We start from the raw sequence: 57,485 nt of genomic DNA, 5'->3' as shown, positions 1-57,485 counted from the left end.
GCGGAACAGCCGGGGCCGTGCCCGCCCCCCCCCGGGCCCCGCGGGGCCGCGCCCCCGCCGCGCGCCGCAGCCCCCCCGCAGCACCACGAGCGGCCGCGGGGGCGCGCCCGGCCCGGGGGGGGGCGCCGGGGACGAGCGCGGGGAAACGAAACAGAGGCGGAGGCAGAACGAGAGCGAGGGGGGGGCGCGGGAGAGGGAGAGCTGGGGGGGGCAATGGGGTTAATGGGGGGTAATGGGGGTAATGGGGGCAATGGGGGCAATGGGGGGCAATGGGGGAATGGGGGCAATGGGGAGTAATGGGGGCAATGGGGGCAATGGGGGGCAATGGGGGAATGGGGGAATGGGGGCAATGGGGGGAATGGGGGCAATGGGGGGTAATGGGGGTAATGGGGGCAATGGGGGGTAATGGGGGCAATGGGGGCAATGGGGGGTAATGGGGGTAATGGGGGCAATGGGGGGTAATGGGGGCAATGGGGGCAATGGGGGAATGGGGGCAATGGGGGGCAATGGGGGTAATGGGGGCAATGGGGGGTAATGGGGGCAATGGGGGCAATGGGGGGAATGGGGGCAATGGGGGGCAATGGGGGAATGGGGGAATGGGGGCAATGGGGGGCAATGGGGAATGGGGGCAATGGGGGGCAATGGGGGCAATGGGGTAATGGGGGAATGGGGGCAATGGGGGGCAATGGGGGGCAATGGGGGCAATGGGGGCAATGGGGGTAATGGGGGGGGCAATGGAGCGGGGTCCTTGGGGGGGTCATTGGGGGCTGATGGGCACCGGGCTGCTGGGGGTGGGGGTCTCAGTCACACGGGGGGGGGGGTTGGGGGGGTGTCACGTGGGTGCCCGGGCCCCGCCCACCTGCACGTACACGCGCCCCCCCGCGGGCACCGCGCGCGGCCCCGGCGCCGGCGGGAACCGGGGCGAGGAGGCGAGGTCCAAACGGAGGCGGGGGGCGGGGGGGGGGCAGCGGCGCTGCGGGAACAGCCGCGACCGCCGTGACCCCGCTGTGACCCCGGGGTGACCCCGCCGTGACCCCGCAGTGACCCCAGTGTGACCCCACAGTGACCCCACAATGACCGTGGTGACCCCAGTGTGACCCCAGTGTGACCCCAGTGTGACCCCGCAGTGACCCCACAATGACCGTGGTGACCCCAGTGTGACCCCAAGTGACCCCGGTGACCCACAGTGACCCCAGTGACCCTGCTGTGACCCCCAGTGTGACCCCTCAGTGACCCCACTGTGACCCCGTTGAGCCCAAGTGACCCCAGTGTGACCCCAAGTGACCCCGGTGACCCTACAGTGACCCCGCTGTGACCTCACATTGACCCCACAATGACCCCGGTGACCCCGTGGTGACCCAGTACGACCCCAAGTGACCCCAGTGTGACCCCACAGTGACCCCGCATTGACCCCACAGTGACCCCAGCATGACCCCACAGTGACCCCAGCATGACCCCTCTGTGACCCCAACGTGACCCCACAGTGACCGCGCCATGACCCCAATGGGACCTTCATGACCCCCCAGTGACCCAGGAGTGACCCCAGTAACCCTGTGACCCCCACGTGACCCCACACTGACCCCCACGTGACCTCACAGTGACCCCCACGTGACCCCACACTGACCCCACGTGACCCCCCCCCACTCACCCCGGGCCGGTTCCCGCTGCAGCTCCCATTGGAGGCCGGGCTCGGGCCTGGCTCAGCCCAAGGCCAAGCGGGGGGGGGGCCTGGGAGGGGAGGGTGAGACCCCCATAGGGACGCCAGTGCCCCCCCCATTGCCCCCATTGCCCCCCATTGCCCCCATTACCCCCATTACCCCCATTGCCCCCGATTACCCCCATTACCCCATTGCCCCCATTCCCCCCACTACCCCCATTGCCCCCATTCCTCCATTGCCCCCATTGCCCCCATTCCTCCATTGCCCCCATTGCCCCCATTGCCCCCATTACCCCCATTGCCCCCATTGCCCCCATTGACCCCATTCCTCCATTGCCCCCATTACCCCCATTGCCCCCATTGCCCCCATTCCTCCATTACCCCCATTACCCCCATTACCCCCATTCCCCCCATTCCTCCATTGCCCCCATTCCCCCCATTGCCCCCATTACCCCCATTGCCCCCATTGCCCCCATTGACCCCATTCCTCCATTGCCCCCATTACCCCCATTGCCCCCATTGCCCCCATTCCTCCATTACCCCCATTACCCCCATTGCCTCCATTGACCCCATTACCCCCATTACCCCATTGCCCCCATTACCCCCATTGCCCCCATTGCCCCCATTACCCCCATTGCCCCCATTGACCCCATTACCCCCATTCCTCCATTGCCCCCATTACCCCCATTCCTCCATTGCCCCCATTACCCCCATTCCTCCATTGCCCCCATTACCCCCATTACCCCCATTGCCCCCATTGCCCCCATTACCCCCATTGCCCCCATTGCCCCCATTGCCCCCATTCCTCCATTGCCCCCATTACCCCCATTACCCCCATTGCCTCCACTGACCCCATTACCCCCATTACCCCATTGCCCTTATTACCCCCATTACCCCCATTGCCCCCATTGCCCCCATTGACCCCATTACCCCCATTCCTCCATTGCCCCCATTACCCCCATTGCCCCCATTCCTCCATTGCCCCCATTACCCCCATTCCTCCATTGCCCCCATTACCCCCATTCCTCCATTGCCCCCATTACCCCCATTACCCCCATTACCCCCATTACCCCCATTCCTCCATTGACCCCATTACCCCCATTGCCCCCATTGCCCCCATTCCCCCCATTACCCCCATTACCTCCATTACCCCCATTCCTCCATTGCCCCCATTACCCCCATTGCCCCCATTACCCCCATTACTCCATTACCCCCATTACCCCCATTGCCCCCCTTACCCCCATTACCCCCATTACCCCCATTGCCCCCATTACCCCCATTGCCCCCATTGCCCCCCTTACCCCCATTACCCCCCATTACCCCCATTCCCCCCATTACCCCCATTACCCCCATTGCCCCCCTTACCCCCATTACCCCCATTACCCCCATTGCCCCCCCAGCCTCACCTATGGGTCCCCCCTCGGGCACCAGCAGCAGCAGCACCAGAACGAGGCTGGGGATGGGGGGGGGCCCGGTCGGTTCCATTGCGGGGTGGGGGGGGAGCTCCGGGGTCCTCCCGCAGCCGCTCCCGTGTCCCGGTGCCGCCGGTCACGTGATCCCCCCCCGCCCCCACGTGTCCCGTCCCCCCCCGCACGGCCTCGGTCTCCCCGGTGACACCGGCTCGACCTTGTGACGTCATCGGGGGGGAGCCCCCCCCCCCCCGCCTGGCCCAAATGGTCTCCATGTCAACAGAGCCTCCCCCCCCCCCCATGGCTGCAGTGGTTCCTTCCATGGGCCCAGTGAGCCCCTATGGACCCAGTCTTCCCTATGGGCCCAGCGCCCCACTATGGCTGCAGTGAGCCCCTATGGACCCAATGCCCCCAACAGACATTATAGACCATTATATACACGTATAGACCTGCACTATAGACATTATAGACCCTCATATACATGTATAGACCTGCACTATGGACATTATAGACCATTATATACACGTATAGACCTGCACTATGGACATTATAGACCATTATATACATGTATAGACCTGCACTATGGACATTATAGACCATTATATACATGTATAGACCTGCACTATGGACATTATAGACCATTATATACATGTATAGACCTGCACTATGGACATTATAGACCATTATATACATGTATAGACCTGCATTATGGACATTATAGACCATTATATACATGTATAGACCTGCACTATGGACATTATAGACCATTATATACATGTATAGACCTGCACTATGGACATTATAGACCATTATATACATGTATAGACCTGCATTATGGACATTATAGACCATTATATACATGTATAGACCTGCACTATGGACATTATAGACCATTATATACATGTATAGACCTGCATTATGGACATTATAGACCATTATATACATTATAGACCTGCACTATGGACATTATAGACCATTATATACACGTATAGGCCTGCACTATAGACATTATAGACCCTCATATACACGTATAGACCTGCACTATGGACATTATAGACCATTATATACATGTATAGACCTGCACTATGGACATTATAGACCATTATATACACGTATAGACGTGCACTATGGACATTATAGACCATTATATACATGTATAGACCTGCACTATGGACATTATAGACCATTATATACACGTATAGACGTGCACTATGGACATTATAGACCATTATATACATTATAGACCTGCACTATGGACATTATAGACCATTATATACATGTATAGACCTGCACTATGGACATTATAGACCATTATATACACGTATAGACGTGCACTATGGACATTATAGACCATTATATACATGTATAGACCTGCACTATGGACATTATAGACCCTCATATACATGTATAGACCTGCACTATGGACATTATAGACCATTATATACACGTATAGACGTGCACTATGGACATTATAGACCATTATATACATGTATAGACCTGCACTATGGACATTATAGACCATTATATACACGTATAGACCTGCACTATGGACATTATAGACCATTATATACATGTATAGACCTGCACTATGGACATTATAGACCATTATATACACGTATAGACGTGCACTATGGACATTATAGACCATTATATACATTATAGACCTGCACTATGGACATTATAGACCATTATATACACGTATAGACGTGCACTATGGACATTATAGACCATTATATACATTATAGACCTGCACTATGGACATTATAGACCATTATATACATGTATAGACCTGCACTATGGACATTATAGACCATTATATACACGTATAGACGTGCACTATGGACATTATAGACCATTATATACATGTATAGACCTGCACTATGGACATTATAGACCATTATATACATGTATAGACCTGCACTATGGACATTATAGACCATTATATACACGTATAGACGTGCACTATGGACATTATAGACCATTATATACATGTATAGACCTGCACTATGGACATTATAGACCATTATATACATGTATAGACCTGCACTATGGACATTATAGACCATTATATACACGTATAGACGTGCACTATGGACATTATAGACCATTATATACATCATAGCCCTTCATTCTATATAGACCTTCATTCAATGCCCCCCCCCCATGGCTCCCAGCAACAGCAGAAAGGGGCCAAACGCCCCCAAAATGAACACGAAACGTCCCTTACAGGACCCCCCCCCGGCCCCTATAGACCCCAAGCATCCCCTATAGACCCCCATAGAGCCCCTTAAAGCCCCCTCCACAGCCACGTGTGCTGCAGGCGCCACTAGCCAAGATGGCGACCACCACCCCCCCCCGTGACTGCCGCCTGGGCGCCGCCATCTTGGTCGTGGCGACGCCGTCCCCGTGATCCGCATGGGCGCCGCCATCTTGGTTGCGGCGACACCGTCCCCGTGACTGCCGCCTGGGCGCCGCCATCTTGGTTGCGGCGACGCCGTCCCCGTGACCCGCATGGGCGCCGCCATCTTGGTCGTGGCGACGCCGTACGCCTGACCCTCATGGGCGCCGCCATCTTGGCTACGGCGAAGCAGCCAATGAACACCCGAGCATCCGGTTGCCATAGCGACGAGGAGGAAGTCGGGGGGGCATTGATAGACTGGAGCCTAACGGGTGCGTGTGAGGCTGAAGGGGTATTTGGGGTCCCAGGGGGGTATTTGGGGGTCCCAATGGGGTATTTGGGGTCCCAATGGGGTATTTGGGGTCCCAGGGGGGTATTTGGGGGTCCCAAGGGGGTATTTGGGGTCCCAAGGGGGTATTTGGGGTCCCGGGGGGGGTATTTGGGGGTCCCAAGGGGGTACTTGGGGTCCCAAGGGGGTATTTGGGGTCCCAGGGGGGGTATTTGGGGGTCGCAAGGGGGTACTTGGGGTCCCAAGGGGGTATTTGGGGTCCCAAGGGGGTATTTGGGGGTTCCAGGGGGGTATTTGGGGGTCCCAATGGGGTATTGGGGTCCCAGGGGGGGTATTTGGGGTCCCAAGGGGGTATTTGGGGGTCCCAATGGGGTATTTGGGGTCCCAGGGGGGTATTTGGGGTCCCAATGGGGTATTTGGGGTCCCCGACCCCCCCATTTCCCCCTCCCGGGAAGGGCTCCCCCATGGCCGCCCCTCGCTGCCCCCTCCCGCCACTGCCCAGGGGGCGGAGCCAAGACCCAGGTAAGGGGGGGGGGATGGGGGGGGGGGGGGGCCGTTATTGGGGGTCATTGACCCCATGTGTGTGTGTCCCCCCCTCCCCATAACCCCCCCCATAGCCCCCCCCCCATGCAGAGCCACGCTGACACCTCCGGCCCAGCAGGCGGCGCTGCGGGGCGGGCTGGGCCGGCTGCAGCTGCGGGCGCAGGAGGCGGCGCGGGTCTCGGCGCTCTACCGCCGCCTGGCGGCGCACCTGCAGGTACCGCGCTATAGCGCCGCCTAGCGGCGAGGAGGAGCCCTGGCGGAGCTCGGGGTCCCCTGCGGGTCCCTTTGGGGGGGTCCCATTGGGGTCCCATTGAGGTCCCCATTGAGGGTCCCATTGGGGTCCCATTGGGGTCCCATTGAGGTCCCATTGAGGTCCCATTGGGGTCCCATTGGGGTCCCATTGAGGTCCCATTGAGGTCCCATTGGGGTCCCCATTGGGGTCCCATTGGGGTCCCACTGAGGTCCCCATTGGGGTCCCATTGAGGTCCCATTGAGGTCCCATTGAGGTCCCCATTGGGGTCCCATTGAGGTCCCATTGAGGTCCCATTGAGGTCCCATTGGGGTCCCATTGAGGTCCCATTGGGGTCCCATTGAGGTCCCCATTGGGGTCCCATTGGGGTCCCATTGAGGTCCCATTGGGGTCCCATTGGGGTCCCATTGAGGTCCCCATTGGGGTCCCATTGAGATCCCATTGAGGTCCCCAGTGGGGTCCCATTGAGGTCCCATTGGGGTCCCATTGAGGTCCCATTGGAGTCCCATTGAGGTCCCATTGGGGTCCTATTGGGGTCCCATTGAGGTCCCATCGATGTCCCATTGAGGTCCCATTGAGGTCCCATTGGGGTCCCATTGAGGTCCCATTGAGGTCCCCATGGAGGTCCCATTGGGGTCCCATTAATGTCCCATTGGGGTCCTATTGAGGTCCCATTGAGGTCCCATTGAGGTCCCATTGGGGTCCCATTAATGTCCCATTGGGGTCCTATTGAGGTCCCATTGAGGTCCCATTGGGGTTCCATTGAGGCCCCATTGAGGTCCCACTGAGGTCCCATTGGGGTCCCATTAATGTCCCATTGGGGTCCCATTGAGGTCCCATTGGGGTCCCATTGGGGTCCCATTGAGGTCCCCATTGGGGTCCCATTGAGATCCCATTGAGGTCCCCAGTGGGGTCCCATTGAGGTCCCATTGGGGTCCCATTGGGGTCCCATTGAGGTCCCCATTGGGGTCCCATTGAGGTCCCATTGGGGTCCCATTGGGGTCCCATTGAGGTCCCCATTGGGGTCCCATTGAGATCCCATTGAGGTCCCCAGTGGGGTCCCATTGAGGTCCCATTGGGGTCCCATTGAGGTCCCATTGGAGTCCCATTGAGGTCCCCATTGGGGTCCTATTGGGGTCCCATTGAGGTCCCCATGGAGGTCCCATTGGGGTCCCATTAATGTCCCATTGGGGTCCCATTGAGGTCCCATTGAGGTCCCCATGGAGGTCCCATTGGGGTCCCATTAATGTCCCATTGGGGTCCTATTGAGGTCCCATTGAGGTCCCATTGAGGTCCCATTGGGGTTCCATTGAGGCCCCATTGAGGTCCCACTGAGGTCCCATTGGGGTCCCATTAATGTCCCATTGGGGTCCCATTGGGGTCCCATTGAGGTCCCATTGAGGTCCCATTGGGGTCCCATTGAGGTCCCATCGATGTCCCATTGAGGTCCCCATTGAGGTCCCATTGAGGTCCCATTGGGGTCCTATTGAGGTCCCATTAATGTCCCATTGAGGTCCCCATTGAGGTCCCATTGAGGTCCCATTAATGTCCCATTGAGGTCCCCATTGGGGTCCCATTGAGGTCCCATTGAGGTCCCATTGGGGTCCCATTAATGTCCCATTGAGGTCCCCATTGAGGTCCCACTGAGGTCCCATTGGGGTCCCATCGATGTCCCATTGAGGTCCCATTGAGGTCCCATTGAGGTCCCATTGAGGTCCCATTGAGGTCCCCATTGAGGTCTCATTGGGGTCCCATTGAGGTCCCATTGAGGTCCCATTGAGGTCCCCACTGAGGTCTCATTGGGGTCCCATTGGGGTCCCATTGAGGTCCCATTGAGGCCCCATTGAGGTCCCATTGAGGTCTCATTGGGGTCCCATTGAGGTCCCATTGAGGTCCCATTGAGGTCCCATTGAGGTCCCCATTGAGGTCTCATTGGGGTCCCATTGAGGTCCCATTGAGGTCCCATTGAGGCCCCATTGAGGTCCCATTGAGGTCCCATTGGGGTCCCATTGAGGTCCCATTGGGGGGGTCCCATTGGGGTCCCATTGAGGTCCCATTGGGGGGGTCCCATTGGGGGGGTCCCACCCCTGTATCCGGTTGCCCCCCCCCAGGCCGAGGCTCGGGCTCAGCGGGGGCGGCTCCAGGAGCTGGAGGCGGAGCTGAGGGAGCGGCGGCGGCGGCTGCGGGCCCTGCGGGGGGGGCAGGTGGGGGCTATGGGGCACAATGGGGCTATGGGTCACAATGGGGCTATGGGTCACAATGGGGCTATGGGGCACAATGGGGGCTATGGGGCACAATGGGGCTATGGGGCACAATGGAGGCTATGGGGCACAATGGGGGCTATGGGGCTCAATGGGGTCTATGGGGCACAATGGGGCTATGGGGCTCAATGGGGGCTATGGGGCTCAATGGGGTCTATGGGTCACAATGGGGTCTATGGGGCACAATGGGGGCTATGGGTCACAATGGGGTCTATGGGTCACAATGGGGGCTATGGGGCTCAATGGGGGCTATGGGGCTCAATGGGGGCTATGGGGCTCAATGGGGCTATGGGTCACAATGGGGTCTATGGGGCTCAATGGGGGCTATGGGGCTCAATGGGGGCTATGGGGCTCAATGGGGCTATGGGTCACAATGGGGTCTATGGGGCTCAATGGGGGCTATGGGGCTCAATGGGGCTATGGGGCACAATGGGGGCTATGGGTCACAATGGGGTCTATGGGTCACAATGGGGGCTATGGGGCTCAATGGGGGCTATGGGGCTCAATGGGGTCTATGGGGCTCAATGGGGTCTATGGGGCTCAATGGGGGCTATGGGGCTCAATGGGGTCTATGGGGCTCAATGGGGGCTATGGGGCTCAATGGGGGCTATGGGTCACGGAGGGTTCTTGTCTCAGCGCCGGGACCCACAGGTGGGGGGGCTCCGGCTCCAGGACCTGGAGGAGGACCCAGAGCAGGACCCACAACTGCCGGTACCGGGGTGGGGGGGGGCGTCTGGGGGGGGGTCACGTGGCTCCGGGTGTCACGTGGCTCTGGGTGTCACGTGGCTCGGGGGTCACGTGGCTCTGGGGGTCACGTGCTCCTCTCCCCCCCCCCCCCCAGCTCCCCCTCCCCTGCGAGTCTCCGGAGCCGGACCCGGAGCCAGGAGGGGGGCCCCCCGAGGCCCCGCCCCCGGCGCAGGCCCCGCCCCCGTCCCCGCCCAGGCCCCAGCCCCCCGGCAGCGGCAGGACCCAGGTGAGAGCCACGTGACCCCGAGGGACGTCACCTGACCCCCGGGTCCATGACCCAAATCAATGCCTGCCTCTATGGTCCCCATCCCTGTCTCTATGGTCTCTATGGTCTCTATGGTCTCTATGGTCTCTATGGTCTCTATGGGTCTCTATGGTCTCTATGGTCTCTATGGGTCTCTATGGTCTCTATGGGTCTCTATGGTCTCTATGGTCTCTATGGGTCTCTATGGTCTCTATGGTCTCTATGGTCTCTATGGGTCTCTATGGGGTCTCTATGGTCTCTATGGGTCTCTATGGGTCTCTATGGTCTCTATGGTCTCTATGGTCTCTATAGGTCTCTATGGTCTCTATGGGTCTCTATGGTCTCTATGGGTCTCTATGGGTCTCTATGGTCTCTATGGGTCTCTATGGGTCTCTATGGTCTCTATGGGTCTCTATGGTCCCTATGGGTCTCTATGGTCTCTATGGTCTCTATGGGTCTCTATGGGTCTCTATGGTCTCTATGGTCTCTATGGGTCTCTATGGTCTCTATGGGTCTCTATGCTCTCTATGGTCTCTGGTCTCTATGGTCTCTATGGTCTCTATGGTCTCTATGGTCTCTATGGTCCCTATGGGTCCCTGTGGGTCCCTATGGGTCCCTATGGGACCCTATGGGTCTCTATGGGTCTCTCTGGTCTCTCTCTCGCCCCCCAGCGCTGTCTCCGCCCATCCCCGCTCCGGCCGCTGGGGGCGCTCTCGGCCGCGCAGGATCGGGCCCTGCGGGAGCTGCGCTCGGAGGTGGCGGCGCTGGAGCAGCGCCTGCAGGAGCTGAGGCACCGCGGGTCAGGGGGGGCTGGGGGGGGTCCCTATGGGGGGGGTCCCTATAAGGGGTCTCTATGGGGTCCCTATGGGGGGGTCCCTATAAGGGGTCTCTATGGGGTCCCTATGGAGGGGTCCCTATAAGGGGTCTCTATGGGGTCCCTATGGAGGGGTCCCTATAAGGGGTCTCTATGGGGTCCCTATGGAGGGGTCCCTATAAGGGGTCTCTATGGGGTCCCTATGGAGGGGTCCCTATAAAGGGGTCTCTATGGGGTCCCTATGGGGGGGGTCCCTATAAGGGGTCTCTATGGGGTCCCTATGGGGGGGGTCCCTATAAGGGGTCTCTATGGGGTCCCTATGGGGGGGTCCCTATAAGGGGTCTCTATGGGGTCCCTATGGAGGGGTCCCTATAAGGGGTCTCTATGGGGGTCCCTATGGGGGGGTCCCTATAAGGGGTCTCTATGGGGTCCCTATGGAGGGGTCCCTATAAGGGGTCTCTATGGGGTCCCTATAGAGGGGTCCCTATAAAGGGGTCTCTATGGGGTCCCTATGGGGGGGGTCCCTATAAGGGGTCTCTATGGGGTCCCTATGGGGGGGTCCCTATAAGGGGTCTCTATGGGGTCCCTATGGAGGGGTCCCTATAAGGGGTCTCTATGTGGTCCCTATGGAGGGGTCCCTATAAGGGGTCTCTATGGGGTCCCTATGGGGGGGTCCCTATAAAGGGTCTCTATGGGGTCCCTATGGAGGGGTCCCTATAAGGGGTCTCTATGGGGTCCCTATGGGGGGGTCCCTATAAGGGGTCTCTATGGGGTCGCTATGGAGGGGTCCCTATAGGGGGTCTCTATGGGGTCCCTATGGGGGGGTCCCTATAAGGGGTCTCTATGGGGTCCCTATGGGGGGGTCCCTATGGGGGGGTCCCACTTGTGGGTCCCTTGGCTCAGGTCCCGCCGTGGGGCGGAGCCGCTGCAGCGGCGCCCGCGGGAGGGGGAGCGGGGCCGGGACCCGGAGGAGCCGAGCGGGGACCTGGAGAGCGGCGCCGCGGGGCTGCGGCTGCTGCTGGAGCGAATGGGGCTGGTGAGGGCGGGGCTATGGGGCAGGGGCTATGGGGCAGGGGCTGTGGGGCTATGGGGCAGGGGCTATGGTGCTATGGGGCAGGGGCTATGGGGCAGGGGCTGTGGGGCTATGGGGCAGGGGCTATGGTGCTATGGGGCAGGGGCTATGGGGCAGGGGCTGTGGGGCTATGGGGCAGAGGCTATGGGGCTATGGGGCAGGGGCTATGGGGCAGAGGCTATGGGGCTATGGGGCAGGGGCTATGGTGCTATGGGGCAGGGGCTATGGGGCAGGGGTTGTGGGGCTATGGGGCAGGGGCTATGGTGCTATGGGGCAGGGGCTCTGGGGCTATGGGGCAGGGGCTATGGGGCAGGGGCTGTGGGGCTATGGGGCAGAGGCTATGGGGCTATGGGGCAGGGGCTATGGGGCAGGGGCTATGGGGCTATGGGGCAGGGGCTATGGGGCAGGGGCTATGGGGCTATGGGGCAGGGGCTATGGGGCAGGGGCTATGGGGCTATGGGGCAGGGGCTATGGGGCAGGGGCTATGGGGCTATGGGGCAGGGGCTATGGGGCTGTGGGGCAGGGGCTGTGGGGCAGGGGCTATGGGGCAGGGCTGTGGGGCTGTGGGGCAGGGGCTATGGGGCAGGGGCTATGGGGCTATGGGGCAGGGCTGTGGGGCAGGGGCTGTGGGGCAGGGCTGTGGGGCAGGGGCTGTGGGGCAGGTTTCCCGCCACGGCCGCCGTGGGTCCCAGCAGGATGCAGGGCGCCCCCTGGCGGTGCCGCAGCTCCTGGCGCTGGCGCGGGCCGGGATCGAGGCTCTGCGCGAGGGGGGGCAGGGCCAGGGCGGAGCCCCGCCCCCTGCGCCCCCCAGCGGCCCCCCCCAGGTGAGAGCCGGGCCCCGGCTGTAATGGGGGGCAATGGGGGTCAATGGGGATCAATGGGGGGCAATGGGGGGCAATGGGGATCAATGGGGGGCAATGGGGATCAATAGGGGGCAATGGGGATCAATGGGGGGCAATGGGGATCAATGGGGAGCAATGGGGGGCAATGGGGGATCAATGGGGAGCAATGGGGATCAATGGGGGGCAATGGGGATCAATGGGGATCAATGGGGGGCAATGGGGATCAATGGGGATCAATGGGGGGCAATGGGGGATCAATGGGGAGCAATGGGGATCAATGGGGATCAATGGGGGGCAATGGGGATCAATGGGGAGCAATGGGGGTCAATGGGGGTCAATGGGGGTCAATGGGGATCAATGGGGAGCAATAGGGGTCAATGGGGGTCAATGGGGGGCAATGGGGGGCAATGGGGAGCAATGGGGATCAATGGGGATCAATGGGGACTCAATGGGGATCAATGGGGACTCAACGGGGATCAATGGGGATCAATGGGGACCCAATGGGGGTCAATGGGGATCAATGGGGATCAAAGGGAACAATGGGGATCAATGGGGGGCAATGGGGATCAATGGGGGGCAATGGGGATCAATAGGGGGCAATGGGGATCAATGGGGGGCAATGGGGATCAATGGGGAGCAATGGGGGTCAATGGGGGTCAATGGGGACTCAATGGGGGTCAATGGGGATCAATGGGGGGCAATGGGGGCTCAATGGGGGTCAATGGGGACTCAATGGGGGGCAATGGGGGCTCAATGGGGCTCAATGGGGTCAATGGGGCTCAATGGGGGGCAATGGGGACTCAATGGGGGGCAATGGGGGCTCAATGGGGGGCAATGGGGCTCAATGGGGGTCAATGGGGCTCAATGGGGACTCAATGGGGCTCAATGGGGGCTCAATGGGGGGCAATGGGGACTCAATGGGGGGCAATGGGGCTCAATGGGGACTCAATGGGGCTCAATGGGGGCTCAATGGGGCTCAATAGGGGCTCAATGGGGATCAATGGGGGTCAATGGGGACTCAATGGGGCTCAATGGGGGCTCAATGGGGACTCAATGGGGGCTCAATGGGGGGCAATGGGGATCAATGGGGGTCAATGGGGCTCAATGGGGGGCAATGGGGGGCAATGGGGATCAATGGGGGTCAATGGGGCTCAATGGGGCTCAATGGGGGCTCAATGGGGGGCAATGGGGGCTCAATGGGGGTCAATGGAGCTCAATGGGGGGCAATGCTGATCAATGGGGCTCAATAGGGCTCAATGGGGGCTCAATGGGGACTCAATGGGGCTCAATGGGGGCTCAATGGGGGTCAATGGGGACTCAATGGGGATCAATGCGGGCTCAATGGGGACTCAATGGGGGCTCAATGGGGGTCAATGGTGCTCAATGGGGACTCAATGGGGGGCAATGGGGACTCAATGGGGCTCAATGGGGGGCAATGGGGACTCAATGGGGCTCAATGGGGGTCAATGGGGACTCAATGGGGATCAATTGGGGTCAATGGGGACTCAATGGGGCTCAATGGGGGGCAATGGGGACTCAATGGGGCTCAATGGGGACTCAATGGGGACTCAATGGGGGTCAATGGGGACTCAATGGGGCTCAATGGGGACTCAATGGGGGTCAATGGGGACTCAATGGGGCTCAATGGGGACTCAATGGGGACTCAATGGGGGTCAATGGGGATCAATGGGTGCTCAATGGGGCTCAATGGGGACTCAATGGGGACTCAATGGGGCTCAATGGGGACTCAATGGGGACTCAATGGGGGTCAATGGGGACTCAATGGGGACTCAATGGGGACTCAACGGGGATCAATGGGGGTCAATGGGGGTCAATGGGTGCTCAATGGGGCTCAATGGGGACTCAATGGGGACTCAATGGGGACTCAATGGGGGTCAATGGGGACTCAATGGGGACTCAATGGGGACTCAATGGGGGTCAATGGGGGTCAATGGGTGCTCAATGGGGCTCAATGGGGACTCAATGGGGACTCAATGGGACTCAATGGGGACTCAATGGGGATCAATGGGGGTCAATGGGGACTCAATGGGGCTCAATGGGGCTCAATGGGGACTCAATGGGGACTCAATGGGGACTCAATGGGACTCAATGGGGACTCAATGGGGATCAATGGGGGTCAATGGGGACTCAATGGGGCTCAATGGGGACTCAATGGGGACTCAATGGGGACTCAATGGGGGTCAATGGGGTCAATGGGTGCTCAATGGGGCTCAATGGGGACTCAATGGGGACTCAATGGGGACTCAATGGGGATCAATGGGGGTCAATGGGGACTCAATGGGGCTCAATGGGGCTCAATGGGGACTCAATGGGGACTCAATGGGGACTCAATGGGACTCAATGGGGACTCAATGGGACTCAATGGGGGTCAATGGGGACTCAATGGGGCTCAATGGGGACTCAATGGGGACTCAATGGGGACTCAATGGGGGTCAATGGGGTCAATGGGTGCTCAATGGGGCTCAATGGGGACTCAATGGGGACTCAATGGGGCTCAATGGGGACTCAATGGGGACTCAATGGGGACTCAATGGGGGTCAATGGGGGTCAATGGGTGCTCAATGGGGCTCAATGGGGACTCAATGGGGACTCAATGGGACTCAATGGGGACTCAATGGGGACTCAATGGGACTCAATGGGGGTCAATGGGGACTCAATGGGGCTCAATGGGGACTCAATGGGGACTCAATGGGGGTCAATGGGGACTCAATGGGGACTCAATAGGGGTTCAATGGGGACTCAATGGGGACTCAATGGGACTCAATGGGGACTCAATGGGATCTCAATGGGGACTCAATGGGGCTCAATGGGGACTCAATGGGGACTCAATGGGGGTCAATGGGGACTCAATGGGGCTCAATGGGGACTCAATGGGGACTCAATGGGGCTCAATGGGGCTCAATGGGGACTCAATGGGGACTCAATGGGGGTCAATGGGGCTCAATGGGGACTCAATGGGGACTCAATGGGGGTCAATGGGGACTCAATGGGGCTCAATGGGGACTCAATGGGGACTCAATGGGGCTCAATGGGGACTCAATGGGGACTCAATGGGGCTCAATGGGGACTCAATGGGGACTCAATGGGGACTCAATGGGGCTCAATGGGGACTCAATGGGGACTCAATGGGGCTCAATGGGGACTCAATGGGGACTCAATGGGGCTCAATGGGGCCCTTGAGGGTCCCTGACCCCCTTTGGGGTCCCCCCCCAGCTGCAGCATGAAGACCCCGACACTGAGGACCCCACGGAGCTGCCCCAGAGCTCGGATGGTGAGGGGGGGATGGGGGCTATTGAGGGTTATAGAGGTGCTGTGGGGCAGCCATGGAGCTCTATGGAGCTCTATGTGGTGCTTTGGGGCTCTATGGGGCGCTATGGGGCACTATGGGGCTCTATAGGGTCTCTATGGGGTCTCTATGGGGCTCTATGGGTCTCTATGGGCTCTATGGGTCTCTATGGGTCTCTATGGGGTCTCTATGGGGTCTCTATGGGGCTCTATGGGTCTCTATGGGTCTCGGGTCTCTATGGGTCTCTATGGGGTCTCTATGGGGTCTCTATGGGGCTCTATGGGGTCTCTATGGGGTCTCTATGGGGCTCTATGGGGTCTCTATGGGGTCTCTATAGGTCTCTATGGGTCTCTATGGGGTCTCTATGGGGCTCTATGGGGTCTCTATGGGTCTCTATGGGGCTCTATGGGGCTCTGGGGTCTCTATGGGGTCTCTATGGGGTCTCTATGGCCTCTATGGGGTCTCTATGGGGTCTCTATGGGGCTCTATGGGGTCTCTATGGGGTCTCTATGGGTCTCTATGGGGCTCTATGGGGTCTCTATGGGGCTCTATGGGTCTCTATGGGGTCTCTATGGGGTCTCTATGGGTCTCTATGGGTCTCTATGGGGTCTCTATGGGGCTCTATGGGGCTCTATGGGGTCTCTATGGGGCTCTATGGGGCTCTATGGGGTCTCTATGGGGTCTCTATGGGGCTCTGGGGTCTCTATGGGGTCTCTATGGGGTCTCTATGGGTCTCTATGGGGTCTCTATGGGGTCTCTATGGGGCTCTATGGGGTTCTATGGGTCTCTATGGGTCTCTATGGGGTCTCTATGGGGTCTCTATGGGTCTCTATGGGTCTCTATGGGGCTCTATGGGGTCTCTATGGGGTCTCTATGGGTCTCTATGGGTCTCTATGGGTCTCTATGGGGTCTCTATGGGGCTCTATGGGGCTCTATGGGGTCTCTATGGGGCTCTATGGGGCTCTATGGGGTCTCTATGGGGTCTCTATGGGGCTCTGGGGTCTCTATGGGGTCTCTATGGGTCTCTATGGGTCTCTATGGGGTCTCTATGGGGCTCTATGGGGCTCTATGGGGCTCTATGGGGTCTCTATGGGGTCTCTATGGGGCTCTGGGGTCTCTATGGGGTCTCTATGGGTCTCTATGGGGTCTCTATGGGGTCTCTATGGGTCTCTATGGGTCTCTATGGGGTCTCTATGGGGTCTCTATGGGTCTCTATGGGGTCTCTATGGGGTCTCTATGGGTCTCTATGGGGCTCTATGGGGCTGACCCTCCCCCCCCCAGAGGATGGCGCCGCCCCCCCCGCGGCCCCCCCCTCCCGCGCCGCCATCAAGGCCCAATCCCGGCTCCTGGTGCAAGGGCGCAGGGGGGGCCCCGCTGAGGGCAGAGCCCCCCCGTGACCCCGAGTGACCTCCCTGTGACCCCTGAGTGACCCCAGTGACCCCCCCGTGACCCCGAGTGACCTCCCTGTGACCCCTGAGTGACCCCAGTGACCCCCCCGTGACCCCGAGTGACCCCGAGTGACCTCCCTGTGACCCCTGAGTGACCCCAGTGACCCCCCCGTGACCCCGAGTGACCTCCCTGTGACCCCCGAGTGACCCCATTGCCCCCATTGCCCCCCATTGCCCCCATTGCCCCCATTACCCCCATTGCCCCCCATTGCCCCCATTGCCCCCATTCCCCTCATTGCCCCCCATTACCCCCATTGCCCCCCATTGCCCCCCATTGCCCCCATTGCCCCCCATTGCCCCCATTGCCCCCATTGCCCCCATTACCCCCCATTGCCCCATTGCCCCCATTACCCCCATTGCCCCCATTACCCCCCATTGCCCCATTGCCCCCATTACCCCCCATTGCCCCATTGCCCCCATTACCCCCCATTGCCCCATTGCCCCCATTACCCCCATTGCCCCCATTGCCCCCCATTGCCCCCATTGCCCCCATTACCCCCATTGCCCCCCATTGCCCCCATTGCCCCCCATTACCCCCATTGCCCCCCATTGCCCCCATTGCCCCCATTACCCCCCATTGCCCCATTGCCCCCATTACCCCCATTGCCCCCCATTACCCCCATTGCCCCCATTACCCCCATTGCCCCCCATTGCCCCCATTGCCCCCATTGCCCCCATTACCCCCATTGCCCCCATTGCCCCCATTACCCCCATTGCCCCCATTGCCCCCCATTGCCCCCATTGCCCCCATTGCCCCCATTGCCCCCCATTGCCCCCATTGCCCCCATTGCCCCCATTACCCCCATTGCCCCCATTACCCCCATTGCCCCCATTGCCCCCATTACCCCCATTACCCCCATTGCCCCCATTACCCCCATTACCCCCATTGCCCCCATTCCCCCCATTGCCCCCATTCCCCCCATTCCCCCCATTACTCCCATTGCCCCCATTACCCCCATTACCCCCATTGCCCCCCATTACCCCATTGCCCCCATTGCCCCCATTGCCCCCATTGCCCCCATCACCCTCTCCCGCCCCCTGCGCACGCCAACACCCGCGACGTCCCCCGTGACGTCAGCCGTGACGTCAGGCGCCTTTACTCAACGCCCGCGGCGGGGGGGCCCGAGGCGCACGCGCGCGGGGAAGAAGCGGCGCAGGGCGGGCAGGAGGCGGGGCCCGGCCGGGGGCAGCCGCAGCGCCGCCAGGAGCCGCGCGGGGGCGCGCCCGGCGCCGCGGGACGCCTCCAGCAGCAGCGCGGCCACGCGCGCCGCGGCCCGCGCCGAGCCCCCCGCCCCCGCCACGAAGCGCTCGAGGCCGTCCACGAGCAGCAGCGGCGGCGGCGGCGGCAGCAGCGCCCGGCAGAGGGCGCGCAGCGAGCGCGGGTACCGGAGCTCCAGGCGCTGCCAATGGGGACGGGAGGGGAGGGAAACCGCTGCCTTAGAGGGCAGTGGACACGCCCCCCGCTTTGCATACCCGCTGCCTTAGATGGGATTGGACACGCCCCCCGTTTTGCATAACAACTGCCTTATATGGGAGTGGCCACGCCCCCCGCTTTGCATAACCGCTGCCTTATATGGGAGTGGCCACGCCCCCTGCTTTGCATAACCGCTGCCTTAGAGGGCAGTGGACACGCCCCCCGCTTTGCATAACAACTGCCTTATATGGCAGTGGCCACGCCCCCCGCTTTGCACAACCGCTGCCTTATATGGGAGTGGCCACGCCCCCCGCTTTGCATAACCGCTGCCTTATATGGGAGTGGCCTCGCCCCCCGCTTTGCATAACTGCTGCCTTATATGGCAGTGGCCACGCCCCCGCTTTGCATAACTGCTGCCTTATATGGGAGTGGCCACGCCCCCCGCTTTGCATAACCGCTGCCTTAGAGGGCAGTGGCCACGCCCCCCGCTTTGCATAACCAACCGCTGCCTTAGATGGGAGTGGACATGCCCCCTACTTTGCATAACCTCTGCCTTATATGGCAATGGCCACACCCCCTCCCTGGTAAACCACTTCCTTATATGGGAATGGCCGCGCCCCCTTCCATGCGTAACCGCTGCCTTATATGGGAATGGCCACGCCTCCCGCCAGCAAACCACTTCCTTATATGGGAAAGGCCACGCCCCTCCCGTTAAACCCCGCCCCTTCCACTCCCGCCGACCCCCGGACCCCCCCACGCCCCCTTCCTCTTCAAGCCCCGCCCCCCGCCCCTCCCCCAATAGCGAGCAAGAGCCACGCCCCCTCCGCCCCCCACCCAATCAGAGCCCCGCCTCCTCCCTCAGGCCACGCCCCCCCCCATTCACCTGCAGGGCTCGGGGGTCGCCGCCTCCCGGCAGCCGGGGGGGGGCGCTCGGGGCCAGGAAGAGCGCGCGGGGCCCGTCCGCCCCCCCCGCCATGGCTGCGCGCAGCAGCAGCTCCGTGCGGCCCGAGCCCGCCGGGCCCAGCACCAGCACCGGGCCCGGGCCCGCGCTCAGCGCCCGCTCCAGCGCCGCCGCCATCGCCAATCAGGGGAGGCCTCGGACCCGCCTCGGCCAATCAGAGCGCGCGTCCCCTCAGCGCCGCTCCCGCCCGCCGCGCGGCTCAGCCAATCAGAGCGCGCGTCCCCTCAGCGCCGCTCCCGCCCGCCGGGAGGCGCAGCCAATCAGAGCGCGCCACCTCAGCGTCGCTCCCGCCCACCGAGAGGCGCAGCCAATCGGAGCGCGCGTCCCCTCAGCGCCGCTCCCGCCCGCCGCGCGGATCAGCCAATCAGAGCGCGCCACCTCAGCGTCGCTCCCGCCCGCCGTGTGGCTCAGCCAATCAGAGCGCGCGTCCCCTCAGCGCCGCTCACCGTGCGACTCAGCCAATGAGACCGCGCGTCCGCTCAGCGGAGATCCCGCCCACCGTGTGAATCAGCCAATCAGCGCGCGCGTCCGCTCACCGCCGCTCCCGCCCACCGCGCGGCTCAGCCAATCAGGGACTTGGCGCGAAACCCAGCCCCGCCCTCCTCTTGGCTCCGCCCCCCGCCGCTCCCTATTGGTCAATCCCGGCCCCATCGCCCCCTACGGGCACTCGAGGCCTCCACACTGAACCCCTTTTATTCCCCCCCTCCTTGCACACGTGCGTGCACCCCCCCCACGTGACCCTCGTGCAAAGGGGGGAGAGGGGGGGGTCCCGGCCCCCCCTCGGACCTCCCTTCCGGTAGGGGGCGCTCAGGTGACAGCAGGGAAGTCCGGACGGTGCCCCTGGGGGGGGGGGGGGGGTCAACCCATAGCCCCCATAGGGGTCAGCACCCCCCATAGCCCCCCATATATTGGGGTCCCCCATAGCCCCCATAGGGGTCAGCACCCCCCATAGCCCCCCATATATTGGGGTCCCCCCATAGCCCCCATAGGGGTCAGCACCCCCCATAGCCCCCCATATATTGGGGTCCCCCCATAGCCCCCATAGGGGTCAGCACCCCCCATAGCCCCCCATATATTGGGGTCCCCCCATAGCCCCCATAGGGGTCAGCACCCCCCATAGCCCCCCATATATTGGGGTCCCCCCATAGCCCCCATAGGGGTCAGCACCCCCCATAGCCCCCCATATATTGGGGTCCCCCCATAGCCCCCATAGGGGTCAGCACCCCCCATAGCCCCCCATATATTGGGGTCCCCCCATAGCCCCCATAGGGGTCAGCACCCCCCATAGCCCCCCATATATTGGGGTCCCCCATAGCCCCCATAGGGGTCAGCACCCCCCATAGCCCCCCATATATTGGGGTCCCCCCATAGCCCCCATAGGGGTCAGCACCCCCCATAGCCCCCCATATATTGGGGTCCCCCCATAGCCCCCATAGGGGTCAGCACCCCCCATAGCCCCCCATATATTGGGGTCCCCCATAGCCCCCATAGGGGTCAGCACCCCCCATAGCCCCCCATATATTGGGGTCCCCCCATAGCCCCCATAGGGGTCAGCACCCCCCATAGCCCCCCATATATTGGGGTCCCCCCATAGCCCCCATAGGGGTCAGCACCCCCCATAGCCCCCCATATATTGGGGTCCCCCATAGCCCCCATAGGGGTCAGCACCCCCCATAGCCCCCCATATATTGGGGTCCCCCCATAGCCCCCATAGGGGTCAGCACCCCCCATAGCCCCCCATATATTGGGGTCCCCCCATAGCCCCCATAGGGGTCAGCACCCCCCATAGCCCCCCATATATTGGGGTCCCCCCATAGCCCCCATAGGGGTCAGCACCCCCCATAGCCCCCCATATATTGGGGTCCCCCCATAGCCCCCATAGGGGTCAGCACCCCCCATAGCCCCCATAGGGGTCAGGGCCCCCCTCACCTGGGTGAGGCCGAGCTCCTCCAGGGGGCGCTGCTGCGGGGGGGGCAGCTCCGGGGGGGCTCTGGGGGCGCCCCCCCCCTCCGCGGGGCTCTGGAAGCTCCCGACCACGCAAAGCACCTGGGGGGAGGGGGGGGCAAGGGGGGGTTGGGTGCTATGGGGTCTATAGGGGTCTATAGGGGTCTATAGGGGTCTATAGGGGTGCTATGGGGTCTATAGGGGTCTATAGGGGTCTATAGGGGTGCTATGGGGTCTATAGGGGTCTATAGGGGTCTATAGGGGTGCTATGGGGTCTATAGGGGTCTATAGGGGTCTATAGGGGTGCTATGGGGTCTATAGGGGTCTATAGGGGTCTATAGGGGTGCTATGGGGTCTATAGGGGTCTATAGGGGTCTATAGGGGTGCTATGGGGTCTATAGGGGTCTATAGGGGTCTATAGGGGTGCTATGGGGTCTATAGGGGTCTATAGGGGTCTATAGGGGTGCTATGGGGTCTATAGGGGTCTATAGGGGTCTATAGGGGTGCTATGGGGTCTATAGGGGTCTATAGGGGTGCTATGGGGTCTATAGGGGTCTATAGGGGGTGCTATGGGGTCTATAGGGGTCTATAGGGGTCTATAGGGGGTGCTATGGGGTCTATAGGGGTCTATAGGGGTCTATAGGGGGTGCTATGGGGTCTATAGGGGTCTATAGGGGTCTATAGGGGTGCTATGGGGTCTATAGGGGTCTATAGGGGTCTATAGGGGTGCTATGGGGTCTATAGGGGTCTATAGGGGGTGCTATGGGGTCTATAGGGGTCTATAGGGGTCTATAGGGGGTGCTATGGGGTCTATAGGGGTCTATAGGGGTCTATAGGGGTGCTATGGGGTCTATAGGGGTCTATAGGGGTCTATAGGTGTGCTATGGGGTCTATAGGGGTCTATAGGGGTCTATAGGGGTGCTATGGGGTCTATAGGGGTCTATAGGGGTCTATAGGGGTGCTATGGGGTCTATAGGGGTCTATAGGGGTCTATAGGGGTGCTATGGGGTCTATAGGGGTCTATAGGGGTCTATAGGGGTGCTATGGGGTCTATAGGGGTCTATAGGGGTCTATAGGGGTGCTATGGGGTCTATAGGGGTCTATAGGGGTCTATAGGGGGTGCTATGGGGTCTATAGGGGTCTATAGGAGTCTATAGGGGTGCTATGGGGTCTATAGGGGTCTATAGGGGTCTATAGGGGTGCTATGGGGTCTATAGGGGTCTATAGGGGTCTATAGGGGGTGCTATGGGGTCTATAGGGGTCTATAGGGGTCTATAGGGGTGCTATGGGGTCTATAGGGGTCTATAGGGGTCTATAGGGGTGCTATGGGGTCTATAGGGGTCTATAGGGGTCTATAGGGGTGCTATGGGGTCTATAGGGGTCTATAGGGGTCTATAGGGGGTGCTATGGGGTCTATAGGGGTCTATAGGGGTCTATAGGGGTCTATAGGGGTGCTATGGGGTCTATAGGGGTCTATAGGGGTCTATAGGGGTGCTATGGGGTCTATAGGGGTCTATAGGGGTCTATAGGGGTGCTATGGGGTCTATAGGGGTCTATAGGGGTCTATAGGGGTGCTATGGGGTCTATAGGGGTCTATAGGGGTCTATAGGGGTGCTATGGGGTCTATAGGGGTCTATAGGGGTCTATAGGGGTGCTATGGGGTCTATAGGGGTCTATAGGGGTCTATAGGGGGTGCTATGGGGTCTATAGGGGTCTATAGGGGTCTATAGGGGTCTATAGGGGTGCTATGGGGTCTATAGGGGTCTATAGGGGTCTATAGGGGTGCTATGGGGTCTATAGGGGTCTATAGGGGTCTATAGGGGGTGCTATGGGGTCTATAGGGGTCTATAGGGGTCTATAGGGGTGCTATGGGGTCTATAGGGGTCTATAGGGGTCTATAGGGGTGCTATGGGGTCTATAGGGGTCTATAGGGGTCTATAGGGGTGCTATGGGGTCTATAGGGGTCTATAGGGGTCTATAGGGGTGCTATGGGGTCTATAGGGGTCTATAGGGGTTTATAGGGGTGCTATGGGGTCTATAGGGGTGCTATGGGGTCTATAGGGGTCTATAGGGGTCTATAGGGGTGCTATGGGGTCTATAGGGGTCTATAGGGGGTGCTATGGGGTCTATAGGGGTCTATAGGGGTCTATAGGGGGTGCTATGGGGGTCTATAGGGGTCTATAGGGGGTGCTATGGGGTCTATAGGGGTCTATAGGGGGTGCTATGGGGTCTATAGGGGTCTATAAGGGTCTATAGGGGGTGCTATGGGGTCTATAGGGGTCTATAGGGGGTGCTATGGGGGTCTATAGGGGTCTATAGGGGGTGCTATGGGGTCCATAGTGTTCTATAGGGGGTGCTATGGGGTCTATAGGGGTCTATAGGGGTGCTATGGGGGTCTATAGGGGTGCTATGGGGTCTATAGGGGTCTATAGGGGTGCTATGGGGTCTATAGGGGTCTATAGGGGTCTATAGGGGTGCTATGGGGTCTATAGGGGTCTATAGGGGTGCTATGGGGTCTATAGGGGTCTATAGGGGTCTATAGGGGTGCTATGAGGTCTATAGGGGTCTATAGGGGTGCTATGGGGTCTATAGGGGTGCTATGGGGTCTATAGGGGTCTATAGGGGGTGCTATGGGGTCTATAGGGGTGCTATGGGGTCTATAGGGGTCTATAGGGGGTGCTATGGGGTCTATAGGGGTCTATAGGGGGTGCTATGGGGTCTATAGGGGTCTATAGGGGTCTATAGGGGGTGCTATGGAGTCTATAGGGGTCTATAGGGGGTGCTATGGGGTCTATAGGGGTCTATAGGGGGTGCTATGGGGTCTATAGGGGTCTATAGGGGTGCTATGGGGTCTATAGGGGTCTATAGGGGGTGCTATGGGGGTCTATAGGGGTCTATAGGGGTCTATAGGGGTGCTATGGGGTCTATAGGGGTCTATAGGGGTCTATGGGGTGCTATGGGGTCTATAGGGGTCTATAGGGGTCTATAGGGGTGCTATGGGGTCTATAGGGGTCTATAGGGGTCTATGGGGTGCTATGGGGTCTATAGGGGTCTATAGGGGGTGCTATGGGGTCTATAGGGGTCTATAGGGGTCTATAGGGGGTGCTATGGGGTCTATAGGGGTCTATAGGGGTGCTATGGGGTCTATAGGGGTCTATAAGGGTCTATAGGGGTCTATAGGGGTGCTATGAGGTCTATAGGGGTCTATAGGGGTCTATACGGGTCTATAGGGGTGCTATGGGGTCTATAGGGGTCTATAGGGGTCTATAGGGGTGCTATGAGGTCTATAGGGGTCTATAGGGGTCTATAGGGGTGCTATGGGGTCTATAGGGGTCTATAGGGGGTGCTATGGGGTCTATAGGGGTCTATAGGGGGTGCTATGGGGTTTATAGTGGTCTATAGGGGGTGCTATGGGGTCTATAGGGGGAGCTATGGGGTCTATAGGGGTGTATGGGGGTGTATGGGGTCTATAGGTGGTGCTATGGGGTCTATAGGGGGACCTATAGGGGTCTATAAGGGTCTATAGGGGGTGCTATGGGGTCTATAGGGGTCTATAGGGGGTGCTATGGAGTCTATAGGGGGTGCTATGGGGTCTATAGAGGTCTATAGGGGTGCTATGGGGTCTATAGGGGGTGCTATAGGGGTCTATAGGGGTCTATAGGGGGTGCTATGGGGTCTATAGGGGTCTATAGGGGGTGCTATGGGGGTCTATAGGGGGTGCTATGGGGTCTATAGGGGTCTATAGGGGGTGCTATGGGGGTCTATAGGGGGTGCTATGGGGTCTATAGGGGTCTATAGGGGGTGCTATAGGGGTCTATAGGGGGTGCTATGGGGTCTATAGGGGTCTATAGGGGGTGCTATGGGGGTCTATAGGGTGTGCTATGGGGTCTATAGGGGTCTATAGGGGGTGCTATAGGGGTCTATAGGGGGTGCTATGGGGTCTATAGGAGGTGCTATGGGGTCTATAGGGGTGCTATAGGGGTCTATAGGGGGTGTATGGGGTCTATAGGGGTCTATAGGGGTGCTATGGGGTCTATAGGGGTGTATGGGGGTGCTATAGGAGTCTATAGGGGGTGCTATGGGGTCTATAGGGGGTGCTATGGGGTTTATAGGGGTCTATAGGGGGTGCTATGGGGTCTATAGGGGGAGCTATAGGGGTCTATAAGGGTCTATAGGGGGTGCTATGGGGTCTATAGGGGTCTATAGGGGGAGGTATGGGGGTCTATAGGGGTCTATAGGGGGTGCTATGGGGTCTATAGGGGGTGCTATGGGGTCTATAGGGGTCTATAGGGGGTGCTATGGGGGTCTATAGGGGTGTACAGGGGGTGCTATAGGGTCTATAGGAGTTGCTATAGGGGTCTATAGGCAATGCTATAAGGGTGTATAGGGGTGCATAGAGGTTGCTATAGGGGTCTATAGGGGTCTATAAAGGTTGCTATAGGGGCCTACAGCCGTTGGCATAGGGGCCTATAGGGGGCTATAAGAAGCGTTGTAGGGGCGTATAGCGGTTGCTATAGGGATCTATAGGGGTATACAAGGAGTGCTATAGGGGTGTATGGGGGTGCCATAGCAGTCTATAGGGGACGCTCTAAGTGTGTGTAGGGCTCTATAGGGATGTATAGGGGGTGCTATATGGAGTGTATGGGGCTTGCTCATGAGGAAGCCGGTGATGATGTGTGTATTGGGCTGTATCTATAGGGGTGTATCGGGGGATGCTAGGGGGTGCTATAGGGGGTGCATCAAGGGGTGCTATGGGGTGCTATAGGGGGTGCTATAGGGGATGCTCAATTGGAAGCGGGTGATGGTGCCTGTATCGAGGTGTGTCTCTAGGGGATGCTATAGGGGTCACTATATGGGGTGCTATAAGTGACGCTATAGGGGGGTCTATAGGGGATGCTTTAGGGAATGCTATAGGGGTCTATAAGGGATGCTATAGAGAGAGCTATAGGAGCCTGTAGGGGTGTAGCTATAGGGGTGCTATAGGAGTGTATCTATAGGGGTACCATAGGAGTCTATAGGGGTGTATATATAGGGGTCTACAGGGTGTATCTATGGGGTGTATCTATAGGGGTGTACCTACAGATTGTACCTATAGAGCGTGTCTATAGGGGTCAGTATAGGGGTGCTATAGGGGTGTATCTATAGGGTGTGTCTATAGGGTGTGTCCATAGGGGTCAGTATAGGGGCGGTACAAGGTTGTATCTATAGGGTGTATCTATAGGGTGTATCTATAGGGTGTGTCTATAGGGTGCGTCTATAGGGTGTGTCCATAGGGTGTGTCTATAGGGTGCGTCTATAGGGTGTATCTATAGGGTGCATCTATAGGGTGTATCTATAGGGTGCGTCTATAGGGTGCGTCTAAAGGGTGTGTCTATAGGAGTGTGTCTAGGGTGTGTCTATAGGGTGTATCTATAGGGTGCGTCAATACGGTGCGTCTATAGGGTGTATCTATAGGGGTGTGTCTATGGGGTGTGTCTATAGGGTGTATCTATAGGGGTGTGTCTATGGGGTGTGTCTATAGGGGTGTGTCTATAGGGGTGTATCTATGGGGTGTGTCTATAGGGATGTGTCTATAGGGGTGTGTCTATGGGGTGTGTCTATAGGGGTGTGTCTATAGGGGTGTATCTATAGGGGTGTGTCTATAGGGGTGTATCTATAGGGGTGTGTCTATAGGGGTGTGTCTATAGGGGTGTATCTATAGGGGTGTGTCTATAGGGATGTGTCTATAGGGGTGTATCTATAGGGGTGTGTCTATAGGGGTGTGTCTATAGGGGTGTATCTATAGGGGTGTGTCTATAGGGGTGTGTCTATAGGGGTGTATCTATAGGGGTGTGTCTATAGGGGTGTATCTATAGGGGTGTGTCTATAGGGATGTGTCTATAGGGGTGTGTCTATAGGGGTGTGTCTATAGGGGTGTGTCTATAGGGGTGTATCTATAGGGGTGTATCTATAGGGATGTGTCTATAGGGGTGTATCTATAGGGGTGTGTCTATAGGGGTGTGTCTATAGGGGTGTGTCTATAGGGGTGTATCTATAGGGGTGTATCTATAGGGGTGTGTCTATAGGGGTGTATCTATAGGGGTGTGTCTATAGGGGTGTGTCTATAGGGGTGTGTCTATAGGGGTGTATCTATAGGGGTGTGTCTATAGGGGTGTGTCTATAGGGGTGTATCTATAGGGGTGTGTCTATAGGGGTGTGTCTATAGGGGTGTATCTATAGGGGTGTGTCTATAGGGGTGTATCTATAGGGGTGTGTCTATAGGGTGTATCTATAGGGGTGAATCTATAGGGGTGTATCTATAGGGGTGTGTCTATAGGGGTGTGTCTATAGGGGTGTATCTATAGGGGTGTGTCTATAGGGGTGTATCTATAGGGGTGTGTCTATAGGGTGTATCTATAGGGCTGTATCTATAGGGGTGTATCTATAGGGGTGTATCTATAGGGGTGTGTCTATAGGGGTGTATCTATAGGGGTGTGTCTATAGGGGTGTGTCTATAGGGGTGTATCTATAGGGGTGTGTCTATAGGGGTGTGTCTATAGGGGTGTGTCTATAGGGGTGTATCTATAGGGTGTATCTATAGGGATGTGTCTATAGGGGTGTGTCTATAGGGGTGTGTCTATAGGGGTGTATCTATAGGGGTGTGTCTATAGGGGTGTGTCTATAGGGGTGTATCTATAGGGGTGTGTCTATAGGGGTGTGTCTATAGGGGTGTGTCTATAGGGGTGTATCTATAGGGGTGTATCTATAGGGGTGTGTCTATAGGGTGTGTCTATAGGGGTGTGTCTATAGGGGTGTATCTATAGCGGTGTGTCTATAGGGGTGTGTCTATAGGGGTGTATCTATAGGGGTGTGTCTATAGGGGTGTGTCTATAGGGGTGTATCTATAGGGGTGTGTCTATAGGGGTGTGTCTATAGGGGTGTGTCTATAGGGGTGTATCTATAGGGGTGTGTCTATAGGGGTGTGTCTATAGGGGTGTGTCTATAGGGGTGTATCTATAGGGGTGTGTCTATAGGGATGTGTCTATAGGGGTGTGTCTATAGGGGTGTATCTATAGGGGTGTGTCTATAGGGATGTGTCTATAGGGGTGTGTCTATAGGGGTGTGTCTATAGGGGTGTGTCTATAGGGGTGTATCTATAGGGGTGTATCTATAGGGATGTGTCTATAGGGGTGTATCTATAGGGGTGTGTCTATAGGGGTGTGTCTATAGGGGTGTGTCTATAGGGGTGTATCTATAGGGGTGTATCTATAGGGGTGTGTCTATAGGGGTGTATCTATAGGGGTGTGTCTATAGGGGTGTGTCTATAGGGGTGTATCTATAGGGGTGTGTCTATAGGGGTGTGTCTATAGGGGTGTATCTATAGGGGTGTGTCTATAGGGGTGTATCTATAGGGGTGTGTCTATAGGGTGTATCTATAGGGGTGTATCTATAGGGGTGTATCTATAGGGGTGTGTCTATAGGGGTGTGTCTATAGGGGTGTATCTATAGGGGTATGTCTATAGGGGTGTATCTATAGGGGTGTGTCTATAGGGTGTATCTATAGGGGTGTATCTATAGGGGTGTATCTATAGGGGTGTATCTATAGGGGTGTGTCTATAGGGGTGTATCTATAGGGGTGTGTCTATAGGGGTGTGTCTATAGGGGTGTATCTATAGGGGTGTGTCTATAGGGGTGTGTCTATAGGGGTGTGTCTATAGGGGTGTATCTATAGGGGTGTGTCTATAGGGTGTATCTATAGGGATGTGTCTATAGGGGTGTGTCTATAGGGGTGTGTCTATAGGGGTGTATCTATAGGGGTGTGTCTATAGGGGTGTGTCTATAGGGGTGTATCTATAGGGGTGTGTCTATAGGGGTGTATCTATAGGGGTGTATCTATAGGGGTGTATCTATAGGGGTGTATCTATAGGGGTGTATCTATAGGGGTGTATCTATAGGGGTGTGTCTATAGGGGTGTATCTATAGGGGTGTGTCTATAGGGGTGTGTCTATAGGGGTGTATCTATAGGGGTGTGTCTATAGGGGTGTGTCTATAGGGGTGTGTCTATAGGGGTGTATCTATAGGGGTGTGTCTATAGGGTGTATCTATAGGGATGTGTCTATAGGGGTGTGTCTATAGGGATGTGTCTATAGGGGTGTGTCTATAGGGGTGTATCTATAGGGGTGTGTCTATAGGGTGTATCTATAGGGATGTGTCTATAGGGGTGTGTCTATAGGGGTGTGTCTATAGGGGTGTATCTATAGGGGTGTGTCTATAGGGGTGTGTCTATAGGGGTGTATCTATAGGGGTGTGTCTATAGGGGTGTGTCTATAGGGGTGTGTCTATAGGGGTGTATCTATAGGGGTGTATCTATAGGGGTGTGTCTATAGGGTGTGTCTATAGGGGTGTGTCTATAGGGGTGTATCTATAGCGGTGTGTCTATAGGGGTGTGTCTATAGGGGTGTATCTATAGGGGTGTGTCTATAGGGGTGTGTCTATAGGGGTGTATCTATAGGGGTGTGTCTATAGGGGTGTGTCTATAGGGGTGTGTCTATAGGGGTGTATCTATAGGGGTGTGTCTATAGGGGTGTGTCTATAGGGGTGTATCTATAGGGGTGTGTCTATAGGGGTGTGTCTATAGGGGTGTATCTATAGGGGTGTGTCTATAGGGGTGTGTCTATAGGGGTGTATCTATAGGGGTGTATCTATAGGGGTGTGTCTATAGGGGTGTATCTATAGGGGTGTGTCTATAGGGGTGTATCTATAGGGGTGTATCTATAGGGGTGTGTCTATAGGGGTGTATCTATAGGGGTGTGTCTATAGGGGTGTGTCTATAGGGGTGTGTCTATAGGGGTGTATCTATAGGGGTGTGTCTATAGGGTGTGTCTATAGGGGTGTGTCTATAGGGGTGTATCTATAGGGGTGTGTCTATAGGGATGTGTCTATAGGGGTGTGCCTATGGGGTGTGTCTATAGGGATGTGTCTATAGGGGTGTGTCTATAGGGGTGTATCTATAGGGGTGTATCTATAGGGTGTATCTATAGGGGTGTGTCTATAGGGGTGTGTCTATAGGGGTGTGTCTATAGGGGTGTGTCTATAGGGGTGTATCTATAGGGGTGTGTCTATAGGGGTGTGTCTATAGGGGTGTATCTATAGGGGTGTGTCTATAGGGGTGTGTCTATAGGGGTGTATCTATAGGGGTGTGTCTATAGGGGTGTGTCTATAGGGGTGTATCTATAGGGGTGTATCTATAGGGGTGTATCTATAGGGGTGTGTCTATAGGGGTGTGTCTATAGGGGTGTATCTATAGGGGTGTATCTATAGGGGTGTGTCTATAGGGGTGTGTCTATAGGGGTGTATTTATAGGGTGTGTCTATAGGGGTGTATCTATAGGGGTGTGTCTATAGGGGTGTGTCTATAGGGGTGTGTCTATAGGGGTGTATCTATAGGGGTGTGTCTATAGGGGTGTGTCTATAGGGGTGTATCTATAGGGGTGTGTCTATAGGGGTGTGTCTATAGGGGTGTATCTATAGGGGTGTGTCTATAGGGTGTATCTATAGGGGTGTATCTATAGGGGTGTATCTATAGGGGTGTGTCTATAGGGGTGTGTCTATAGGGGTGTATCTATAGGGGTGTGTCTATAGGGGTGTATCTATAGGGGTGTGTCTATAGGGTGTATCTATAGGGGTGTATCTATAGGGGTGTATCTATAGGGGTGTATCTATAGGGGTGTGTCTATAGGGGTGTATCTATAGGGGTGTGTCTATAGGGGTGTGTCTATAGGGGTGTATCTATAGGGGTGTGTCTATAGGGGTGTGTCTATAGGGGTGTGTCTATAGGGGTGTATCTATAGGGTGTATCTATAGGGATGTGTCTATAGGGGTGTGTCTATAGGGGTGTGTCTATAGGGGTGTATCTATAGGGGTGTGTCTATAGGGGTGTGTCTATAGGGGTGTGTCTATAGGGGTGTATCTATAGGGGTGTATCTATAGGGGTGTGTCTATAGGGTGTGTCTATAGGGGTGTGTCTATAGGGGTGTATCTATAGCGGTGTGTCTATAGGGGTGTGTCTATAGGGGTGTGTCTATAGGGGTGTGTCTATAGGGGTGTGTCTATAGGGGTGTATCTATAGGGGTGTGTCTATAGGGGTGTATCTATAGGGGTGTATCTATAGGGGTGTGTCTATAGGGGTGTATCTATAGGGGTGTGTCTATAGGGGTGTGTCTATAGGGGTGTATCTATAGGGGTGTGTCTATAGGGGTGTGTCTATAGGGGTGTGTCTATAGGGGTGTATCTATAGGGTGTATCTATAGGGATGTGTCTATAGGGGTGTGTCTATAGGGGTGTGTCTATAGGGGTGTATCTATAGGGGTGTGTCTATAGGGGTGTGTCTATAGGGGTGTGTCTATAGGGGTGTATCTATAGGGGTGTATCTATAGGGGTGTGTCTATAGGGTGTGTCTATAGGGGTGTGTCTATAGGGGTGTATCTATAGCGGTGTGTCTATAGGGGTGTGTCTATAGGGGTGTATCTATAGGGGTGTGTCTATAGGGGTGTGTCTATAGGGGTGTGTCTATAGGGGTGTATCTATAAGGGTGTGTCTATAGGGGTGTATCTATAGGGGTGTGTCTATAGGGTGTATCTATAGGGGTGTATCTATAGGGGTGTATCTATAGGGGTGTATCTATAGGGGTGTGTCTATAGGGGTGTATCTATAGGGGTGTGTCTATAGGGGTGTGTCTATAGGGGTGTATCTATAGGGGTGTGTCTATAGGGGTGTGTCTATAGGGGTGTGTCTATAGGGGTGTATCTATAGGGTGTATCTATAGGGATGTGTCTATAGGGGTGTGTCTATAGGGGTGTGTCTATAGGGGTGTATCTATAGGGGTGTGTCTATAGGTGTGTGTCTATAGGGGTGTATCTATAGGGGTGTGTCTATAGGGGTGTGTCTATAGGGGTGTGTCTATAGGGGTGTATCTATAGGGGTGTATCTATAGGGGTGTGTCTATAGGGTGTGTCTATAGGGGTGTGTCTATAGGGGTGTATCTATAGCGGTGTGTCTATAGGGGTGTGTCTATAGGGGTGTATCTATAGGGGTGTGTCTATAGGGGTGTGTCTATAGGGGTGTATCTATAGGGGTGTGTCTATAGGGGTGTGTCTATAGGGGTGTGTCTATAGGGGTGTATCTATAGGGGTGTGTCTATAGGGGTGTGTCTATAGGGGTGTATCTATAGGGGTGTGTCTATAGGGGTGTGTCTATAGGGGTGTATCTATAGGGGTGTGTCTATAGGGGTGTGTCTATAGGGGTGTATCTATAGGGGTGTGTCTATAGGGGTGTATCTATAGGGGTGTGTCTATAGGGTGTATCTATAGGGGTGTATCTATAGGGGTGTATCTATAGGGGTGTATCTATAGGGGTGTGTCTATAGGGGTGTATCTATAGGGGTGTGTCTATAGGGGTGTATCTATAGGGGTGTGTCTATAGGGGTGTGTCTATAGGGGTGTGTCTATAGGGGTGTATCTATAGGGTGTATCTATAGGGATGTGTCTATAGGGGTGTGTCTATAGGGGTGTGTCTATAGGGGTGTGTCTATAGGGGTGTATCTATAGGGTGTATCTATAGGGGTGTGTCTATAGGGGTGTGTCTATAGGGGTGTATCTATAGGGGTGTGTCTATAGGGGTGTGTCTATAGGGGTGTGTCTATAGGGGTGTATCTATAGGGGTGTATCTATAGGGGTGTGTCTATAGGGTGTGTCTATAGGGGTGTGTCTATAGGGGTGTATCTATAGCGGTGTGTCTATAGGGGTGTGTCTATAGGGGTGTATCTATAGGGGTGTGTCTATAGGGGTGTGTCTATAGGGGTGTATCTATAGGGGTGTGTCTATAGGGGTGTGTCTATAGGGGTGTGTCTATAGGGGTGTATCTATAGGGGTGTGTCTATAGGGGTGTGTCTATAGGGGTGTATCTATAGGGGTGTGTCTATAGGGGTGTGTCTATAGGGGTGTATCTATAGGGGTGTGTCTATAGGGGTGTGTCTATAGGGGTGTATCTATAGGGGTGTATCTATAGGGGTGTGTCTATAGGGGTGTATCTATAGGGGTGTGTCTATAGGGGTGTATCTATAGGGGTGTATCTATAGGGGTGTGTCTATAGGGGTGTATCTATAGGGGTGTGTCTATAGGGGTGTGTCTATAGGGGTGTGTCTATAGGGGTGTATCTATAGGGGTGTGTCTATAGGGTGTGTCTATAGGGGTGTGTCTATAGGGGTGTATCTATAGGGGTGTGTCTATAGGGATGTGTCTATAGGGGTGTGCCTATGGGGTGTGTCTATAGGGATGTGTCTATAGGGGTGTGTCTATAGGGGTGTATCTATAGGGGTGTATCTATAGGGTGTATCTATAGGGGTGTGTCTATAGGGGTGTGTCTATAGGGGTGTATCTATAGGGGTGTGTCTATAGGGGTGTGTCTATAGGGGTGTGTCTATAGGGGTGTATCTATAGGGGTGTGTCTATAGGGGTGTGTCTATAGGGGTGTATCTATAGGGGTGTATCTATAGGGGTGTATCTATAGGGGTGTGTCTATAGGGGTGTGTCTATAGGGGTGTATCTATAGGGGTGTATCTATAGGGGTGTATCTATAGGGGTGTGTCTATAGGGGTGTATTTATAGGGTGTGTCTATAGGGGTGTATCTATAGGGGTGTGTCTATAGGGGTGTGTCTATAGGGGTGTGTCTATAGGGGTGTATCTATAGGGGTGTGTCTATAGGGGTGTGTCTATAGGGGTGTATCTATAGGGGTGTGTCTATAGGGGTGTGTCTATAGGGGTGTATCTATAGGGGTGTGTCTATAGGGGTGTATCTATAGGGGTGTGTCTATAGGGTGTATCTATAGGGGTGTATCTATAGGGGTGTATCTATAGGGGTGTGTCTATAGGGGTGTGTCTATAGGGGTGTATCTATAGGGGTGTGTCTATAGGGGTGTATCTATAGGGGTGTGTCTATAGGGTGTATCTATAGGGGTGTATCTATAGGGGTGTATCTATAGGGGTGTGTCTATAGGGGTGTGTCTATAGGGGTGTATCTATAGGGGTGTGTCTATAGGGGTGTATCTATAGGGGTGTGTCTATAGGGTGTATCTATAGGGGTGTGTCTATAGGGTGTATCTATAGGGGTGTGTCTATAGGGGTGTATCTATAGGGGTGTGTCTATAGGGGTGTATCTATAGGGGTGTGTCTATAGGGTGTATCTATAGGGGTGTATCTATAGGGGTGTGTCTATAGGGGTGTATCTATAGGGGTGTGTCTATAGGGGTGTATCTATAGGGGTGTGTCTATAGGGGTGTGTCTATAGGGGTGTATCTATAGGGGTGTGTCTATAGGGGTGTGTCTATAGGGGTGTGTCTATAGGGGTGTATCTATAGGGTGTATCTATAGGGATGTGTCTATAGGGGTGTGTCTATAGGGGTGTGTCTATAGGGGTGTATCTATAGGGGTGTGTCTATAGGGGTGTGTCTATAGGGGTGTGTCTATAGGGGTGTATCTATAGGGGTGTATCTATAGGGGTGTGTCTATAGGGTGTGTCTATAGGGGTGTGTCTATAGCGGTGTGTCTATAGGGGTGTGTCTATAGGGGTGTATCTATAGGGGTGTGTCTATAGGGGTGTGTCTATAGGGGTGTATCTATAGGGGTGTGTCTATAGGGGTGTGTCTATAGGGGTGTGTCTATAGGGGTGTATCTATAGGGGTGTATCTATAGGGGTGTGTCTATAGGGTGTGTCTATAGGGGTGTATCTATAGCGGTGTGTCTATAGGGGTGTGTCTATAGGGGTGTATCTATAGGGTGTATCTATAGGGGTGTGTCTATAGGGGTGTGTCTATAGGGGTGTGTCTATAGGGGTGTGTCTATAGGGGTGTATCTATAGGGGTGTGTCTATAGGGGTGTGTCTATAGGGGTGTATCTATAGGGGTGTGTCTATAGGGGTGTGTCTATAGGGGTGTGTCTATAGGGGTGTATCTATAGGGGTGTGTCTATAGGGGTGTGTCTATAGGGGTGTATCTATAGGGGTGTATCTATAGGGGTGTGTCTATAGGGGTGTGTCTATAGGGGTGTATCTATAGGGGTGTGTCTATAGGGGTGTGTCTATAGGGGTGTGTCTATAGGGGTGTATCTATAGGGTGTATCTATAGGGATGTGTCTATAGGGGTGTGTCTATAGGGGTGTATCTATAGGGGTGTGTCTATAGGGGTGTGTCTATAGGGGTGTGTCTATAGGGGTGTGTCTATAGGGGTGTGTCTATAGGGGTGTGTCTATAGGGGTGTGTCGCTAGGGGGCGCCGCGTCCCCAGGGGGTGCTCACCAGGAAGGCGGCGATGGCGCCCCCGCAGACGAAGCCGGCCACGACGTCCCCCCAGTGGTTGCGGTGCTCGGCCACGCGCAGCGCCCCCAGCAGGAAGGGAGGAGCCGCGAAGGCCAAGGCGGCCGCGGGCTTGGCCAGGCGGGAGCCGCCCCCGCGCCACGCCAGGGTCACGTAGAGCTGGGGGAGAGAGAGAGACCCCATAGAGACCTACAGAGACCTATAGAGACCTATAGAGACCATAGAGACCTATAGAGACCTATAGAGACCATAGAGACCATAGAGACCATAGAGACCATAGAGAGCATAGAGACCATAGGGACCCATAGAGACCTATAGAGACCTATAGAGACCCATAGAGACCATAGAGACCATAGAGACCATAGAGACCATAGAGACCCATAGAGACCTACAGAGACCTATAGAGACCTATAGAGACCCATAGAGACCATAGAGACCATAGAGACCATAGAGACCATAGAGACCCATAGAGACCTATAGAGACCATAGAGACCATAGAGACCATAGAGACCCATAGAGACCTATAGAGACCCATAGAGACCATAGAGACCATAGAGACCATAGAGAGCATAGAGACCATAGGGACCCATAGAGACCTATAGAGACCTATAGAGACCCATAGAGACCATAGAGACCATAGAGACCATAGAGACCATAGAGACCCATAGAGACCTATAGAGACCCATAGAGACCATAGAGACCATAGAGACCCATAGAGACCCATAGAGACCCATAGAGACCATAGGGACCATAGAGACCATAGAGACCCATAGAGACCATAGAGACCATAGAGACCATAGAGACCATAGAGACCATAGAGAGCATAGAGACCATAGAGACCCATAGAGACCATAGAGACCCATAGAGACCATAGAGACCCATAGAGACCTATAGAGACCCATAGAGACCATAGAGACCATAGAGACCCATAGAGACCATAGAGACCGTAGAGACCCATAGAGACCATAGAGACCATAGAGACCCATAGAGACCATAGAGACCATAGAGAGCATAGAGACCATAGAGACCATAGAGACCCATAGAGACCCATAGAGACCATAGGGACCATAGAGACCATAGAGACCCATAGAGACCATAGAGACCATAGAGAGCATAGAGACCATAGAGACCCATAGAGACCATAGAGAGCATAGAGACCATAGAGACCCATAGAGACCATAGAGACCATAGAGACCATAGAGAGCATAGAGACCCATAGAGACCCATAGAGACCATAGAGACCATAGAGACCATAGAGACCCATAGAGACCATAGAGACCATAGAGACCCATAGAGACCATAGAGACCATAGAGACCATAGAGACCCATAGAGACCATAGAGACCATAGAGACCATAGAGACCCATAGAGAGAGACCATAGAGACCATAGAGACCTATAGAGACCTATAGAGACCATAGAGACCATAGAGACCCATAGAGACCATAGAGACCTATAGAGACCCATAGAGACCTATAGAGACCATAGAGACCATAGAGACCATAGAGACCCATAGAGACCAATAGAGACCATAGAGACCTATAGAGACCATAGAGACCATAGAGACCTATAGAGACCATAGAGACCATAGATACCATAGAGACCTTTAGAGACCCATAGAGAGCCATAGAGACCTATAGAGACCTATAGAGACCATAGAGACCCATAGAGACCTATAGAGACCTATAGAGACCATAGAGACCCATAGAGACCTATAGAGACCATAGAGACCATAGAGACCTATAGAGACCTATAGAGACCATAGAGACCATAGAGACCCATAGAGACCTATAGAGACCATAGAGACCATAGAGACCATAGAGACCCATAGAGACCCATAGAGACCTATAGAGACCCATAGAGACCATAGAGACCTATAGAGACCATAGAGACCATAGAGACCCATAGAGACCCCATAGAGACCATAGAGACCCCATAGAGACCCCATAGAGACCTATAGAGGCCTATAGAGACCCATAGAGACCCCATAGAGACCCCTAGAGACCCCATAGAGACCCCATAGAGACCTATAGAGGCCTATAGAGACCCATAGAGACCTATAGAGAGAGACCTATAGAGACCTATAGAGACACCAATAGAGAGACCTATAGAGAGAGACCTATAGAGAGACGCCTATAGACACCTATAGAGACACCTATAGAAAGACACCTATAGAGACACCTAGATAGAGGCACCTATAGAGAAACACCTATAGAGAGACAGACACCTAGAGAGACACCTAACCCTAACCCTAACCCCAACCCTAACCCAGCGGCACACAGACACCTATAGGTGCCCATACCCCCCATTGCCCCCATACCCCCCATTGCCCCCATACCCCCATTGCCCCCATTACCCCCATTGCCCCCATTGCCCCCATTCCCCCCATTACCCCCATTGCCCCCATTGCCCCCATTGCCCCCATTACCCCCATTACCCCCCATTGCCCCCATTGCCCCCATTACCCCCATTGCCCCCATTGCCCCCATTACCCCCATTGCCCCCATTGCCCCCATTGCCCCCATTACCCCCATTACCCCCATTGCCCCCATTACCCCCATTGCCCCCATTACCCCCATTCCCCCCCATTGGCCCCATTGCCCCCATACCCCCCATTACCCCCATTACCCCCATTCCCCCCATTGCCCCCATTACCCCCATACCCCCCATTGCCCCCATTCCCCCCATTGCCCCCATTGCCCCCATTCCCCCCATTACCCCCATTCCCCCCATTACCCCCATTCCCCCCATTGCCCCCATTGCCCCCATTACCCCCATTGCCCCCATTCCCCATTGCCCCATTGCCCCCATTGCCCCCATTACCCCCATTGCCCCCATTACCCCCATTCCCCCATACCCCCCATTACCCCCATTGCCCCATTGCCCCCATTGCCCCCATTACCCCCATTCCCCCATTACCCCCATTCCCCCCATACCCCCCATTACCCCCATTGCCCCATTGCCCCCATTGCCCCCATTACCCCCATTCCCCCATTACCCCCATTCCCCCCATACCCCCCATTGCCCCCATTGCCCCCATTGCCCCCATTGCCCCCATTACCCCCATTACCCCCATTCCCCCCATTGCCCCATTACCCCCCGTACCCCCCCATAGGCCCCCGCATAGGCCCCCAGCGCCGCCTCCTTGCACGGGAACGTCCTCCTGGCGGCCGCCACCAGGGGGCGCTCCCCGGCGCAGAGCTCGGCCCCGGGCGGGACGAAGGGGGGCGGCGGCGCGGCGGGAGGGGCGGGCGCGGCGGAACAGCCCGAGGAGGAGGAGGCGGCGGGGGGGGGCGGCGCGGCGGGGGGGGAACAGCCGAGCGCGCTGTAGTTGGGCCGGCAGACGGACAGGAAGTGCGGCGCGGGCGCGGCCGTGGTCAGCTGACCCGCGAGGGCAAAGATGGCGGTGGCCAGGAGCCCGAAGGAGAACACCCCTGAGGGACAATGGGGGCTATGGGGGGGCTATGGGGCACAATGGGGGCTATGGGGCACAATGGGGCTATGGGGTACAATGGGGCTATGGGGCACAATGGGGGCTATGGGGCTCAATGGGGCTATGGGGCACAATGGGGGCTATGGGGCACAATGGGGGCTATGGGGCTCAATGGGGGCTATGGGGCACAATGGGGCTATGGGGCTCAATGGGGTCTATGGGGCACAATGGGGCTATGGGGCTCAATGGGGGCTATGGGGCACAATGGGGCTATGGGGCACAATGGGGGCTATGGGCACAATGGGGGCTATGGGGCACAATGGGGCTATGGGGCTCAATGGGGGCTATGGGGCACAATGGGGCTATGGGGCGCAATGGGGGCTATGGGGCACAATGGGGCTATGGGCACAATGGGGGCTATGGGGCACAATGGGGCTATGGGCACAATGGGGGCTATGGGGCACAATGGGGCTATGGGGCTCAATGGGGGCTATGGGGCACAATGGGGCTATGGGGCGCAATGGGGCTATGGGGCTCAATGGGGGCTATGGGGTACAATGGGGCTATGGGGCACAATGGGGCTATGGGGCTCAATGGGGGCTATGGGGCACAATGGGGCTATGGGGCACAATGGGGCTATGGGGCACAATGGGGGCTATGGGGTACAATGGGGCTATGGGGCACAATGGGGGCTATGGGGCACAATGGGGTCTATGGGGCACAATGGGGCTATGGGGCTCAATGGGGGCTATGGGGCTCAATGGGGGCTATGGGGCACAATGGGGCTATGGGGCACAATGGGGGCTATGGGGCACAATGGGGCTATGGGGCTCAATGGGGGCTATGGGGCACAATGGGGCTATGGGGTACAATGGGGCTATGGGGCTCAATGGGGGCTATGGGGCACAATGGGGGCTATGGGGCACAATGGGGCTATGGGGCTCAATGGGGGCTATGGGGCACAATGGGGGCTATGGGGCACAATGGGGTCTATGGGGCACAATGGGGCTATGGGGCTCAATGGGGGCTATGGGGCTCAATGGGGGCTATGGGGCACAATGGGGGCTATGGGGCACAATGGGGCTATGGGGCTCAATGGGGGCTATGGGGCACAATGGGGCTATGGGGCGCAATGGGGGCTATGGGGGGGCTATGGGGCACAATGGGGGCTATGGGGCACAATGGGGTCTATGGGGTACAATGGGGCTATGGGGCTCAATGGGGGCTATGGGGTACAATGGGGCTATGGGGGGGCTATGGGGCACAATGGGGCTATGGGGCACAATGGGGCTATGGGGTACAATGGGGGCTATGGGGTACAATGGGGCTATGGGGCACAATGGGGCTATGGGGCACAATGGGGGCTATGGTGCACAATGGGGGCTATGGGGCACAATGGGGCTATGAGGCACAATGGGGGCTATGGGGCACAATGGGGGCTATGGGGTACAATGGGGCTATGGGGCTCAATGGGGTCTATGGGGCTCAATGGGGGCTATGGGGTACAATGGGGGCTATGGGGCTCAATGGGGTCTATGGGGTACAATGGGGGCTATGGGGCTCAATGGGGGCTATGGGGCTCAATGGGGCTATGGGGCACAATGGGGTCTATGGGGCACAATGGGGGCTATGGGGCACAATGGGGCTATGGGGATCAATGGGGCTATGGGGCACAATGGGGCTATGGGGCACAATGGGGGCTATGGGGTACAATGGGGGCTATGGGGCACAATGGGGCTATGGGGCACAATGGGGGCTATGGGGCACAATGGGGCTATGGGGTACAGTGGGGCTATGGGGCACAATGGGGGCTATGGGGTACAATGGAGGCTATGGGGTACAGTGGGGCTATGGGGCACAGTGGGGTCTATGGGGCACAATGGGGGCTATGGGGCACAATGGGGCTATGGGGCACAATGGGGGCTATGGGGTACAATGGGGCTATGGGGTACAATGGGGGCTATGGGGCACAATGGGGTCTATGTGGCTCAATGGGGGCTATGGGGTACAATGGGGGCTATGGGGCACAATGGGGGCTATGGGGCTCAATGGAGTCTATGGGGCACAATGGGGTCTATGTAGCTCAATGGGGGCTATGGGGTACAATGTGGTCTATGGGGCTCAATGGGGTCTATGGGGCTCAATGGGGTCTATGGGGCACAATGGGGTCTATGGGGTACAATGGGGTCTATGGGCCTAAATGGGGTCTATGGGGCTCAATGGAGTCTATGGGGCACAATGGGGTCTATGTAGCTCAATGGGGTCTATGGGGCACAATGGGGTCTATGGGGTACAATGGGGTCTATGGGCCTAAATGGGGTCTATGGGGCTCAATGGAGTCTATGGGGCTCAATGGGGTCTATGTAGCTCAATGGGGGCTATGGGGTACAATGGGGTCTATGGGGCTCAATGGGGTCTATGGGGCTCAATGGGGGCTATGGGGTCCCATTGCCCCCCCTCACCCAGGTACCGCAGCAGCCGCCTCAGGGGGGCTCCACAGCTCCGGCCCCACAGCGGGGGGGGGGCAGGGCCCCCCCGGCACCGCCCCAGGGGCCCCAGGAGCTCCCCCAGCACCATCTGCAGGGACAGCACCGAGACCCCCAAGTGACCCCCAGACCCACAAGTGACCCCCAAGTGACCTCCAGACCCACAAGTGACCCACAAGTGACCCCCAGACCCACAAGTGACCCACAAGTGACCCCCCCAGGCCCCCAAGTGACCCCCAAGTGACCCCCAAGTGACCCACAAATGACCCCCAAGTGACCCCCCAGACCCACAAGTGACTCCCAATAAACCCCCCTCAGCCCCATAAGTGCCCCCCCAGGCCCCCAATACCTCCTGCATAGACCCCATCCCAGCCCCAAAAGTACCCCCCCCTTCATCCCCCTCAGCCCCATAAGTGCCCCCCAAGTACCCCCCATAGACCCCATCCCAGCCCCATAAGTGCCCCCCAAGTACCCCCTTAGACCCCATCCCAGCCCCATAAGTGCCCCCCAAGTACCCCCATAGACCCCATCCCAGCCCCATAAGTGCCCCCCAAGTACCCCCCATAGACCCCATCCCAGCCCCATAAGTGCCCCCAAGTACCCCCCATAGACCCCATCCCAGCCCCATAAGTGCCCCCCAAGTACCCCCCATAGACCCCCCCCAGCCCCATAAGTGCCCCCCAAGTACCCCCCATAGACCCCATCCCAGCCCCATAAGTGCCCCCAAGTACCCCCCATAGACCCCCCCCAGCCCCATAAGTGCCCCCGAAGTACCCCCCATAGACCCCATCCCAGCCCCATAAGTGCCCCCCAAGTACCCCCCATAGACCCCCCCCAGCCCCATAAGTGCCCCCCAAGTACCCCCCATAGACCCCCCCCAGCCCCATAAGTGCCCCCCAAGTACCCCCCATAGACCCCCCCCAGCCCCATAAGTGCCCCCCAAGTACCCCCCATAGACCCCATCCCAGCCCCATAAGTGCCCCCCAAGTACCCCCCATAGACCCCCCCCAGCCCCATAAGTGCCCCCCAAGTACCCCCCACAGACCCCATCCCAGCCCCCCAAGCGCCCCCCCCTCACGGTGAGCGCGGGCACGGCGGTGACGAGGCCGTAGACGAGGGCGGGGGGGGCGCGGCTGGCGCCGGGGGGGCCGGGGTAGGGGCGGCCGAAGGCGGGGTCGCGGCAGAAGAAACCGCCCTGGGGCACCGGGAAGGGCTCCGAGACCTCCAGCAGGTACCAAAGGGCGGCCCCGGCGGCCAGGATGAGGACCTCCGGGGGACCATAGAGAGGGGGGAGAGAGCATAGAGAGACCATAGAGAGGGACCATAGAGAGGGACCATAGAGAGAGACCATAGAGAGGGACCATAGAGAGAGACCATAGAGAGGGACCATAGAGAGAGACCATAGAGAGGGACCATAGAGAGAGACCATAGAGAGAGACCATAGAGAGGGACCATAGAGAGGGACCATAGAGAGGGACCATAGAGAGGGAGCATAGAGAGGGACCATAGAGAGGGACCATAGAGAGGGACCATAGAGAGGGACCATAGAGAGAGACCATAGAGAGGGACCATAGAGAGGGACCATAGAGAGGGACCATAGAGAGAGACCATAGAGAGAGACCATAGAGAGGGACCATAGAGAGAGACCATAGAGAGGGACCATAGAGAGAGACCATAGAGAGAGACCATAGAGAGAGACCATAGAGAGAGACCATAGAGAGAGACCATAGAGAGGGACCATAGAGAGAGACCATAGAGAGAGACCATAGAGAGAGACCATAGAGAGGGACCATAGAGAGGGACCATAGAGAGAGACCATAGAGAGGGACCATAGAGAGAGACCATAGAGAGAGACCATAGAGAGGGACCATAGAGAGAGACCATAGAGAGGGACCATAGAGAGAGACCATAGAGAGAGACCATAGAGAGGGACCATAGAGAGAGACCATAGAGAGGGACCATAGAGAGAGACCATAGAGAGAGACCATAGAGAGAGACCATAGAGAGAGACCATAGAGAGAGACCATAGAGAGGGACCATAGAGAGAGACCATAGAGAGAGACCATAGAGAGAGACCATAGAGAGAGACCATAGAGAGAGACCATAGAGAGGGACCATAGAGAGAGACCATAGAGAGAGACCATAGAGAGAGACCATAGAGAGAGACCATAGAGAGAGACCATAGAGAGAGACCATAGAGAGGGACCATAGAGAGGGACCATAGAGAGAGACCATAGAGAGGGACCATAGAGAGGGACCATAGAGAGGGACCATAGAGAGAGACCATAGAGAGGGAGCATAGAGAGAGACCATAGAGAGGGAGCATAGAGAGGGAGCATAGAGAGAGACCATAGAGAGGGAGCATAGAGAGGGAGCATAGAGAGGGACCATAGAGAGAGACCATAGAGAGAGACCATAGAGAGAGACCATAGAGAGGGACCATAGAGAGGGAGCATAGAGAGAGACCATAGAGAGGGAGCATAGAGAGGGACCATAGAGAGGGACCATAGAGAGGGAGCATAGAGAGGGAGCATAGAGAGAGACCATAGAGAGGGAGCATAGAGAGGGACCATAGAGAGGGAGCATAGAGAGGGACCATAGAGAGAGACCATAGAGAGAGACCATAGAGAGAGACCATAGAGAGAGACCATAGAGAGAGACCATAGAGAGAGACCATAGAGAGGGACCATAGAGAGAGACCATAGAGAGAGACCATAGAGAGGGAGCATAGAGAGGGACCATAGAGAGAGAGAGCATAGACACCATAGAGACCATAGAGACCATAGAGACTCATAGAGACCTATAGAGACCATAGAGACCATAGAGACCATAGAGACCATAGAGACCATAGAGACCCATAGAGACCATAGAGACCATAGAGACCATAGAGACCATAGAGACCCATAGAGACCATAGAGACCCATAGAGACCCATAGAGACCCATAGAGACCATAGAGACCCATAGAGACCCATAGAGACCCATAGAGACCATAGAGACCATAGAGACCTATAGAGACCCATAGAGACCCATAGAGACCCATAGAGACCATAGAGACCCATAGAGACCCATAGAGACCCATAGAGACCATAGAGACCATAGAGACCATAGAGACCATAGAGACCCATAGAGACCATAGGGACCATAGAGACCCATAGAGACCATAGAGACCCATAGAGACCATAGAGACCATAGAGACCATAGAGACCCATAGAGACCCATAGAGACCATAGAGACCCATAGAGACCATAGAGACCATAGAGACCATAGAGACCCATAGAGACCCATAGAGACCATAGAGACCATAGAGACCATAGAGAGCATAGAGACCATAGAGACCCATAGAGACCCATAGAGACCATAGAGACCCATAGAGACCATAGAGACCATAGAGACCATAGAGACCATAGAGACCATAGAGCCCATAGAGCCCATAGAGACCATAGAGACCATAGAGACCCATAGAGACCATAGAGACCATAGAGACCCATAGAGACCATAGAGACCCATAGAGACCCATAGAGACCCATAGAGACCCATAGAGACCCATAGAGACCATAGAGACCCATAGAGACCCATAGAGACCATAGAGACCATAGAGACCATAGAGACCATAGAGACCCATAGAGAGCATAGAGACCCATAGAGACCCATAGAGACCATAGAGACCCATAACGACCCATAGAGACCCAGTGAGATGGGCACCTCATAGATCCCCATCACATCCCTATAGGGCACCCCATAGATCCCCATCGCATGCCTATGGGGCACCCCATAGATCCCGATCGCATCCCTATGGGGCACCACATAGATCTCCATCGCATCCCTATAGGGCACCCCATAGATCCCCATCGCATCCCTATGGGGCACCCCATAGATCCTCATTGCATCCCTATGGGCACCCCACAGATCCCGATCGCATCCCTATGGGGCACCCCATAGATCCCCATCGCATCCCTATGGGGCACCCCACAGATCCCGATCGCATCCCTATGGGGCACCCCATAGATCCCCATCGCATCCCTATGGGGCACCCCATAGATCCCCATCGCATCCCTATGGGGCACCCCATAGATCTCCATCGCATCCCTATAGGGCACCCCATAGATCTCCATCGCATCCCTATAGGTCACCCCATAGATCCCCATCGCATCCCTATGGGGCACCCCATAGATCCTCATTGCATCCCTATGGGCACCCCACAGATCCCGATCGCATCCCTATGGGGCACCCCATAGATCCCCATCACATCCCTATAGGGCACCCCATAGATCCCCATCGCATCCCTATAGGGCACCCCATACATCCCCATCACATCCCTATGGGGCACCCCATAGATCCCCATCGCATCCGTATGGGGCACCCCATAGATCCCCATCGCATCCCTATAGGGCACCCCATAGATCCCCATCGCATCCCTATAGGGCACCCCATACATCCCCATCACATCCCTATGGGCACCCCATAGATCCCCATCGCATCCCTATGGGGCACCCCATGGATCCCCATCGCATCCCTATGGGTACCCCATGGATCCCCATCACATCCCTATGGGGCACCCCATAGATCCCCATCACATCCCTATGGGCACCCCATAGATCCCCATCGCATCCCTATGGGGCACCCCATAGATCCCCATCGCATCCCTATAGGGCACCCCATAGATCCCCATCGCATGCCTATGGGGCACCCCATAGATCCCGATCGCATCCCTATGGGGCACCCCATAGATCTCCATCGCATCCCTATAGGGCACCCCATAGATCTCCATCGCATCCCTATAGGGCACCCCATAGATCCCCATCGCATCCCTATGGGGCACCCCATAGATCCCCATCGCATCCCTATGGGCACCCCATGGATCCCCGTCGCATCCCTATGGGGCACCCCATAGATCCCCATCGCATCCCTATGGGGCACCCCATAGATCCCCGTCGCATCCCTATGGGGCACCCCATAGATCCCCATCGCATCCCTATGGGGCACCCCATGGATCCCCATCGCATCCCTATGGGGCACCCCATGGATCCCCATCGCATCCCTATGGGGCACCCCATGGATCCCCGTCGCATCCCTATGGGTACCCCATAGATCCCCATCGCATCCCTATGGGGCACCCCATGGATCCCCGTCGCATCCCTATGGGGCACCCCATAGATCCCCGTCGCATCCCTATGGGTACCCCATGGATCCCCGTCGCATCCCTATGGGGCACCCCATAGATCCCCATCGCATCCCTATGGGGCACCCCATAGATCCCCATCGCATCCCTATGGGGCACCCCATGGATCCCCATCGCATCCCTATGGGGCACCCCATAGATCCCCATCGCATCCCTATGGGGCACCCCATAGATCCCCATCGCATCCCTATGGGTACCCCATAGATCCCCATCGCATCCCTATGGGTACCCCATGGATCCCCATCGCATCCCTATGGGTACCCCATAGATCCCCATCGCATCCCTATGGGGCACCCCATAGATCCCCATCGCATCCCTATGGGTACCCCATGGATCCCCATCGCATCCCTATGGGTACCCCATGGATCCCCATCGCATCCCTATGGGGCACCCCATAGATCCCCATCGCATCCCTATGGGTACCCCATAGATCCCCATCGCATCCCTATGGGGCACCCCATAGATCCCCATCGCATCCCTATGGGGCACCCCATAGATCCCCGTCGCATCCCTATGGGGCACCCCATAGATCCCCGTCGCATCCCTATGGGGCACCCCATAGATCCCCGTCGCATCCCTATGGGTACCCCATAGATCCCCGTCGCATCCCTATGGGGCACCCCATAGATCCCCATCGCATCCCTATGGGGCACCCCATAGATCCCCATCGCATCCCTATGGGGCACCCCATAGATCCCCATCGCATCCCTATGGGGCACCCCATAGATCCCCATCGCATCCCTATGGGGCACCCCATAGATCCCCATCGCATCCCTATGGGGCACCCCATAGATCCCCATCGCATCCCTATGGGTACCCCATAGATCCCCATCGCATCCCTATGGGGCACCCCATAGATCCCCATCGCATCCCTATGGGGCACCCCATAGATCCCCATCGCATCCCTATGGGGCACCCCATAGATCCCCATCGCATCCCTATGGGGCACCCCATAGATCCGCATCGCATCCCTATGGGGCACCCCATAGATCTGCATCGCATCCCTATGGGGCACCCCATAGATCCCCATCGCATCCCTATGGGGCACCCCATAGATCCCCATCGCATCCCTATGGGTACCCCATGGATCCCATCGCATCCCTATAGGGCACCCCATAGATCCCCATCGCATCCCTATGGGGCACCCCATAGATCCCCATCGCATCCCTATGGGGCACCCCATGGATCCCCATCGCATCCCTATGGGGCACCCCATGGATCCCATCACATCCCTATGGGCACCCCATAGATCCCCATCGCATCCCTATGGGGCACCCCATAGATCCCCATCGCATCCCTATGGGGCACCCCATAGATCCCCGTCGCATCCCTATGGGGCACCCCATAGACCCCCATCGCATCCCTATAGGGCACCCCATAGATCCCCATCACATCCCTATGGGCACCCCATAGACCCCCATGACATCCCTATGGGCACCCCATAGATCCCCATCGCATCCCTATGGGGCACCCCATAGACCCCCATCACATCCCTATAGGGCACCCCATAGATCCCCATCACATCCCTATGGGCACCCCATAGATCCCCATCGCCTCCCTATAGGGCACCCCATGGATCCCATCACATCCCTATGGGGCACCCCATAGATCCCCATCACATCCTTATGGGGCACCCCATAGATCCCCATCGCATCCCTATGGGGCACCCCATAGATCCCCATCGCATCCCTATGGGGCACCCCATAGATCCCCATCACATCCCTATGGGTACCCCATGGATCCCCATCACATCCCTATGGGGCACCCCATGGATCCCCTCCCCCCCGTTACCTCCAGGAAGAAGTAACCGGACACCGCGGCCATGGCGCGCGCCGCTGCCGCTGTCGCGACAGAGACCTCGCGATCGCGCGGGGGCCGCGGGGCCGCGGCGGCTCCTGATTGGCCGCCGTCCTCCTGGAGAGCCCCGCCCCCTTCTGGGCCCCCCCCACTGCGGCAAAGGGGGGGGGGGGCAAAAGAGACCCCCCCAAAGCGCATCCCCCCCTATAGGGACCTTATTGGACCCTTCCATAGGGAACCCCCCATAGGGACCCCCCATAGGGACCCCCCATAGGGACCCGCTATAGGGACTCCCCTATAGGGACCTTATTGGACCCTTCCATAGGGAACCCCCCATAGGAACCCCCCATAGGGACCCCCCATAGGGACTCCCCTATAGGGATTCCCGCCTTAGAACCCCCCCATAGGGACCCCCCCTAAATGGAACCGCCCCAATTGGACCCTCCCATAGAAACCCCCCATAGGGACCCCCCCCAATTGGACCCTCCCATAGAAACCCCCCATAGGGACCCCCCCCAATTGGACCCTCCCATAGAAACCCCCCATAGGGGCCCCCCCCAATTGGACCCCTTCGATACGGACCCCCCCCATAGGAACCCAAAGGACCCCTATAGGGCCCCCCCCCCCCCCCCCCTTTAAATGGTTCCGGCCACGGGGTCCCCCTCATTCGGGCCGGTGCGCGCTAGGACCCTGCGTTGGCGCGGCCGCCGCACTGCGCATGCGCGAAGAGCGGCTGCGGCGGGGGCGTGGCTTGTGCAGGTGCACGGCGCAAAAGCCCCGCCCCCTTCCTAAGCCCCGCCCCTCCTCAGGTGGGGGCGTGGCCTCCGCCGCCAGGTAGGGCCGGCGGGGGGCGTGGCCTGGGGGTCACGTGGTGCGAGGGGCAGGGCTGGGCGCGCCGGACGGAGCCGAGCGGAGCCGAACGCGGCGGTGAGGGGCGAAGGGGGGGGGGGGGGGGGGGCCCGGAGGGGTCATGAGGGGGTCACTGCGGGTGGGGGGGGGGGCAATGGGGTTTTGGGGGGGTTCTATGGGGTTTAAAGGGGTTCTATGGGGGTTTGGGGGGGTTCTGTGGGGTTTAAAGGGGTTCTATGGGGGTTTGGGGGGGTTCTGTGGGGTTTAAAGGGGTTCTATGGGGTTTTGTGGGGGTTTTATGGGGTTTAAAGGGGTTCTATGGGGGTTTGGGGGGGTTCTGTGGGGTTTAAAGGGGTTCTATGGGGTTTTGGGGGGGTTCTATGGGGTTTAAAGGGGTTCTATGGGGGTTTGGGGGGGTTCTGTGGGGTTTAAAGGGGTTCTATGGGGGTTTGGGGGGGTTCTGTGGGGTTTAAAGGGGTTCTGTGGGGGTTTGGGGGGGTTCTATGGGGTTTAAAGGGGTTCTATGGGGGTTTGGGGGGGTTCTGTGGGGTTTAAAGGGGTTCTATGGGGGTTTGGGGGGGTTCTGTGGGGTTTCAAGGGGTTCTATGGGGGTTTGGGGGGGTTCTGTGGGGTTTAAAGGGGTTCTATGGGGGTTTGGGGGGGTTCTGTGGGGTATAAAGGGGTTCTATGGGGGTTTGGGGGGGTTCTGTGGGGTTTAAAGGGGTTCTATGGGGTTTTGGGGGGGTTCTATGGGGTTTCAAGGGGTTCTATGGGGGTTTGGGGGGGTTCTATGGGGTTTCAAGGGGTTCTATGGGGTTTTGGGGGGGTTCTATGGGGTTTAAAGGGGTTCTATGGGGGTTTGGGGGGGTTCTGTGGGGTTTAAAGGGGTTCTATGGGGTTTTGGGGGGGTTCTATGGGGTTTCAAGGGGTTCTATGGGGGTTTGGGGGGGTTCTGTGGGGTTTCAAGGGGTTCTATGGGGGTTTGGGGGGGTTCTGTGGGGTTTAAAGGGGTTCTATGGGGGTTTGGGGGGGTTCTGTGGGGTTTCAAGGGGTTCTGTGGGGGTTTGGGGGGGTTCTATGGGGTATAAAGGGGTTCTATGGGGGTTTGGGGGGTTCTGTGGGGTTTAAAGGGGTTCTATGGGGGTTTGGGGGGGTTCTGTGGGGTTTCAAGGGGTTCTGTGGGGGTTTGGGGGGGTTCTATGGGGTTTAACGGGGTTCTATGGGGGTTTGGGGGGTTCTGTGGGGTTTAAAGGGGTTCTGTGGGGGTTTGGGGGGGTTCTGTGGGGTATAAAGGGGTTCTATGGGGGTTTGGGGGGGTTCTGTGGGGTTTAAAGGGGTTCTATGGGGGTTTGGGGGGGTTCTGTGGGGTTTCAAGGGGTTCTATGGGGTTTTGGGGGGGTTCTGTGGGGTTTAAAGGGGTTCTATGGGGGTTTGGGGGGGTTCTGTGGGGTTTCAAGGGGTTCTATGGGGTTTTGGGGGGGTTCTATGGGGTTTAAAGGGGTTCTATGGGGGTTTGGGGGGGTTCTATGGGGTTTCAAGGGGTTCTATGGGGTTTTGGGGGGGTTCTGTGGGGTTTAAAGGGGTTCTATGGGGGTTTGGGGGGGTTCTGTGGGGTTTCAAGGGGTTCTATGGGGTTTTGGGGGGGTTCTATGGGGTTTAAAGGGGTTCTATGGGGTTTTGGGGGGGTTCTATGGGGTTTCAAGGGGATCTATGGGGGTTTGGGGGGGTTCTGTGGGGTTTCAAGGGGTTCTATGGGGTTTTGGGGGGTTCTGTGGGGTTTCAAGGGGATCTATGAGGGTTTGGGGGGTGTCCGAGGGGTTTGGGGTGGGTTCTATAATGGGTTATGGGGGTCCAGGGGTCCCTGTGGGTCCCATCGGGGTTCTGGGGGCCCCATTATGGGCTCTGGGGGTGCCGGGCGGGCCCATGTTGAGCTATGGGGGGGGCCCCCGCAGGCAGGAGCCGGGGCGCCCCCATCGCCACCTACAATGGGGGGTGCCCCCCCCCTGGCCCTCGCCTTTGTTCTGCCCTGCCTGGCCCTGACCAAGGGTAGGTGCTGGGGGGGGTAATGGGGTCCCAATGGGGGTTATGGGGTCCCAATGGGGGTTATGGGGTCCCAATGGGGGTTATGGGGGTCTCAATGGGGGTTATGGGGTCTCAATGGGGGTTATGGGGTCCCAATGGGGGTTATGGGGGTCCCAATGGGGGTTATGGGGTCCCAATGGGGGTTATGGGGTCTCAATGGGGGTTATGGGGTCCCAATGGGGGTTATGGGGTCTCAATGGGGGTTATGGGGGTCCCAATGGGGGTTATGGGGGTCCCAATGGGGGTTACGGGGTCTCAATGGGGGTTATGGGGTCCCAATGGGGGTTATGGGGGTCGCAATGGGGGTTATGGGGGTCGCAATGGGGGTTATGGGGTCCCAATGGGGGTTATGGGGGTCCCAATGGGGGTTATGGGGTCCCAATGGGGGTTATGGGGGCCTCAATGGGGGTTATGGGGTCCCAATGGGGGTTATGGGGGCCTCAATGGGGGTTATGGGGTCTCAATGAGGGTTATGGGGGTCCCAATGGGGGTTATGGGGTCCCAATGGGGGTTATGGGGGTCTCAATGGGGGTTATGGGGTCCCAATGGGGGTTATGGGGTCCCAATGGGGGTTATGGGGGTCTCAATGGGGGTTATGGGGTCTCAATGAGGGTTATGGGGGTCCCAATGGGGGTTATGGGGTCCCAATGGGGGTTATGGGGGTCTCAATGGGGGTTATGGGGTCTCAATGGGGGTTATGGGGGTCTCAATGGGGGTTATGGGGGTCGCAATGGGGGTTATGGGTGTCCCAATGGGGGTTATGGGGTCTCAATGGGGGTTATGGGGGTCTCAATGGGGGTTATGGGGGTCTCAATGGAGGTTATGGGGGTCCCAATGGGGGTTATGGGGTCCCAATGGGGGTTATGGGGTCTCAATGGGGGTTATGGGGGTTGCAATGGGGGTTATGGGGTCTCAATGGGGGTTATGGGGTCCCAATGGGGGTTATGGGGGTCGCAATGGGGGTTATGGGGGTCGCAATGGGGGTTATGGGGTCTCAATGGGGGTTATGGGGTCCCAATGGGGGTTATGGGGTCTCAATGGGGGTTATGGGGGTCGCAATGGGGGTTATGGGGTCTCAATGGGGGTTATGGGGTCCCAATGGGGGTTATGGGGGTCGCAATGGGGGTTATGGGGGTCGCAATGGGGGTTATGGGGTCTCAATGGGGGTTATGGGGTCCCAATGGGGGTTATGGGGTCTCAATGGGGGTTATGGGGGTCGCAATGGGGGTTATGGGGTCCCAATGGGGGTTATGGGGGTCCCAATGGGGGTTATGGGGTCTCAATGGGGGTTATGGGGTCTCAATGGGGGTTATGGGGTCCCAATGGGGGTAATGGGATCTCAGTGGGGGTTATGGGGTCTCAATGGGGGTTATGGGGTCTCAATAGGGGTTATGGGGTCCCAATGGGGGTTATGGGGTCTCAATGGGGGTTATGGGGGTCTCAATGGGGGTTATGGGGGTCCCAATGGGGGTTATGGGGGTCTCAATAGGGGTTATGGGGTCCCAATGGGGGTTATGGGGTCTCAATGGGGGTTATGGGGTGCCAATGGGGGTTATGGGGTCTCAATGGGGGTTATGGGGTCTCAATGGGGGTTATGGGGGTCCCAATGGGGGTTATGGGGGTCTCAATGGGGGTTATGGGGTCTCAATGGGGGTTATGGGGGTCCCAATGGGGGTTATGGGGGTCTCAATGGGGGTTATGGGGTCTCAATGGGGGTTATGGGGTCCCAATGGGGGTTATGGGGGTCCCAATGGGGGTTATGGGGGTCTCAATGGGGGTTATGGGGTCTCAATAGGGGTTATGGGGTCTCAATGGGGGTTATGGGGGTCCCAATGGGTGTTATGGGGGTCTCAATGGGGGTTATGGGGTCTCAATGGGGGTTATGGGGTCCCAATGGGGGTTATGGGGTCTCAATGGGGGTTATGGTGTCCCAATGGGGGTAATGGGGGTCTCAATGGGGGTTATGGGGGTCTCAATGGGGGTTATGGGGTCTCAATGGGGGTTATGGTGTCCCAATGGGGGTAATGGGGGTCTCAATGGGGGTTATGGGGGTCCCAATGGGGGTTATGGGGTCTCAATGGGGGTTATGGGGTCCCAATGGGGGTTATGGGGGTCTCAATGGGGGTTATGGGGGTCTCAATGGAGGTTATGGGGTCCCAATGGGGGTTATGGGGTCCCAATGGGGGTTATGGGGGTCTCAATGGGGGTTATAGGGGTCCCAATGGGGGTTATGGGGGTCTCAATGGGGGTTATGGGGTCCCAATGGGGGTTATGGGGTCTCAATGAGGGTTATGGGGGTCCCAATGGGGGTTATGGGGTCTCAATGGGGGTTATGGGGGTCCCAATGGGGGTTATGGGGGTCCCAATGGGGGTTATGGGGGTCTCAATGGGGGTTATGGGGTCCCAATGGGGGTTATGGGGGTCTCAATGGGGGTTATGGGGGTCCCAATGGGGGTTATGGGGGTCTCAATGGGGGTTATGGGGGTCTCAATGGAGGTTATGGGGGTCCCAATGGGGGTTATGGGGTCCCAATGGGGGTTATGGGGGTCTCAATGGGGGTTATGGGGGTCCCAATGGGGGTTATGGGGGTCTCAATGGGGGTTATGGGGTCCCAATGGGGGTTATGGGGGTCCCAATGGGGGTTATGGGGGTCCCAGTGGGGGTTATGGGGGTCTCAATGGGGGTTATGGGGTCCCAATGGGGGTTATGGGGGTCTCAATGGGGGTTATGGGGGTCCCAATGGGGGTTATGGGGTCTCAATGGGGGTTATGGGGTATCAATGAGGGTTATGGGGGTCCCAATGGGGGTTATGGGGTCCCAATGGGGGTTATGGGGGTCTCAATGGGGGTTATGGGGGTCCCAATGGGGGTTATGGGGGTCTCAATGGGGTCCAGGCCCCCCCACCCCATCGCCCCCCCCCTCCATCCCAGCCTCTTCCACTCCGAGCCCTGTGAACAGCACCGAGGCCAGCGACGGGGGGGGCTCTGCTGTGAGTGCGGGGGCCCAAAGGAGCTTTGGGGGCTCCCCATTGGCTGCGGAGGGGGGTGGGGGTTCCCAGGTGTCCCCATTGGCTACGGGTGGGTCCCGGCTGTCTTTGGTTGGCCCCATGGGGGGGGGTCCGGGCCGCTCCCATTGGCTGAGGTTGGTCCTTGGGCCGCTCCCATTGGCTGGGGCTGCTCCTTGGGCCGCTCCCATTGGCTGGGGCTGCTCCTTGGGCCGCTCCCATTGGCTGGGGCTGCTCCTTGGGCCGCTCCCATTGGCTGGGGCTGCTCCTTGGGCCGCTCCCATTGGCTGGGGCTGCTCCTTGGGCCGCTCCCATTGGCTGGGGCTGCTCCTTGGGCCGCTCCCATTGGCTGGGGCTGCTCCTTGGGCCGCTCCCATTGGCTGGGGCTGCTCCTTGGGCCGCTCCCATTGGCTGGGGCTGCTCCTTGGGCCGCTCCCATTGGCTGGGGCTGCTCCTTGGGCCGCTCCCATTGGCTGGGGCTGCTCCTTGGGCCGCTCCCATTGGCTGGGGCTGCTCCTTGGGCCGCTCCCATTGGCTGGGGCTGCTCCTTGGGCCGCTCCCATTGGCTGGGGCTGCTCCTTGGGCCGCTCCCATTGGCTGGGGCTGCTCCTTGGGCCGCTCCCATTGGCTGGGGCTGCTCCTTGGGCCGCTCCCATTGGCTGACGCCGTTCCCCCCCCCGCAGCCGGGGCCGCCGCTCTCCGTGGTGCTGGGCGCGGCGCTGCCGGCGGCGCTGGCGGCGCTGGCGCTGGGGGCGCTGTTGCTGGCGCTGGGACTGCGCCTGCGCGAGCGGCGCCGCTCGGAGGGCTCGTACCGGCCCAGCCGCGAGGAGCAGGCGGGGGGGGCCCGAGCCCCGCCCCCCCCCCCCGCGCCCCTGCGCCTCCCCCCGGAGGAGCGGCTCATCTGAAACGGCCCCGCCCCCACCCGGCCCCGCCCCTCCCCCATCCGGTTCCGCCCCTCCCCCACCCGCCCCCGCCCCTCCCCCATCCGGTTCCGCCCCTCCCCCACCCGGCACCGCCCCTCCCCCATCCGGTTCCGCCCCTCCCCCACCCGGCACCGCCCCTCTCCCATCCGGTTCCACCCCTCCCCCACCCGCCCCCGCCCCTCCCCCTTCCGGTTCCACCCCTCCCCCACCCGGCACCGCCCCTCCCCCTTCCGGTTCCACCCCTCCCCCACCCGCCCCCGCCCCTCCCCCATCCGGTTGCGCCCCTCCCCCCCGCGGCCCCGCCCCTCCCCCCCCCGCGTCCTTGGGGGGGGGAGGGGAATTTCTGTGCAAAATTTCTTTTTGGCATAAAACGAGAATGGAGAAAAAGCGGCGATGGGGGGGGGGAGGGGCGGGGACGCGGCCAACGGGGAGCTGCGGGACCCATCGGGGTCCATGGGGACCCATAGGGACCAAGAGGGATCCATAGGGACCAATGGTGACCTATAGGGACCCATAGAGATCCATAGAGATCCATAGGGACCAGTGGTGACCTATAGGGACCCATAGAGATCCATAGCGATCCATAGGGACCAATGGTGACCTATAGGGACCCATAGAGATCCATAGAGATCCATAGGGACCAGTGGTGACCTATAGGGACCCATAGAGATCCATAGCGATCCATAGGGACCAATGGTGACCTATAGGGACCCATAGAGATCCATAGCGATCCATAGGGACCAATGGTGACCTATAGGGACCCATAGAGATCCATAGAGATCCATAGGGACCAGTGGTGACCTATAGGGACCCATAGAGATCCATAGAGATCCATAGGGACCAGTGGTGACCTATAGGGACCCATAGAGATCCATAGCGATCCATAGGGACCAATGGTGACCTATAGGGACCCATAGAGATCCATAGAGATCCATAGGGACCAGTGGTGACCTATAGGGACCCATAGAGATCCATAGCGATCCATAGGGACCAATGGTGACCTATAGGGACCCATAGAGATCCATAGCGATCCATAGGGACCAATGGTGACCTATAGGGACCCATAGAGATCCATAGCGATCCATAGGGACCAATGGTGACCTATAGGGACCCATAGAGATCCATAGCGATCCATAGGGACCAATGGTGACCTATAGGGACCCATAGAGATCCACAGCGATCCATAGGGACCAATGGTGACCTATAGGGACCCACAGAGATCCACAGCGATCCATAGGGACCAATGGTGACCTATAGGGACCCATAGAGATCCATAGCGATCCATAGCCACCCATACTGACCCACAGCACCCCATAGCCACCCATACTGACCCATAGAGACCCATCGCACCCCATAGCCACCCATACTGACCCATAGAGACCCATAGCACCCCATAGCCACCCATACTGACCCATAGTGACCCATAGCACCCCATAGCCACCCATACTGACCCATAGAGACCCATCGCACCCCATAGCCACCCATACTGACCCAAAGTGACCCATAGCACCCCATAGCCACCCATACTGACCCATAGAGACCCATAGCACCCCATAGCCACCCATACTGACCCATAGAGACCCATCGCACCCCATAGCCACCCATACTGACCCATAGAGACCCATCGCACCCCATAGCCACCCATACTGACCCATAGAGACCCATCGCACCCCATAGCCACCCATACTGACCCAAAGTTACCCATCGCACCCCATAGCCACCCATACTGACCCATAGAGACCCATCGCACCCCATAGCCACCCATACTGACCCATAGAGACCCATCGC

At 57.4% G+C, this 57,485-nt stretch overlaps 2 protein-coding genes across 2 annotated transcripts; both read right to left on the bottom strand.

Moving 5' to 3' along the window:
* Window positions 1-18,381: 18,381 nt before the first annotated feature.
* On the bottom strand, window positions 18,382-19,773 carry SWSAP1 (SWIM-type zinc finger 7 associated protein 1; the record flags this gene model as incomplete). The annotated part of the gene is made up of 2 exons (XM_080636184.1): window positions 18,382-18,681; window positions 19,579-19,773. The coding sequence occupies 2 exons, from the start codon at window positions 19,771-19,773 to the stop codon at window positions 18,382-18,384; spliced, it is 495 nt and encodes a 164-aa protein (XP_080492310.1).
* A 690-nt stretch (window positions 19,774-20,463) lies between these two features.
* Window positions 20,464-49,037, bottom strand: LOC308231071 (phospholipid phosphatase-related protein type 2-like; the record flags this gene model as incomplete). The annotated part of the gene is made up of 7 exons (XM_080636183.1): window positions 20,464-20,496; window positions 21,586-21,702; window positions 35,928-36,104; window positions 39,049-39,377; window positions 41,839-41,953; window positions 42,941-43,129; window positions 48,834-49,037. The coding sequence occupies 7 exons, from the start codon at window positions 49,035-49,037 to the stop codon at window positions 20,464-20,466; spliced, it is 1,164 nt and encodes a 387-aa protein (XP_080492309.1).
* Between the last annotated feature and the right edge of the window lie 8,448 nt (window positions 49,038-57,485).

The sequence above is a fragment of the Psittacula echo genome (assembly GCF_963264785.1).
Source record: "Psittacula echo genome assembly, chromosome: 30".
In the NCBI taxonomy this organism is placed as follows: domain Eukaryota; kingdom Metazoa; phylum Chordata; class Aves; order Psittaciformes; family Psittacidae; genus Psittacula; species Psittacula echo.
The sequence above is the reverse complement of the archived record's forward strand: the minus strand, read 5'-3'. Positions and strand labels throughout refer to the sequence as shown.